This window comes from Bombina bombina, chromosome 7, assembly GCF_027579735.1.
Source record: "Bombina bombina isolate aBomBom1 chromosome 7, aBomBom1.pri, whole genome shotgun sequence".
Classification (NCBI taxonomy): domain Eukaryota; kingdom Metazoa; phylum Chordata; class Amphibia; order Anura; family Bombinatoridae; genus Bombina; species Bombina bombina.
Window position 1 is genome coordinate 579,504,836 of NC_069505.1, and position 72,089 is coordinate 579,576,924.

At 37.5% G+C, this 72,089-nt stretch overlaps 1 protein-coding gene across 1 annotated transcript; it reads right to left on the minus strand.

Annotated features, from left to right (window-relative positions):
- Positions 1-1,640: 1,640 nt before the first annotated feature.
- On the minus strand, positions 1,641-48,941 carry LOC128636593 (olfactory receptor 8D1-like). The gene is made up of 3 exons (XM_053689586.1): positions 48,910-48,941; positions 16,183-16,441; positions 1,641-2,330 (listed from the first exon to the last, which is right to left on the minus strand). The coding sequence occupies exons 1-3, from the start codon at positions 48,939-48,941 to the stop codon at positions 1,641-1,643; spliced, it is 981 nt and encodes a 326-aa protein (XP_053545561.1).
- Between the last annotated feature and the right edge of the window lie 23,148 nt (positions 48,942-72,089).

The window sequence follows — 72,089 nt, forward strand, 5'->3', positions numbered from 1 at the left end:
AACATCACAGCTTGATGCACATTTATGGAGTAGTGTGTGTGGTTACAGGGCAGAGTACAAGAGTTTAGTGGTTTGGAAAATGGAGGGAATATGGGCTGCAACAGCTTGAAACCCCCCCGGTATGGAGTTGGCTGAGATGTGCATTTTGTGCCAAAATTTATAGCACCCTCTTCAAAATCAGAATAACAGCCAAGTCTGACAGCAACCACAATTTAAAAAAAGCATTAATTAGGTTCTGAAACCTTATTATATAGGTTTTAAGTGCTATCCCTATATTGGGTAGACTTGTGAGCGATGGAAAAATATGTTTTGGATCGATTCGATTTTTTCTAATTTCGTTTCAGAATACATTCGGATGTATTCGGTTCAGATTGGATTCGTAAATTCGGAAGTTCGGTATGTGTTAGGTGGGATGTGCTGTGTATTAGACCAGTATTATGTACTGTAATATTAGGTGTAACCCGTAGCAGAGTGATATAACCTAATATACTGTACAATACTAGTGTAATTGTGATTAGTCCATGGCCATCCGAATGTAACAAATAAATCCAAACTAATTCAGATTTATTCGTTAGTTTCGGTGCTATGGTAATTCGTAAATTCAAATCGATCCGAAGCTCCGAATTTGACAAATTCATCCGAATTTCAATTCGGAAGGAACCGAAACTCACATGTCTAATATTGGGACAATCTTCTGATACTCCAGACCACCACCAACCACATTAACCTTAACAGTATTTGCTACTACCCAAAAAAATAATCACATATTTTTGCTATAAACAAATCTAGATATATGCACTTATTGCAAAAAAAAAAAAAAAGGGAATAAGTAGTTGAAAACTATAGGTGTCTGGAGCACTTAACTGGCAGGAAATAGTGCTGCAATATAGTGCTCTAGACTTGTGCAAGCTCCTGAGTTTACGTCCCTGGTGTTTAACAAAAGAAACCAAAAGTATGAAGACTATTTGATAATAGAAGTAAATTATAAAGTTGTTTAAAATTGCTGCTCTATCTGCACCATGCAAGGGGTTTCGTGTCCCTTTAATTTCTTGAGACTTGGCTTATAATTGTGAGGTGTTAACTGTCTCTTTAAGAAGGCTTTCTGTTATGTTATATAATTTCCATGAAACAAATCACTCCACAATCACAGGCACTAATCCTTATGTTTATTGGCTAGTGCTCAGTATGCTACAAAATGTAGTTAATACTTAAAGGGATACTGTAGACTAGATTTTTCTTTGCATAAATGTTTTGTAGGTGATACATGTATATAGCCCATCTGGGAGTGTTTTCGTAAAAATATATAGTTTTCTTATTTTTTTAATAACATTGTGCTGATTTTCAGACTCCTAACCAAGCCCCAAAGCATCAGATGTGACCCAAGTCTACAAATTCCTGCTTGCTCCTGTTTGTGTAAAGGGTCTTTTCATATGCAGGGGAAGAGGTCTACTCTTCCTGTTTTTTCAGCCCCTTTCAATCGGTGTTCCAACCTAACCTCATCAATAGAGCTACATTTGGAGCTTCTAAGTAAGTTTTTAAAAGGTGTTATACTGGATGTTTAGATCAGTATCTGTGCTTATTCTTCTTTACATTAGTGTCTATTACATACAGTTATATGAAAATTGGTGTATACTGTCCCTTTAAATAGACCTCAGTCTCCGTTTTAGAGCAGACTTCACATCTTTATTTTTCAAGCTATAAATCAGTGGATTTAATAGAGGAAGAGCAATAGCGTTAAATAGAGAGAAAAGTTTATTGGAGTCCAAACTATTAGTAGTAGCTGGTCTCATATATTGGCAAATGAGAGTCGCGTACAGAAGAACGACAACGGTGAGGTGTGACGCGCAGGTGTAAAAAGCCTTACGTCTTCCAGTGTTGGAACGGATCTTTAGGATGGTAACCATGATGAATGCATAAGAAATACATGTTAGAATAAAAGGAGTGAGGAGGGTAAGAAACATTCCTTCTGTGAAAACCAAAGTCTCCAAAAGAGAAGTATCGGTGCAGGAGATTTGTAGAAGTGGAACCAAGTCACAGAAGAAGTGGTTGATTATATGAGATGTATAACACGAAATTCCTGCCAATAAAATGACAAAGGGCATTGGTTCTAAAAATCCAAGACACCAGCAGACAGATGTCAGAAGAACACATGCTCTACGGTTCATGATTGTGTGATAATGCAATGGCTTACATATGGCCACATACCGATCATAACCCATTGCTGTGAGTAACAACAACTCATAAGAGGTAGATGATGAAAATACATAGAACTGAGTAAAGCAGACAAAGAATGAAATTGTGTTGTCTCCTGATATGAACATGAAAAGAACCTGTAATGGAAAAGGAAGGGTTAAATGAGCAGTAACTACAGTAGATTTGCACAATAAACAATAAAAAGGTGATGCAATAGCACTTAGTCTGAACTTCCAATGACAAATGTCAAAGTTATGTCTATTGCCACTCCTCCTGTATCATGTGACAGCCATCAGCCAATCACAAATGCATGTAGGTATATTCTGTGAATTCTTGCACATGCTCAGTAGGAGCTGGGGACTCAAAAAGTGTAAATATAAAAAGACTGAGCACATTTTGTTAATTGAAGTAAATTGGAAAGTTGTTTAAAATTACTGCTCTATCTGAATCATAAAAGTTAAATTTTGACTTGAGTGTCCCTTTTTTGATCACTTATTTGGTTTCTTCATTCACTTATTTTACGCCCCATAACTATAACCTGAGATGCAGCTGGACTTTGGCATGAAGAGATCATTGTTAAAAAGTGAAAATTGTACTGAGCCGATGTGTCTCTATACACCCACAGTTATACTATTGTATCTCTATGTTCATTAAACTGCTAATGTTAGTAGGGCTTAAAAAAAGTGATGCAACATAGGCATTGGTTGAACCTTGAGATAACTAAACAGACTGCCCCCTTATCTCAGTTCTTTTGACAGACTTGCATTTTAGCCAATCGGTGATGACCCATAAGTAACTACACAGGCATGAGCACAATGTTATGTATTTGGCACACATGAAATTGGAAATTTGTTTAAAATGACATGCCCTATCTTAATCACGAAAGTTTGATTTTGATTAGACTGTCCCTTTAAAGGACCAGTAAACACAATAGATTTGCATAATCAACAAATGCAAGATAACAAGACAATACAATAGCATTTACTCTGAATTTCAAATGAGCAGTAGAATATTTTCTAACAGATTTCAAAGTTATGTATATTTCCACTCCCCCTGTACCATGTGATAGCAATCAGCCAATCACAAATGCATATACGTATAGTCTATAGTTCTTGCACATGCTCAGTAGGAGCTGGTGACTCAAAAAAGTGTAAATATAATAGACTGTGCACATTTTTTTTAATGGAAGTAAATTGGAAAGTTGTTTTAAATTACATGCTCTATCTGAATCATGAAAATGTAATAAAACCTGAGTGTCCCTTTAAGGCTGCAACTGATGCAGCTGTGTTTTGACACTGTGAAAACCTTCATTATAGTTTGCAAGAGGCTACGTGGTCTACAACTGAGGCAGTGAGCTAATTACCTGTAGCTAAAATAAAACTAAAAGCAGTTCATAATCAAATGGTAAAATAAAATAATTGTATTAATTTTTAATAAGAAATTAAATTCACATAAATTAAAAATCTAAAGAGCATTTACAGTGCCCACCACTAATATTGGCACCCTTGGTAAATTGTGAAAAATTGTCTTTATTGTTTAACCTATAGATCTTTTGGTTAAAAATATACACAAATATAATCTGCTCTCATGGATATCAAACAATTGCAAACACAACACAGGTTTATACAAAGAAAGCAATTTTTTTCAGCGCAGACTGCCCTGATTAAACCTTGCCCTTTACAGCTGTGGTGTGGGCAATGGCATTGAAACTCTAAATGAAAGTGACACCTAGACAAGCTTTTATACCAGGGGTGGCAAACCCATGGCAAAAGTACTTATGTTGGCAAGGTACAAAAAAGAGAGAGAAGTTTGACAGTACCCAGCACTCACAAAACACTATATAGTAACAGTATGCATTGAAAACCGGATTGTGTCAAGAACTGGTTATTAAAACGTAACTTTTACTAATGATAGAATAAAAAGGGTGGTAAATAGTACCAAATGTATAACATAAATATGTGAGACATACATTTAAAACTTAGATTAAGAAACAGATCAGGACTGTGTGTGTGAGACTTCAAAAACAGAATTACTTCCCTGGGTAATAGTTCAAATACACGGTAACCATCAGGGCTCAGAGAATACACGGATTGCTCTAAAGCTAATCTAAAAAGGGGATTGACCCCAACAACATTACCTAATCTTAGCAATACTGGTATCTAGAGCAGGAGAGGAAACGGTTTATAAATGACTGATTAAGGAAGGCAATTGCCACATCAATATGAGCTTATTTTCACCATATGTTGAAATAAAAGTCTTATAAGAGACAGAGCATTAAATCATTGCAGTAGATTTATTCGAATGAACAAACAGGTGAACACCACTCCACACACACCTCACAGCCACATCCGATGCGTTTCCTGCCGCTAAACGGCACTTCGTCAGGGATATTGACAGCTGCTGTGAACCTCCCTTAAAAAGGCTAAGCCCTCATATTCAGATTTAAAGGTATAGTACTTTTTCTATAGCCATTCATACAAGGGAGTTAAACAAAAACATTGTTACAAAATAAAACTATATAAAATATTCAATACAATGTTGCAACTTGAGCACACTAAAGTTTAACATAGTTTCACATAAATAGGAACATTTAGTCTCATGCACTATAAATGTATGACTCTCTATATATATATACCGTTATATTTTTACAATTCATGGCTAATCTATGATTAAATTTATAGGTATGAAGATTAATTACAATTAATACACTCGGCTTTGTCTTGATTCATAATGATGTCAATATAATGAATATTCGAATAATATAGTACAGAAAAGTTAGAAATTAAAAATTGATCCGTTCTAATCTTCAAATATAACATCATTTTATGACTGAACCCACAATGTTATGATACTATCAATTATTTTAGGCATTACTTAGAATTTCATGTTAGTTGCCTATATATAATTTTACATCTGAAATCATATTTATACCAAAAGGACTTCCGGTTTTCAATGTATATATCCAATAGACTTCACTCCTATTCAGGGCTTGAGTTCTATTTCCCCCAACATTATATTTTGGTATTAAATCAATACCCTGAACGGAGAAAAGTGTATTGATATATTCTAATTCTTGTTTATCAAAATTGTCATTTCTTCTGTGTAGTGCAAAGTGCTTTGATACAGGTGTTTTTGGAATATCATTTTCTAAGGAAAGTAAGTGCTCCCTCACTCTATCCTTGAGCATTCTTGTAGTTCTTCCTGTATATTGACTATTACACAGTTTGCATGTGATCAAATATATAACAAATCTTGAGTTACAATCTATATGGTGGTTTATCTTATATGTGTTGCCAGTGACAGTTGAGATAAAAGTATCACTTTTCTTCATGTAGCTGCAAGATTTACAAGGTATTCCTCCACACTTAAAGCTACAATTACATTTTCCTAGCCACATTTTATTTACTGTTTTGGCTTTATCAGCAAAATTCCGTTTTAGAATATTCTCTATAGTTTCTGATCTTCTAGAAACACATCTAACACCTTTTTCTATGGTTGTTCTTAATTTAGGATCATTTTTTAGCAGTGGAATAAATCTTTGTACAATTCTGCATATATCCTGATACTGTCTGCTATATTTTGTTGAAAACGTTAGCCTATCTAAGTCTCCATTTGCTCTCTTCAGCTTATCCTTTAGCAAAACCTGTCTATCCATCTCATTGACTGCCTTCATAGTTTTAAATAAATCCTTCTTGTTATACCCTCTGTCACTCAGTCATTCTACTAAATTATTAGCTTGATCCAAATACGTCTCATTATCACTACAATTACGCCTAAGGCGCATAAATTGCCCCTTTGGAATCCCTTTCTTTACACAATAGGGATGGCCTGAGTCAGCCCTCAAAATCGTATTACCAGAAGTTTTTTTCCTAAAGGTCCTAGTATTTATGCAGCCTTTCTTACTATCTCCTACTAATGTTAGATCTAAATAGTCTACACTTTCATCAGAGTTATAATGTGTAAATTGTAAATTATTTTTATTGTCATTCAGGTATTTTATAAATTCTTCTATGCTAGTTGTGTCTTTTTTCCAGACGATCAAAAGATCGTCTATAAATCTGGTATAGAAACAAATCTTAGATAGAAAGGGATTATTGCTAGTAAACACTTTATTAAGTTCAAAATATCCCAAATATAAGTTAGCATACGAGGGGGCGAATTTCGCCCCCATCGCAGTGCCCTGATTTTGGACATAATAAGTCCCTTCAAAAAGAAAGTAATTATGGCTCAGAAGGAACCTCACAATATCAACAATATAATCTATAAAGCCTGATTCAAAATTAGTATGAATATGTAACATTTCCCTGAGGGCCACAAGACCCTCTCTGTGAGGTATACAGGAGTATAGAGATACCACATCTACAGTTAAAAAAGTAAGGTTATCTGACCAATCTAGATGTTCCAGTTTTCTAAGTAAATGTTTGGTATCTCTCAGATATCCTGGCAAATTTTTAACAATTGGCTGTAAAAAATCATCAACCCATTTGCCTAAATTTTCCCCTATAGTACCTATAGTGGAAATAATGGGCCTTCCTGGCGGATTAAGCCTAGACTTATGGATTTTCGGAAGATGTTTAAAAACTGATATTGTTGGACTTTCATTAATAAAACATTCTGCCTGTGTACGTGTAAGATAATTTAGGTGGATACCTTCATCTAAGAGCATTTTAAGTTCCCTATTAAACTTCTCAGTGGGGTTAAATGTAAGCTTACGATATGTTTCCCTGTCAGACAACTGTCTTTCAGCTTCTTGAACATAAGCTGCTCTATCTTGCACAACAATAGTGCCCCCTTTGTCAGATTTTGATATCACCACATTTTTATTATCTTTAATTTGCTTAAGTGCAGCTCTTTCTCTGTATGACAAGTTATCCCAACTTTTTTTCTTTTTGTTTTCACAATTTACTTTAATATTATAAAGTTGTGTTAATTCATCTTCTACTACTGTGTGGAATACTTCTATAAGGTCCCCTCTTGCATGAACCGGGTAGAAGTGACTAGTGTGGCCTATCTTGCATTGAGAGCTAGGTATACTTAAGTTGCTCTGATTGTATCTTAAACTTTCGCTGTTTAGCAATCTCAAGCTATTGGTATCACATAATTCTTCAAATGACAAACTTTCAAGATTTTTAGTAATGACTTCGCTATTGGACATATCATTAGAGCTAGTGTTAGTAGGATTTTCTTCAATAGATTGTGGATCCTCATTAAAGAAATGTCTCCTCAGGGTTATCTTCCTTACAAATTTATTAAGATCTATTATAGTGTCAAATAAGTTCATATTTCTATCCGGGGAGAAACCCATCCCTTTTGAAAGGGCAGTCTCTTGTATTTTAGTTAGCGGGTATGATGATAAATTGACAACATTTAATTGCTCTTCTCTTTTGTAGCCCTGGTCAGCCTGCTCGGATATTTTGCCTTTGGCTCCTCCTCTTTTTTCTTTTTTATTCTCTTTGGATCTCCATCTTTTACTTTATCTTCAGTGCCTGGTGTTTTCGGGGTAATCCCCAGATCAACCAAAGATCTATGACTTGCATTATCTTTAGATCTTGCTCCCATTTTATCGCTCTCAAAGCTGCTGCAAATCGGAGTGGAGGATTTTGGACTATAGGCATATGTGCTCCCCTCAGCATCCGAGAACGTCACTTTTCTCTGATCTTCCTTGTTTGTTGCTTCCCCTTGTGAGTCCATTCTTTTTCCTTTTTGTTTACTGTGATGGTTCTTTCTTTTGTTTTTATTTTTATGTTTAATCGTGGTGTTTGGTTGCAATCCAGTACTCCAACTATAAACGACATCCAAATCGTAATCTTTACAGTCTCTTTGGTATTTTCCTAATTTCTTATTCACTATTTCATTATCAATCCTTTCTGTAGTATCTTTCAGTTGTTTTGTATAATCCTCAAATCTTTCATCATCCTTGAGGTCATCTATCTGTATTTGGAGTTCAGCTAGCTCACACAGAATTTGTTCTCTTTCTTTTGTTCTCCTTTTTAGCAGTTGTTTCATGAGGACCACAGAACAATCTGTTAAATTTTGATTCCACTCTTTCATGAAATCAGTATCCAATTTTTCCGCTGCAGGATACTTTTTCATTCTGAGTCCCCTTGGTATTTTATTTTCTGTGATATATAATTGTAAAAATTCCATTTCCCACCATGTTTTTAGTTCCTTAATGGTTAACTTTTCTTTTTGTGAAAATAGTGTGCTCAAATCGACAGGTGTGTGTATAGGAGCGGTGTCCCCTTTAATAAGTGAATAAAGTTTTGCTCGTCTATTTGTGATTTCTTCCTGATCCATGGTTAGGATACACCAATATTCAAGTATCCACACTAAATGCTAACACAGTCTTGTGCAAAAAGGAGAATTTTTTTCATGCATAGACATACAAACTCATGCACCCTGTGTTGCAAACCACGGAAAAATATAATACAATGCCTTCAGCTATTATGTGATCTGTAATAAAATATAACACTGTCACTCTCTAACAGTGTAAATATAGCCGGTATATTGTCAGGACTAGAAACCACTGCACAGGGTACTCCACTTCGGTTATTTTCAGGTGTTTAAGCAAATGCATTAGGTAAAAGCAAAACACAAGGTTTGTCACATTTCTCGTTATAGGTGTATATTCATACTTCTTATTACAGGTATAGGATCTTGTATCACTCTTGATATACAGAAGTAATGATAATATTTGGAATCAACTTTCTCAAAAAGTAAACACTGGACAAGCTTGGTTACTCACTGTTATCCGGCCTCACTCATGCAAGATGGCGGAGTTACTGTAGTAAACCGTTTCACCGGACAGCATTACCTGTGGAAAGCCTGTGACTTGTATTTCCTTTGGCAGCAACCTCCAAATGCTGCAATTTTTAACCAATTTTCACCATATGTTGAAATAAAAGTCTTATAAGAGACAGAGCATTAAATCATTGCAGTAGATTTATTCGAATGAACAAACAGGTGAACACCACTCCACACACACCTCACAGCCACATCCGACGCGTTTCCTGCCGCTAAACGGCACTTCATCAGGGATATTGACAGCTGCTGTGAACCTCCCTTAAAAAGGCTAAGCCCTCATATTCAGATTTAAAGGTATAGTACTTTTTCTATAGCCATTCATACAAGGGAGTTAAACAAAAACATTGTTACAAAATAAAACTATATAAAATATTCAATACAATGTTGCAACTGAAGATGAATTAACACAACTTTATAATATTAAAGTAAATTGTGAAAACAAAAAGAAAAAAAGTTGGGATAACTTGTCATACAGAGAAAGAGCTGCACTTAAGCAAATTAAAGATAATAAAAATGTGGTGATATCAAAATCTGACAAAGGGGGCACTATTGTTGTGCAAGATAGAGCAGCTTATGTTCAAGAAGCTGAAAGACAGTTGTCTGACAGGGAAACATATCGTAAGCTTACATTTAACCCCACTGAGAAGTTTAATAGGGAACTTAAAATGCTCTTAGATGAAGGTATCCACCTAAATTATCTTACACGTACACAGGCAGAATGTTTTATTAATGAAAGTCCAACAATATCAGTTTTTAAACATCTTCCGAAAATCCATAAGTCTAGGCTTAATCCGCCAGGAAGGCCCATTATTTCCACTATAGGTACTATAGGGGAAAATTTAGGCAAATGGGTTGATGATTTTTTACAGCCAATTGTTAAAAATTTGCCAGGATATCTGAGAGATACCAAACATTTACTTAGAAAACTGGAACATCTAGATTGGTCAGATAACCTTACTTTTTTAACTGTAGATGTGGTATCTCTATACTCCTGTATACCTCACAGAGAGGGTCTTGTGGCCCTCAGGGAAATGTTACATATTCATACTAATTTTGAATCAGGCTTTATAGATTATATTGTTGATATTGTGAGGTTCCTTCTGAGCCATAATTACTTTCTTTTTGAAGGGACTTATTATGTCCAAAATCAGGGCACTGCGATGGGGGCGAAATTCGCCCCCTCGTATGCTAACTTATATTTGGGATATTTTGAACTTAATAAAGTGTTTACTAGCAATAATCCCTTTCTATCTAAGATTTGTTTCTATACCAGATTTATAGACGATCTTTTGATCGTCTGGAAAAAAGACACAACTAGCATAGAAGAATTTATAAAATACCTGAATGACAATAAAAATAATTTACAATTTACACATTATAACTCTGATGAAAGTGTAGACTATTTAGATCTAACATTAGTAGGAGATAGTAAGAAAGGCTGCATAAATACTAGGACCTTTAGGAAAAAAACTTCTGGTAATACGATTTTGAGGGCTGACTCAGGCCATCCCTATTGTGTAAAGAAAGGGATTCCAAAGGGGCAATTTATGCGCCTTAGGCGTAATTGTAGTGATAATGAGACGTATTTGGATCAAGCTAATAATTTAGTAGAAAGACTGAGTGACAGAGGGTATAACAAGAAGGATTTATTTAAAACTATGAAGGCAGTCAATGAGATGGATAGACAGGTTTTGCTAAAGGATAAGCCGAAGAGAGCAAATGGAGACTTAGATAGGCTGACGTTTTCAACAAAATATAGCAGACAGTATCAGGATATATGCAGAATTGTACAAAGATTTATTCCACTGTTAAAAAATGATCCTAAATTAAGAACAACCATAGAAAAAGGTGTTAGATGTGTTTCTAGAAGATCAGAAACTATAGAGAATAGTCTAAAACGGAATTTTGCTGATAAAGCCAAAACAGTAAATAAAATGTGGCTAGGAAAATGTAATGGTAGCTTTAAGTGTGGAGGAATACCTTGTAAATCTTGCAGCTACATGAAGAAAAGTGATACTTTTACCTCAACTGTCACTGGCAACACATATAAGATAAACCACCATATAGATTGTAACTCAAGATTTGTTATATATTTGATCACATGCAAACTGTGTAATAGTCAATATACAGGAAGAACTACAAGAATGCTCAAGGATAGAGTGAGGGAGCACTTACTTTCCTTAGAAAATGATATTCCAAAAACACCTGTATCAAAGCACTTTGCACTACACAGAAGAAATGACAATTTTGATAAACAAGAATTAGAATATATCAATACACTTTTCTCCGTTCAGGGTATTGATTTAATACCAAAATATAATGTTGGGGGAAATAGAACTCAAGCCCTGAATAGGAGTGAAGTCTATTGGATATATACATTGAAAACCGGAAGTCCTTTTGGTATAAATATGATTTCAGATGTAAAATTATATATAGGCAACTAACATGAAATTCTAAGTAATGCCTAAAATAATTGATAGTATCATAACATTGTGGGTTCAGTCATAAAATGATGTTATATTTGAAGATTAGAACGGATCAATTTTTAATTTCTAACTTTTCTGTACTATATTATTCGAATATTCATTATATTGACATCATTATGAATCAAGACAAAGCCGAGTGTATTAATTGTAATTAATCTTCATACCTATAAATTTAATCATAGATTAGCCATGAATTGTAAAAATATAACGGTATATATATAGAGAGAGTCATACATTTATAGTGCATGAGACTAAATGTTCCTATTTATGTGAAACTATGTTAAACTTTAGTGTGCTCAAGTTGCAACATTGTATTGAATATTTTATATAGTTTTATTTTGTAACAATGTTTTTGTTTAACTCCCTTGTATGAATGGCTATAGAAAAAGTACTATACCTTTAAATCTGAATATGAGGGCTTAGCCTTTTTAAGGGAGGTTCACAGCAGCTGTCAATATCCCTGACGAAGTGCCGTTTAGCGGCAGGAAACGCGTCGGATGTGGCTGTGAGGTGTGTGTGGAGTGGTGTTCACCTGTTTGTTCATTCGAATAAATCTACTGCAATGATTTAATGCTCTGTCTCTTATAAGACTTTTATTTCAACATATGGTGAAAATTGGTTAAAAATTGCAGCATTTGGAGGTTGCTGCCAAAGGAAATACAAGTCACAGGCTTTCCACAGGTAATGCTGTCCGGTGAAACGGTTTACTACAGTAACTCCGTCATCTTGCATGAGTGAGGCCGGATAACAGTGAGTAACCAAGCTTGTCCAGTGTTTACTTTTTGAGAAAGTTGATTCCAAATATTATCATTACTTCTGTATATCAAGAGTGATACAAGATCCTATACCTGTAATAAGAAGTATGAATATACACCTATAACGAGAAATGTGACAAACCTTGTGTTTTGCTTTTACCTAATGCATTTGCTTAAACACCTGAAAATAACCGAAGTGGAGTACCCTGTGCAGTGGTTTCTAGTCCTGACAATATACCGGCTATATTTACACTGTTAGAGAGTGACAGTGTTATATTTTATTACAGATCACATAATAGCTGAAGGCATTGTATTATATTTTTCCGTGGTTTGCAACACAGGGTGCATGAGTTTGTATGTCAATATGAGCTTAGAAAGGTCCCAGGTAAACACAAATTAGCAAGTCTCATGCACACAGACAATGCCTGAGGTACATTTCGCCGCTAGCACGGCTTTCTCAGAGGCTAACCAGAGTCAGGGCCCCAACCCGGTATTTGTATCGTCATTGACCAATAGAAATTGGTTCTAAGCACACACCTCTAGATGCAGCCTATCACAAGAGGCTTAACATAATTGGTTAAAGATTCATCACATGATCGTATCAAGCAGATGTCAGGCTAGTAACATGTTGAAACAATTTTGTAATATAAGATATTAGATATTCGCTACATTGTTTCAAAATCAAGTAATAGGTGTCAGGAGCATTGAAAGATGTCAGCCTAGCTTACTCAAAATTGTCACTCCCACCTGGTCAAAGATTAATTCTATCCACCAATTGGATTCGAAAGTGTCTTACAATACAAAAATCTGCGTTCATTACCAATGACAGATTTTCATTCACACATTTCAACACACATATAAGGAGATTCATCCTTCCTATGTCACACGTCGGAAAATCCTCAATTGATGCATAAATCCTCTCCATGTATGTTGATAGAAAATTTGATTGCACAAATGTAAATACTCTATTGATGTAGAAAAATAAATAAATAAAGCCTCTCCATATATATTGATAGAAAATTTAAATTTTTAATTGCGTTTTTCAAAAAACGATCATGAGAGAATGATGTCAAAACTCATTCACAAATTGACTTAAATAAAACACACTCTTCTTATCTGTCAGTGCAAAGAGTATTGAAACGGAATCTTCTTGTGTGTCCCTAGTAGATTAAGTGCATAAAATAGCTTGATATCAAAAATCTATATGTAAGATTTATGAATAATATCACGTAATGCGTATCACATTTCAAATAGCAAACCAAAAAAGGGGGGACATTGTTTGCAATATTTCAGCCAATATTATCACTATAGTGCAGATCCTGCCCATTAGTGGATTAACCAAATTTAATTGTGTTTTTCAACAAACAATAATAAAAGAATAATGTCAACACTTATGTTGGCAATCATAAAAACTTTGCTGCCACTCCATCTGTGGGCCACTATACCCCTTGTTGTTTGGCTTCAATTGCAGTGCATCATTATTTTTATTATTATTATATGCTAATTGTTAGAAATAAAGCATTAGCCAATTATGATATCCTACACTACTTTAATAAGGGTGGGGAAGGGATTAGGCAAAAAGCTTATACGATGCTGAACTGTCTCCGTGTTCATTTAAACGTATAACTGTAATGTTGCTACAGTAGATAGATAGCCAGGAATGTTTGGTTCAGTTAGTTTCTCACTTATGCTATACCTGGGCTGCAAATTGAGAGGACTGAATCCGAGAGAACTTGAGAACAATGCAAGGATAAATGACTGCAGAATTAATCCAGGTGACTACATGTAGCCCTCAGTTTACGCCGGGGTTAGGTTCCAGAAGGAATGGTTGTAAATCGAAACCGTTGTAAATTGAAAGTGAACCCAGTTGATAATGTAAGTCAATGGGAAGTGAGGGAGATAGGTTCCAGGCCCCTCTCAAAATTGGCTTAAGTAACACCTAATGCATTATTTTTAAAGCTTTGATATGAAGACTTTAAATGCTAAACAGCATTATAAACCTAATAAAATAATCACACAACACAGAATATATAATTAAACTAAGTTAAATGAACAAAAACATTTGCTAAACAGCATTATAAACCTAATAAAATAATCACACAACACAGACTTTACTTGCATGCATTCCAATCTGGACTGATTTATAGACAGGAAGATCTTGTTCCTATGAAAGCTGCTCGATAGCTCAGGTCAAGTTATACTGATTAATTTTAGCTTGCTTGACTTGCATATCTTTGCTGCAACATAAGCGGACAGCTCCACCTACTGGCTATTTTAATCAATGCACTGCTTCTCAATGCTTTTCAATAGCAGTCACATGACTGAAAAAAAGGTTGTTATTTTGAAACGGTGCAAATTGAACCGTTGTAAACCGAGGGCCACCTGTATATACAAGCTTCCACGTCAGAACAATCTGAGTGGCAAGTTTCATCTACTCACCTTGCTGTCTAAACTATATGTAATGTTATAATGCTAAAATAGTGTATTTTTCTTACATTTGTTACATATGAAATTGAAATAAAAATTTAAAATGAAAAAATAAAATAAAAAAGTAAAGCATTAGTCAATATACATTATGGATTTCAACACTGGTGATTTTTTATATAATATTATTGCTGATTTGGGTACACAATTTAAAACAAAAACAACAAAAAAAATTTACCACTCCTGTTTTAAACTGTGACTGAGATGTAGGTTTGCTGAGATCTTCTAGATCTAGAAGACAAATAAAAGGTAGCATACAATCTACAAATATTAATACAAACAAAAAAACTCCCCAAATAAAATTGTTAAATTCAATAAATAAATAAAATAGACCTTGGATAAAGATATAGGAAGTTCATCTGGTTAAGCTAGACTCACATTCAAACAGTCAACCGTATCCTCTAGAAACCACAAATAGGAATACACAGACTAAAATTGTAAATGGCCTCCAAATTCTATAACTAGGTTCTCTAAGTTCCCAGATAAACCGTCACACTGCAAACGGTCACAGCTTTACAATCTTCAGCGAGCGCTCTGTGTCAAATCACAATAGGGATCGGTAACACAAGCTATTTCCAGTTAAAATATAGTTTACTAAAACAAAAAAGTAAATATGTTTAATTGCTTAGGAAATAAAATTATAAAAATAAAATGTATATGTTCATGCAATAAAAAATAATAATGACAAAAGTGATATTTTCAAGAAGATTGTTGCTTTATTTAAAAAAATTTTTTTTAACAAACTATATTTAAATGGATAAAGCTAGATATGTGTACAGCGGAAAAATTTGTTTTAGACCATTTCGGATTTTTTTTCGTATCGATTCGAATTCGGATACATTCAAATGTATTCATTTCGGATTCGAATAAATTCAGATGTATTAGTTTCGGATTCAATTCATAAATTCAGAAGTTTGGTATATGTTATGTTGATTCCAAGTTACACAAACGTTATTATTTCACTGTTCTATCTCACTAAATCTCACTAAATTTAATTTTTATACTGAATTGTGATTAGTCCATGGCCATTCAAATGTAACGAATAAATTCGAACTAATTTGGATTTATTCGTTACAAATGCATTTGGATTAGTTTAGTTTCGTTGCTAGGGTAATGTGGAGATTCGAATCCCTGAATTTGGCAAATTCGTATGAATTTCGATTTGAAACGAAACGCACATGTCTAGATAAAGCCTATTTTTACCAATCCCTATTGTGGTGTGATACAGAGCACCGAAGACTGTTTGGCTGTGACCTGTTTGCCATTTGTCAGTTTAGCTGGGGAACTGAGAGGATCGAGCATCCAAGTTCTAGTGCTTGAAGGGGGGAGTCTGTTTATTTATATTTTACATGTTGTGGTTACTAGAGAAGAATACACTATGTGGCGCCATCTTTTTTTCAATCACTTTGCTAGAATCTTGACTAACGAGAATAATCTCACACTTCACTCTGATACAGAACCTTAGGTAGAGTGATGCTGGTGTAAGATATATCAATAAGAGACAAGTTTCCCAGAAAGAAATACATAGGTGTGTGCAGCTGATTATCTTGGCACACCAGATGAAGAATAGCCATGTTACCACCAAGGACTGTGAGATAGATCAGAAGAACCAAAAGGAAAACTGGCACTTGGAACTCAGGAACATCCGAAATCCCCTTAATAATGAAATATGACACCAGGGTCTGATTTATTGTCTCCATGTAAATATATTTTTTAGCCCTAGAAAAGAAAAATTCACATCTTTATACGTATAACACAATTATGCTCATAAGTAATAATCAACCAGCAGTTTCTTCTCCAAGTGCTCATTCAGACTTTTTATTGGCCAACATGATTATTTGTATCTTCAGTAGCTACTGGAACTTTGTTTTATTTATAGATTTGAATTAAATTAAGGACTCTCAATTGTTATCCTACATGCACAGCATATATCAGTAAATAAACACTATTGACTAGATTACAAATGGAGGGCAAAAATATTAGCGTTATTGAGTGCGAGCTCTGCTCAAGTTAGATCAATAGCACTCTTGTTTTTGCTCTCATTTTACAAGTTCACAGTAAAATGTTAGCTCTCGATCAAAATGCCTAGGGTGCGCTAGCATCTGGATGTCAGATAGAGCAGATGTGCTGAATTCTTTACATAGTAGACTGCTATTGGGGCTCACTGAAAAACTCATGTCAGCTATCACTCGAGCCCGGAGCCTAAGGTGCGCTAAGCCTAAAGAGTGCTAAACCAAATGTGCATTAAATTTAAGATGAGCTAAACAGAAGATGGGCTAAGCCTAAAGTGAGCTAAACGGAAGTTGTGTTAAGCCTAGGGTGCTCTAAGCCTAAAATGCGCTAACGGAAGGCGCACTAAGCTTAAGGTGCGCTAAACTGAAGTTGAGCTAAGCCGAAAGTCAAATTGTGCCGTTCTTCACTAAACATTTACACTATCTCGATCTCTAGAAAATAACACGACAAAGCAAAATAAATCTGTTGATTGATTGCACTCTAGTGATATTAATGCATAAAATTGTTAATGATTTTGTGTGCCACTTGTCATCTACAGAAGGGTTCTTCACCCATTGGTCGGGGGCCCATTACTGGGTCACAACACCATGTTTACTGGGTTTGTAACTTGTGTGTGTGTTGTAGGAGAGTGTGTGTGCGCATGTGTGATGTAGGAGAGTGTGTGCAGTGTGTGTGTTATATGAGAATGTGTCTGGTGTATGAGAGTGTGCAGTGTGTGTGTTATATGAGAATGTGTGTGGTGTATGTGTGTTATATGAGATTGTGGTGTGTGTTATATGAGAATGTGTGTGGTGTATGTGTGTTATATGAGATTGTGGTGTGTGTTATATGAGAATGTGTGTGGTGTATGTGTGTTATATGAGATTGTGGTGTGTGTTATATGAGAGTGTGTGTGATGGGTGTGTTGTATGATAGTGTGTGTGGTGGGTGTGTTGTTGAGGGTGTGTTGCATGATAGTGTGTGTGTGGTGTGTATTGTATGAGAGAGTGTGTGTGTTATTACCTTTTACAACACTTGCAAGCTTGACTACAATCAGGTATATAAAGTACATACACATTTTAGTCACTTTGCCAAAAATTGCAGCTATATTGTATATTACTTCAGACATTTTAAGACCAAGCATAAAAATAGGGTTGCAAAGGTATGTGGTATATGGCACTGGGTCTTGGGGAAAACGTTTAATGAACCCTGATCTATACCTTTATGTTTCTAAAATTGTCAATTTTAGAGCTTTTGCCAGCATTGATCTAAATGGTATTCTCATGCCACCTAATGGACAAAATAGGGTGCTGATACTTGACAAAAGAGAACTTTTGGATTTTATTACTGGATAGCCTTCACTTTTAATGAAAATTCTCAAAGTTATAAATACTGCTTGTGGTTCATCAGTATGGTGCCTCAGGCAACTGACTAAAACTTATTTTTTTTAATTTAAAGTTGGACATGATGCTGAGAGAATGTACTGGTTTGTTGTAATGCTATATTAGTGTGTAGTCAATGCTGTGTTGAAGAACTGTGTAAAGTACTGTGTTATACAAATATATAGGAAGTCTCTATCAGCCATACAGCAATGGTATACTATTATATATGTCCCTTCAATGCTTAATGCACCTAACTATGTCTATTGTTTTCTTTTAGTCTATTTAGTATGTGTTCTAGAGCTTTCATTGGGGCATAAAAGTACAAAATGTTAAAGTATTTTATTATTGCACTTGCTGTCTAATTATTTACAAAAAGCTCCCTTACTTTTCACTGTTTATTTAAGGCCAATACGTAGAGGGAACCATGGAAAAATTGACATTTTAGTACCTCTCTGTCACAGCCCCCATTAGGACCATTCTAAACCTTCTTGTTTACATAGTTTTTCTATAACCATTATTTTTAAGTACTGACATTTACAGTATAGGTTGCGATACAACAGTCAAAATCAGTTATTGCAAATGACAAAATAAACGTAAAGGAGCAATTTGTAAACAATGTAATACACTCCAGGAGGTAAGATAGACCACTGGGAACACACTAAAGGGAAGAAAAAGAGTTCACTGTATAGAATGTTACAGGGGTTAAACATCTGATTTCTGCAATATTCACTCCGGCCTCTGTAGGGGCCATGGAAAAGTTAGTTCTCAGCATTCAATTACAGGAAAGCAGGCGACATAAATAATAAAACTGCATTACAAGCAAATGGCTGCATTTTTTTGTTAAAAAAATATTACAGTGGAGCCAACTCTTAAAGAGACAGTAAAAATTAACTTTCATTAATCAGATAAAGCATGAAATTTGATACAACTTTTCCAATTTACTGCTGTCAAATCGCTAAAGACTCGTGCACGCTCCTGAGCTCACCTATGATTACTCTATTACAAAGGATATGAAGAGAACTAAGCAACATTGATAATAAAATTAAAATGGAAAGTTGTTAAAAATGTCATGCTCCATCCAATCCATTTAAAGGGACATTGAACCCCAAAATTTTCATGATTCAGATAGAGCAGCAATTTTAAGCAACTTTCTAATTTACTCCTATTATCAATTTGTCTTCATTCTCTTGCTATCTTTATTTGAAAAGCAAGAATGTAAGTTTAGATGCCGGCCCATTTTTGGTGAACAACCTGGGTCGTTCTTGCTGATTGGTGGATAAATTCACCCACCAATAAACAAGTGCTGTCCAGGTTACTGAACCAAAAATGGACTGACTCCTTAGCTTAGATGCCTTCTTTTTCAAATAAAGATAGCAAGAGAACGAAGAAAATTTGATAATAGGAGTAAAATAGAAAGTTGCTTAAAATTGTTGCTCTATCTGAACCACGAAAAAAAAAAATGGGTTCAGTGTCCCTTTAAGTTTAATGTTAACTTTACTGTCTCTTTAAAAGGTAAAAAGGTGTTTTTCTCAGATATATTCTAAAAAAAATGTCAATCATTGTTACCTGTCAGTATCATGTATTTAATCTAAACCATTGAAGCGTTTATTACTTTGGTTGCTGATGCTACAAAGAGTGATTGATTTTACTGAGAGCTGACATAGCTGATATATACAGTATATTCTCAATCATTTGTTATCGTAATACTTTGTTACATATACTTAGGGTTGCCACCTCAGCCATGTTTTCCTGGGCCCTTATGAGTTACACATTCTGCAGGGTGTGCAGGGAGGAACATGTATTGTGTTTTTGGACAGCGCTATTCATATTCCTCCCTGCACACCCTGCAGCATGTGTAACTTATAAGTGTTCTGTATTTTAAGGGACAGGTGGCAACCCTACGATATACTGCAATTGATACTTGACTTTGTTTTGCTCAATCCCATAAAATTGGACATTAAAGGGACACTCAAGTCAAAATTAAACATTCTCAATTCAGTAAGAGCAGCAATTTTAAACAACTTTCCAATTTACTTCCGTTAACAAAATGTGCTCTTTTTATATTTAAACTTTTAGAGTCCCCAGCTCCTACTGAGCATGTGCAAGAATTCACAGCATAAGGGTATATGCATTTGTGATTGGCTGATGGCTGTCACATGATACAGGGAGAGTGGAAATATACATAACTTTTAAAATTGTCAGAAAAAAATCTACTACTCATTTGAAGTTTAGACTAAGTGCTATTGTATTGTCTTTTTATCATGCCTTTGTTAGTTATGCAAATCTGCTGTGTTTACTGGTGCTTTAAAGTTCAATATTTACATTATCTAATTATTTATTGGAGTACATAATTATAGCACTAATGCCCTCGCAAGTCAACATCTGAGTCGTGTGATTAGCGCCCGGGGCCAACAGTGCTCCGCAGATCCCAAGCTGCACTTCTACTGTGTACTTTTTTCCTTTGCAGGTGTTAAACACACAGTAGTGTAGGGTCAACATGCTCTAACGAAATAGAGCTTGTAATTTTTCGGCTATTATGGCCCTTTAATGGGAGCCACAGAGAACTGCTGGTTCAGAGCAGACACAGCCAGTGAACCAATTAACAACAGTCACAAAACCCCACCAGTAACCGTCTGTACCTGCTAGTGACCAGCAGCTGTCTATAGCTCCCAAGCAAGACTTTAACTATGGCTGAATGAAATGGAAACTCACATCACAGTCTTGTGATCTACTGGTCAGCCCTTAGGGGTCAATTTATCAAAGGCTTTGCAAGCTTTTCGACCCACTACGGCTGCAGGTTCTCTATTTAGCAAGCAGCGGTCACCAGACAGCTGCTTCCCTAGTCTTTCGCCACCTCTAAAGTGGCGAAATTCAATCTCCGCGGTCTAGTCTGACTGGGGAGATTAACAGCTCCTGCCCGCGCCTGATTGGTTGTGCGCGGATTGCACGCAAACACAAAAAAAACGCTCGTGTGCAATGCTGAATTCCGCCAAAGGCGAGCTGCGGCGGGCAGGGGCGCGTATGTGCGCCCCTGTCCACCTCAGCTTGATAAATCGCCCCTTAGATATCTACTATTAGATCCTGGTCTACCTTTTATCAACAGCTGTAATATTTTATTAAATAAATATTTGCTGCAATAGTAAGAACTAAATTTGAGGAGTAATCATAAAATACAAATGTGATTTATTGTATTTATAAAGTGGAATGAAAGCTTTTGTAATCTATAGTAAAAAACTTCTGCATATTAAAAAAAAATGTTTCGTTACTCACCTGCTGCATGCTGCACTCATCATATTCTTTGTCCGATGTTCAAAGCAAATGTTTTAAATCATTTTGTAGCTAGACTGAGATCTGTTTGTTATAGAGACTGCTGTGGTCCCAGAAGATTTAGGATACAAATACTGAGAGCGTATAAAACTAAACTTTAGCTATTGTAAAATTAACTCTGTTGTTTCTGAAAGTCCCATCAACAGGAAATGACATTGGACATTTCAGGTTCTGAATAGTCTGAGCTTCATTATCTAAAAATACATTTATTTTAAAAGATAATAATAATAATAATACAGATTCCCATTTTAAATACCAAGTCCCTATTGTTAGATAATTAGCCAAGCTGTTAAATTATAACCACATTTTGGTAATTGAGGAGTATTAGAATTTTCAACCTCCTCTATATGATCATCCTTCTGACCAGAGCCCACATAGGTACCTGGGTTTTACCCATTTATTAGGAGATTGCCTGAACCCCAGGCCACGTCCACAACAAAGGGACAGAGTACTGTAAAATTTTATACCCTTTCATTTTTTTTCCAATTATCTATTTTACCAGCTAGAGTGTATTAAATTGTGTTCAAATAGCTCCTTTACTTGTATTTTGGTATTTGAAATAGCTAATGTTGCTGTGTTATACCCACCTATATTGACAATTTCAATACTTAAAGGGCCATGATACCCAAATGTTGAAACACTTGAAAGTGATGCAGCATAGCTGTAAAAAGCTGACTAGAAAATATCACCTGAACATCTCTATGTAAAAAAGAAAGATATTTTGCCTCAAAAGTTCCTCAGTAGCCACATCCCATTGTAAAGGACTTCTAAGCAGCAAATCAGTATGTCTGTCCCGGGACAGCTAAGGGATTGAGACTCGTGCAGTCTCATGTTATTTCCCTATTCAGTTTAAGGAAGTTTACTATGAAATTTTTGAAATCTCATGAGATCACAGTAAAAGAGTTCATGACCTCAGCACTGTTGATGCTGATTGACTGTTGTTTATTTCTTCGTATTTTTTTTATTACCTGCTGCTAAGCAACAGCTGAAGTATAACTTTTTACACAGCACTTACTCTGCTGAGCTGAGGCAGTTGTGAGGTAAAATATCTTCCTTTTTTACATAGAGATGCTCAGGTGATATTTTCCTGTCAGCTTCTTACAGTTATACTGCATCAGTTTCAAGTGATTTAGCATATGAGTATTATGTCCCTTTAAGTAATAACGATAAAAAGTTATATAAAATTTCAGCAGAGATTACATTCCCAGTGGGAGGTAGGAGAGATAAGTAATAAAATGTTAATTTTTAATTGTTCTAAGTATTGGGCTTTGGTATAGAGACAGAGATAAGGAAGCATGTGTGTATAGAAAATGATAATGTCATTTTCTATACACACATGCTTCCTTATCTCTGTCTCTATACCAAAGCCCAATACTTAGAACAATTAAAAATTAACATTTGATGAGATTTCCCTATAAGCTCTACCCATTTTAATGGGTTGTGTTGTCAAAAAACAAAACCATCTATTTTTAATACAAGAATAAACCTTAAGGAGCAATTCATCATTCATTTTATACTCTGCTGCTAGTATAACAAGTCATTTGAAATACATTAAGGGGAAACAAATTTTACAGGACACTGTCTCTTTAACGCTAAACAAAACCCTTCCGGTGAGGGTGCGTGTATTTATTAAATGTGGAATCATCCTAAATTAGGTAGTTTTGCCCCAATGCCATATTGAATTTATTTATCAAGTATTCTTCCCACGTGACTTTTATTTGACTATCCAAGCCGGGCAGAAGTGGTCCTCCAGACGGGCAGAAGTCTTCATCCAGACGGCATTTTCTATCTTCATCCATCCGGCGCGGAGCGGGTACATCTTCAAGCCATCCGACGTGGAGGATTTTCTTCTGCCGACGACTACCCAATGAATGAAGGTACCTTTAAGTGATGTCATCCAAGATGCAATCAACCAATAGGATTGAGCTTGCATTCTATTGGCTGTTCCATCAGCAAATAGAATGCAAGCTCAATCCTATTGGCTGATTGGATCAGCCAATAGGATTGAACTTCAATCCTATTTACTGAATGCATCAGCCAATAGGATTTTTCCTACCTTAATTCCAATTGGCTGATAGAATTCTATCAGCCAATCGGAATCTAAGGGACGCCATCTTGAATGACGTCACTTAAAGATACCTTCATTCGTCGGGTAGCCATTGGCAGAAGAGGATGCTCCGCGCTTGATGGCTTGAAGATGTACCCGCTCAGTGCCGGATGGATGAAGATAGAAGATGCCGTCTGGATGAAGACTTCTGCCCGTCTGGAGGACCACTTCTGCCCGGCTTGGATGAAGACTTCTGCCTGTCTGGAGGACCACTTCACCCGGCTTGGATGAAGACGTCTCCCAGTAAGTCGATCTTCAGGGGTTAGTGTTAGGTTTTTTTAAGGGTGTATTGGGTGGGTTTTATTTTTTAGATTAGGGTTTGGGCTTGCAAAAGAGCTAACTGCCCTTTTAAGGGCAATGCCCATCCAAATGCCCTTTTCAGGGCAATGGGGAGCTTAGTTTTTTTAGATAGTATTTTATTTGGGGTGTTGGCTGTGTGGGTGGTGGGTTTTACTGTTGGGGCGGGTTCTTTGTATTTTTTTTTTCAGGTAAAAGAGCTGATTACTTTGGGGCAATGCCCCGCAAAAGGCCCTTTTAAGGGCTATTGGTAGTTTAGTTTAGGCTAGGGTTTATTTTTATTTTGGGGGGGCTTTTTTATTTTAATAGGGCTATTAGATTAGGTGTAATTAATTTAAATTTCTGTAATTTGTTTATTATTTTCTGTTTAGTGTTTGTTTGTTTTTTGTACTTTAGCTAATTTAATTTAATTTAGGTAATTGTATTTAATTTTTTTTTTTTTCTTTTACTGTAATTTAAATGTCTTTTTTTTTAACATTTTAAATTTTTATTGAAAGTCGAAAAGAGAAATGTACAGAAATCGTGGAGACGCAGCTCCGAACCAGTAGTACAAAGTCTGCAATAGAATAACAGAAAAGTACATGCATCCAGCATATACCAGAACTTTTTCAGCAATTACATAATGATGCGTACACATCTAACTTGTCAAGCCTTGATTCATGGCTGACAAGTCTAAAAGTATAGGGGGGGGGGGGTTAGAATGGCTGAGTGTAGAGAGCCTCTCAGAGAGAGAGGAAGGAGGGAGGGGAAGGGGTGGGTAGGTGAGAGGGGAGGAAGGTGGTAGGGGAGAAGGCAAAATTGGGGATTGGGGGCCAACCACATGAGGTCGCAAGTAAGCTGAAAAGGTGACCATCATAGGGGGAAGCAGTCAGGGGAATTGTATTTAATTTAGTTGATTTATTTAATTGTAGTGTAGTGTTAGGTGTAATTGTAACTTAGGTTAGGTTTTATTTTACAGGTAAATTTGTATTTATTTTAGTTAGGTAGTTATTAAATAGTTAATAACTATTTAATAACTATTCTACCTAGTTAAAATAAATACAAACTTGCCTGTAAAATAAAAATAAACCCTAAGCTAGCTACAATGTAACTATTAGTTATATTGTAGCTAGCTTAAGGTTTATTTTACAGGTAAGTATTTAGTTTTAAATAGGAATTATTTAGTTAATGATAGGAATATTTATTTAGATTTATTTAAATTATATTTAAGTTAGTGGGTGTTAGATTTAGGGTTAGACTTAGGTTTAGGGGTTAATAATTTTAATATAGTGGCAGCGACATTGGGGGCGGCAGATTAGGGGTTAATAAATGTAGGTAGGTGGCGGCGATGCTAGGGCCGGCAGATTAGGGGTTAATAATATTTAACTAATGTTTGCGAGGCGGGAGTGCGGCGGTTTAGAGGTTATGTTTATTATAGTGGCGCTGACGTTATTTAATTTAGTTGATTTATTTAATTGTAGTGTAGTGTTAGGTGTAATTGTAACTTAGGTTAGGTTTTATTTTACAGGTAAATTTGTATTTATTTTAGCTAGGCAGTTATTAAATAGTTAATAACTATTTAATAACTATTCTACCTAGTTAAAATAAATACAAACTTGCCTGTAAAATAAAAATAAACCCTAAGCTAGCTACAATGTAACTATTAGTTATATTGTAGCTAGCTTAAGGTTTATTTTACAGGTAAGTATTTAGTTTTAAATAGGAATTATTTAGTTAATGATAGGAATATTTATTTAGATTTATTTAAATTATATTTAAGTTAGCGGGTGTTAGATTTAGGGTTAGACTTAGGTTTAGGAGTTAATAATTTTAATATAGTGGCGGCGACGTTGGGGGCGGCAGATTAGGGGTTAATAAGTGTAGGTAGGTTGTGGAGACATTGGGGAAGGCAGATTAGGGGTTCATAAATATAATGTAGGTGGCGGCGGTGTCCGGAGCGGCAGATTAGGGGTTAAAATTTTTATTTTAGTATTTGCGATGCGGGAGGGCCTTGGTTTAGGGGTTAATAGGTAGTTTATGGGTGTTTAGTGTACTTTTTAGAACTTTAGTTATGAGTTTTATGCTACGGCGTTGTAGTGTAAAACTCATAACTACTGACTTTTAAATGCGTTAGGACTCTTGACAGGGTAGGGTGTACTGCTCACTTTTTGGCCTCCCAGGACAGACTCGTAATACCGGCGCTATGGAAGTTCCGTAGAAAAAAGACTTTACAAAGTTTACGTAAGTCATTTTGCAGTAAGGCCAAACAAGTGTGCGGTGACCCTAAACCTGCAAGACTCATAATACCAGCGGGCGTAAAAAATCAGCGTTAGGACCTCTTAACGCTGCTTTTTCAGCCTAACGCACAACTCATAATCTAGCCGTATATGTGAAAAGGGTTAAATTATGCCTATAGTAATACTTCTATTACAGTGTTATGCCGGCCCACTGGGACAAACTCTTTTTTTATGACAATACCAATGAATGTCCAATCAGTGTGTGTGTCATATGACACTCTTGAAGTCCAGCCCTTTGAAAGCCCTTAGGGAACCTATGTAGAGCGTGGGTGGGACTGTTCTCTATGTCACAGCCCAGCCAAAAGAGGAAATGAAGGGGGGCGGAGAAACAGAAGATACTAAGTAGGATTATAAATTGTTTATTTATAAAATATATATATACAATTTAAAAAAATAATTATGCAGGGTTTTCTTGTACACTAAAATATTTTTTATTGCAACATTCTTAAAGTATGAAATTTACTACCACTTTAGACTCCTCCACTTGATCTCCCTAATTTTGCCCTCAGCTTTCTGGTCCCTGATAGTCTTTGGGAAATGATAGGGTTATGACCCTTATATTGTTGTTTGAAACCCATTGTGTTATTCAATTGGCATAAACAAAGAAGTTTGAAGGATTTGGGCTGGAGTTTTATGGTATTGAGTTGTAGTCAGTTATAGTTAAAGTCATGCTTTAAAATAAAAATAAACATCTTTAAAGTGAAGGTCAAGTCTGGCATAGTCGCTCACGCAGTTCTGCAGTACATTATAAATAAGCTTGATGTTCATTCATGATTTATCCTAAATGTTAACAAAATCCTTTATATTTTACCTTTGAATTCTCCCCGTACTTTTTTTTGTTGCCTGCTATCCTGCCAATATTGATTGACAGTTTTTGAAGCTCAAATCTCCAATCTCCGTTTCCCCCCGGGGCGTTCAGCCCCTTTTTCGAAACATCATTAGTCACTTATGCGCATGCGTTAAACACTAAATAGTGTCATATACCTCTCCTGCTCGTGCATGAGACGCGCATGCATATTCCGCTTCATTATTTTTCCTCCCCAGCACACTCATTCTGCTCACTTGCTTTCTGGCATTCTGCTCCTATCCCTAGTGCTTGTCACCCTGCACCATTTTATCCTTTATCCTAATCTTTCTTATTCTGTCCCCAAGCTATGAAAGTTTTAATTCTGCATCATAACGATATAAAAATGTTCTATATTTTATTATATTATAGTACTATATGATCGATAAAGGGTAGTCTGTTTATATATATATATATATATATATACGCTCGTTTACTTACCGTAAAATTAGGTTTGCAGCAGGGAATATAGAGTGCTTTGTCAGAGTATATGAATATTATGATGAATATTACATATGTATACATATATATATATATATGTATATTTTATACACTGTATATGTTAGATGAGACCTCAGGATTAATTGAACCTGAGTTTGTTGAACACAGCTTCTAATCCACTGTAGGTCCCCACCCCCTACCAAATGGGTTAGCTGAGTGAATACACGTTTATCAGGATTGAAAATCAGCATAGCTTTTGAAGTACGACCTCCTGCTGTGTAAAATACACAGACATTTTCCAAGAGGAACTAACTCAGTGACCATGCTCATTTGACTATATGCAGAGTTTTATGACTCTAAGACATTTGGTCTACCCAATTTAAAACAATCACTTAAAAGGATAAAATCTAAAATAGTTGGATAAGCATAGTACTTACAGGAAGCCCCTTTGATTATTTAGAATAAATAAACTGTGTTTTGGGTGGAGAATATGCTTGGGAGCCCTCTGGAATTTGTCACCTAACTTTTGTAGATTCAAAGTAAGACATATGTTGCAGATATACGGCTGGGGAGAAGGTGACACAAATAGAATTAAATACATTTTGCAAAGGGAACAATGCATAATCTGCTGGATTTTATATCATTTCAGATCTACATAGAAATGAATGTGCATATATATATATATGTTATATATATATGTTTTGAAAACATAAAAGGTCTTACTTATCCTCTGTGTTTTTAAGAATATTTGTGAACCTGGAAAGAAATAATTAATGGCACTTATTTTTATTTCAGATCTATTCAGACAAGATTCAGATATCCAGGAAGAAATGCACAGAAATATGAAACATGCTGTATATGCATGAATACCATATTAGATGTACAAATGCTACTAATCTGTAACTGTAAATGATCAGAAAATTCATAAAACCCCCACCCTATCTAAAACAAATATGAATAATTGCTATAAAAAGTTATGGTCTGATTAAATAATCATTTTATAAAAGTAATTAAGCTGTTTAAAAATGTTTAGAAATTTTAAAGGTGAATTTGTTTTGTTTGTATGTCTGCTGCCACCTAGTGTTATGATGCGAAATTGCAGCCATGAGATGATTGGTTGTTGCAAAGAATGCATTTCCTTGACAACACATTTACCAAATAAACCAATCCATGTTCAGTTGCAAAGAACCAATCCAAGACAAGGCCGTGGGCGTTTCCAATATTCACCAATGACTGATAATAATCAAAAACGGGGAGGGATGAAATCAGATTATTTAAACCCCAGCATAGAGACTGAAAAGGGGTTGTTGGCTGACTCCTGAAGGAAATAACTACTGTGGTTATTATTAAAGCACACACCTACTATTGGACTTCATATGCATTATCCCCAAATTTTGAATTTCTGAGGTGAAATTGGATCTGTTAAGAAACATTGGAAACTGGATTGCTGTTTATTTTGTGATGTATACAAAGTTTTATTGTAAGATAAGTTATATGCATAGCCATTACAGTTAATAGATTTAAAGAGCAGATTGTACTTTTAAACTGTGTGTCATTGTTTTAGGTCTTAGCCTGCCTATTTGTATGCAAGCATTTAAAGTAAGCATTTACTATTACTGTATGTAGCAGAGTTAAAGAAATAGTTTGGATTTTAAGTTAGCATTTCACAGCCTATATATTGTTTAAATCTGTATCTGATTTGTTAAGTAACTCATCTGTGCAAGTTCTGATATTGTAAGTTAATTTTGTATTAGGATAAATTGCAGTTAAATAGCAGAATATATATATTACCCTATTGATTATAAGCACTGTTGCTTGGATGTTAAAGGCTATTTATAAATAAAGTTGGTTTTAAAGGTAAGCGTGTATGAACTTTGCATAGCATATTTAAATAGTTTTCAAGCGCATATAATATTATTTCATATTCCTTTTATTGCAAATATATTTCAAAAATGTTCATGGATATTAACTAAATAAAAGAGTTCAGGTATTTATATTAATTTTATTTGTTGTCTTAGTAGAAGTATATTGATTGTGGGTTCAGTCTAAAGGAAGATTGTTAAATATATTCCCTGCCATATACTCACACATTGTTTGGAGATACTGCTAAGATTTTCATAAATATACTGACATAATAATTGGAGGCACTGTTTGAGATTTATTAATATTCATCATATTTGATATAATATATTTGTAGTAAACAGAAATTATTATAAAAGAGAATTTTTTTTTTTTTTTAATATTTCAATATTAATATTTTGAAGATATAATTTTTGAAAGGTTGAAATATTGATTTTCATATTTCGAGATTGATATTAATATATTGAAATATTATTAAAGATTGATTTTTGAAAAATTAATAAAAATATTAATTTTTCATATTTAAAAATTAATACTAATTTTTTTTAATATAATTTTTTTTCTCTCTTTTTATTGGCAAAAATTGTATTAGCGTTTTAATTTAACTGAATACTAAACCAATATAATAATGTCTGTAGCCAGAAGTGACTCATTTAATTCTATACATAGCGATGAAATAGGTCCCATTACAATACCCATTACTAAAGGTCAGGTCCTTAAGAAAGATATCTTAAGTTACATTAAAGGGAAGTTAAATATTGCTGGTAAATTAAATGATTTTGTGGATATGCTTGAAACTAGAGCTAAAAATATTACCGTTAATAATAATATGTGGAATGAAGACAATGAATTCTTCCAGGAATTATTAATGATTAATCAATGCAAAACTCCCAAAAAGCGAGAGGAACTAATACTAAAATCTTGGCCCCTTTTAATATGCATTATTGACAAAATGTTGTTTTGTGTCACAGACAAACGATTGCAAATACAGGAGCTAGAAAATAGTATTCGTTCCTCACGCAGACGCGAAGAGGATTTAAAAATAGCCAAAAATAAAATGGATGAATTTGCCCAAAACCTAACCGCCTTAGATAAGCATAACATCGACTTACTCGCACAGATACAAGATTTAAATAAACAGCTTGCGCAAAGCCAGAAGGAATTAAGCGATTTAAAAAGTCATATCGCCATAATGAAAACCCTTATATTAACATTGAGAATAATGCGGATAATGCTAACTCCTTTAGTGAACGCGTCAAGGACAAGGTACAAAAATATATGGAACAGTATAGACAAATGACCCCTAACGGGTCAGAAATAGATTTCCCAAATAGACAATCCCCTCATGATGTACATCCAGAGGACTGCTGTAGCGCAGCTGGTGCGGGGGAGGGAAACTCTAACAGAGACTCCCAAAGTAAGTCTGATAAAGTTTATGATTCCCATAAAATAATCACCTTCGTACAACATGCAGTGCCTATATTCTCCAATAAGGGAACAACATCTGTAATTGATCATTTAGAGGCTTTTGAAAATGCGTTAGCTATAATGAATGTTACAAGTAAGAAATTGAAAATTGAATTTCTGCCCTGGGTATTTGACAGTAAGCATCACAAATTCTTTGCTTCACTAAAGGATATGAATATTCATTCCTGGAATGGGATAAAACGACAATGCAGAAAAGAATTCGGGCAATATCGCACTAAAACTGCCGCAAAAATAGCGGTATATGGTTTAAAATGTCGTGCGAATCAGAGTCCAATTGAATTCCTTTCTGTATTGAAAAATGCGTACAGTATGGCTGAAGATAATCCTAGATTTGATGGCTCAGAATTTGTAAATTTATTTTTTGAAGCACTGCCTACACCCATCAAAATTAACTTAGCTAGAGATTTTGATGAGGACTGCTCATTGGAATGGCTGATCAAAGAGAGTACAAAATTATACTCTATTCAGCAATCCAGTGAACAGGGGGTGAAAAAGGAGTCAAAACCCAAAATTGTAGCAGAAACTAGGGTGTCACCCAACCCCCTCAATTTGGAGTCTAAAAAGAGGACCTATGCGGAGGTGGCCAGTCAAAACAGGCCATCTCCACAGAGGTTTAACTCTGCCCCCTCCCCTACACAGGTTGAGGTGCAGGGAGACTATAACCAAAGTTGGGGACATAATCAGGTGAATAATTACTCACAAAGAGAATACTCACCAAATAATTGGTATCCGCGCAAGGGTAGATACAATAGACGGCGAAGATATTCTCAGGGTAACCAGACACCCCAGGTATATAATGCTCCCCAAAGTACTAATACTGAGCAAGCTGAACCCCAGGGGCAACCACACCAGAATAGAAATAGCGGCCCTGATTCTGAGGTAACCCAATGGTCCAGGAATCATTATAATGGGGCACCAAGAGATAGGCCCAGGGGTAGAGGTATAACTTGAACAATCAGGTAGATATGCTGTTTACCCAGTTAAATCGGTTGAGCGAACAATTCGCTAATATGAGTCAACATTCTACGGCTCAGCAACCGAACAATACTTTTTTAGGGGTACAGCCAGTGGTCAGCAGTGGACCACAGGCACAGTCATAAATACTGCAGTATCACCTGAAGGGGAGGGGAGAGATATGCAAAATGTAATGATAAATATCAATGGTACTAATCATGTTCTCTCCCCACAGACCGAAAACGGACAATTTAGCTGTGATGACAGGCAGCCTTATCCGGGAAAAATTAACAAATCTCTTCCTTTGCAGCACTCTCTTAACATTGTTTCCACAGATGCAGTACACAAGAATCCAACCGACCCTATCATAGAGGAGACCGGTAGGTATGAAGCTTCTTCTGCATCGGAAAACACGGCGAATTCAGGTAACACGTGGCGAAGCCCACAAATGTATGATAACGCCAACTTTATGTGTGAAATGGTAGAAACTGCAGGAAGATATTATGTATTAGTTGAGCTGCAAGATTCAGTCTCCAACCCTATCAGGGGATTAATTGACACTGGGTCACAGGCAACTATCTTATCCCACCAGTACTACACACAGCTAAATGAGCTAACACCCCACAAACCTAAAATAAGAGAATTTGACAGTTCTCTAATATGTGTTGGGGGTGACTCCCTAAAAGTTTACGGTACTGCCTGGTTAAAATTTAAATTGGGGAACAGGGTCATAAAACACCCTGTCATTATAGTGGATCTGCCAACTGATCTCCTGAAGCGATTAAGCACCATAATTGATTGCATAAATAATGTAATTTGGTCACAAGTTAAACGGCCTATCAATTATGAAAAATCTGGTATATCTCGCGCCCGACATAGCTGTCACATGGTGGAAGAGAACCAGATGCTGTGGAGATTCATTTCAGGAATAACTCTGTACCTGAAATCACTATTCTACAAATAGATGATCAGACTCCTTTTAGTGGCTCTGATGGTAATACTTTTAAAATATCGCCGGGAAAGATAGCGAATATTTCCCTAGATGGCGATGTATTAACCATATCACTCCACAAGGGGGATCATAAAATCCCTAAAGGGGGAGGCCACACTCAATACCTCACAGGGATTGAGAGAGTTAAAGAGGATCTATTTATCCCTATACAAGTACATGACCTTGGTAAAACCAAGTATGCTAAAATAAACTTAAAACAGGAAGCTACCTATATAAGCGAAGGTTTATTAGCGCAAATAGCTGAACCTAAAGTGATTAAATATCTTTCTCCCCAAGACCACTGTGTCAACGGCCTGGATGACAGGTCTGAAAGCTATAACATCACAGCTAAGTGCTTATTATCTATCTCTATTGGTAATAAGTCAGTGAAGCACCTGTTTTTAGTTTTAAATACTCCCCATAATCAAATATACATTGGCAATGATATCTTACATAGATATGCCATACAAATAGATTTGATTAACTCTTGCCTCTGGAGCAGGTTAAAGGGGGACCCTGAAGTATTTCAGGATGAAAATGCAGCCCTGAAGTCAAACCAGCAATTACCATATGCTGTGAATATGCAGGTATCTAGCGATGTTATAATTCCTGCTGGGGCTGATAAATTTCTTTTACCCTTACAGGTAAAGAGAGGTCAGAAATTAAAAACTTCTGAAACACTGATTTGCCTCTCCCATAGAATACAAAATCTGGGTGTCACAGTAACCTACACCCCTATGGTGAATATTAACAACATGACCCCACAGGATATAACATTATCCAAGGGAACTACCATAGGATATGCACTGGAATCAAGTTATTACACTTTTGGATTCCAGATTAATGTAATTGGGCTAATACCTGAAGGATACTTAACTGAAGAACAATTAATAGAACAATCCTTTGCATCTATGCCAGAGGGTCTATTTAATATTCAGTCTATTTATCCCTTCAGCTCAGAGGAAGGCATCTGTAAAATTGAAGAAGCCTCTCTAGTGTTTGATCAGCCAATCAAACAACAAGATTACCCCAATTCCCAGAGTCATGGGGGCAATATAAACTATAATCAAGGGGATCTCACCTCTAGGTTGGAGGAAGCCTATGAAATAGGACAGCCTGAAATCTTTCCAGGATTTCAGCAAATAGTCGAAGAGCAAATATCCTTAGCTAATGGCTGTTCCAGCGATGATGAACGCCAATAGCTGCAAGAACTCCTGATGGAGACAATTATATTTTTGCTAAGGATTCTTATGACTGTGGTACTACAGACTTGCACATTGCAAGAATTCAAACAGATCCCGATGCACCACCTGTATTTGTCAAACAATACAGACTTCCCCTAGCCTCATATGATTCTCTTGCAGAGATCATAAGGAATTTGGAAGAAAGAGGTATTATCAGACAGGTGCACAGCTCTTATAATAATCCTATTCTAGGTGTCCTTAAGCCCAATGGACAATGGCGTTTATGTGCTGACTTAAGACAGCTAAACAAACGAGTATACATGTCTGGCTGGCCTGTACCATACATTGATCAGTGCCTAGCACAAATGCAGGGATCCAAAATATTCACTGCCATTGATTGTGCACAGGGATACTGGACCATAAAGGTACATGAAGAGGACCAATATAAGCTGGCGTTCTCTTTCCAAAAGGTCCAATATGCATTCCAGAGACTTCCATTTGGATACATAAATTCTGGACATGAATTTGCTGTATTTATGCATAAGGCTATGCCTGATGCACTGGAAAGGGGGACCTTATCTTATGTTGATGATGTTTTAATCAAAAGCACAGACTTTAAAAAACACATCACAGAGCTTAAACACGTCGTCAGCCAACTTAAAAGGGCAGGTGTCAAATTATCCCTACAAAAAGCTCAATGGTGCCGCACTCGTGTAAACTTCTTGGGACATGAAGTTACCTCTGAAGGATTAAATCCCCAGAAGAAAAAGGTGGAAGCTATAGTGAATTCTAAAAACCCAACTAACTTAAAGGAATTGAGATCATTCCTGGGTATGACAAATTATTCTCGCAAATTCATTGATAATTATGCGGAAATAGCTAAACCACTACTACTTCTTCTAAAGAAAGATGTGAAATGGCACTGGAGTGAGTCTCAAGAGACAGCCATCAGAGAGCTGAAGAGAAAACTCACTCAAGCACCTTGCTTAGCATACCCTGAAGGTGGTAAACCTTTCTTCTTAGAAACAGGTTACACAGATATAAGCATGAGTGCTGTTTTATACCAAAAGCATGATAATTTGAACAAAGCCATTGCTTATGCGAGCAAAAATCTATCCCCAGTAGAAATAAAATTTAACGATTGCGAAAAAGCCCTCTTATCTACTGTATGGGCTCTACAAAATTTCCGCAGCTATATACAGGGCGAGAAAATTATTGTAGAAACGGCCCACCAGCCTTTGCTATATTTGCAAAGTGAGAAAATAAGAGATGGGAATTTGTCAAATAGCCGCATAACAGCATGGACTCTTTCCTTACTAAGCTGGCCACTAGAAATTCGCTACAAGCAGAATAAAAAGAACCCAGTCGCACAAGGGCTTGCTGAGCTCCACGACTGTACTACTAGAGATCCTGGGGAAGAATTATCAGAAGATGATTTTCTGGAGGAACAATTGCTTTCCCCATATAAAATATACAATGAGGACCATTGTCAAACATTACCTTGGGTGTATGTTGATGGTTGTTCTTACCGTGCCACTATTGATAATGAGCGCAGATTAGTCGCTGGCATTGGTATAACTGGGGCAAATGGATTCCCAAATATATCTATAGGTTTCAACATTGGACCAAGATCCAGTCAAGTTGCAGAACTAACTGCTGTTTTCAAAACCATTGAAATGGCTATTGAACATGGTATTCATGAATTTGTGATCATAACTGACTCAAGTTATGTGCGTGACAGTTTTGTTGAATACCTGCCAACTTGGAAAAGAAATGGCATGCAGAAAAGCAATAACAAACCAGTCAAGCATGGCAAGTTGTTCTGCGAGATTGATAATCTGGTGGTATCCAATGATTTAACCGTACACTGGAAAAAGACCAAGGGTCATTCCAGAGTTCTAGGTCCGGATAAGGAAGGCAATGACCTTGCGGATTCATTAGCCAAACAAGGAGCCATAACTGGAGAACTCCTTAATATTGACCACTTAATGGGTGCAATTCAGGTAGAAGCCATTACCAGAAACCAGGCAAAACAACAGAGTGAGCCTAACTTGGTACAATAGAGTCAGGATTCTCCCAGTGAGGACCTGATCACTAGTCAAAAAGAAGACCCCATTGTAGGCATCTTCTATAAACACATAAAAGATCCTGAAGGCAACCCCATCTCAAAAGAGTATTGGCAAAGAAGATCTTAGAATCTTAATAAAATCTAGATCATAATTCAAGTTACAGGACGGTTTATTAATTAGAACCTCCAAAACTGGCATCCAGCAGTGGGTAGTACCCACCAAGTTCAGAGGTCTAATGCTTCAACATGCCCATGATGCTCCCACATCTGGTCATCGTGGTGCCAAACTCACGTATGAAATATTACGTGATTACGCTTTTTGGCCACACATGTTGAAAGATGTTCAAACCTACTGTCAAGGGTGTTTAATCTGCCCACAGTTTCAACCCACTGCACCAACGCATAGAGCGCCATTGCAGAAAAGGGGGATGGTAATGCCATGGTCAGATATACAAATTGATTTTATTGGTCCGGTAACAAGGTCATCAAGAGGTAACAAGTACATGTTAACAGTGACATGCCTGTTCACTAAATGGGTAGAGTGCATTAGTGCACCTAACAATAGTGCGGAAACATGTGCAGCGTTGCTAAACAACCACGTATTTTCCCGATTTGGTTTACCCCGAAGAATCGAGTCAGATCAGGGGACCCACTTCACTAGCGAAGTGATGACCAAAATGTGGAAAATACTAGGGGTAAAAAGAAAGCTCCATATTGCTTATAGAGCTGCCTCAAGTGGTGGTGTAGAGTGTTACAACCAGTCCATTGTTAAAATCCTCAAAAAGTTTGTGAGGGAAACAGGTAAAGACTGGGATGTAAAACTACCTCTAGTCTTAATGGAATTAAGAGCAACTCCAAGTAGTGCTACCAAAATGTCACCTTTTGAACTGATGACTGGTAGAAGAATGGGTCTACCTCAGCATCTACTGTACCGTACATCAGACCAAAACTTGATAAACGCTGCCAATACACATCAATATGTGGAAAACCTAAGAAAGCACCTGCAATATGCCTTTGCATTTGCTGAAAGGAATTTAGAAAGAGCCGCAACTGCCACCAAAACCTATTATGATCTCAAAACGTCCAAAAAGGAATATGAAATAAATGATAAAGTTTATCTTTATAACTTTGGAAGAGATCAGGTTAGGGAGAAGAAATTTCTTCCCTCATGGAAAGGTCCTTTTGTCATTACTGACAAAATATCTCCAGTGGCCTATAAAATAAGGATCCCCAAAAATGAAAGTTTCATAGATAAATGGGTCCATATCAATCAATTGCGGGCATGTCATCCCAGATCCCAACTACAAGTCATAGAGGGAGAATGAAGTGTCATATCCCCAAATGAACTAAAGACATACTGTAGTTTAAAGATGCCTAACTGATAAACATGAAGGCTCAAAATAACAAACTTCCTACATAAGAGACTGTCTATGAGGTATACGGTTGATCCTCATCAAATACCACTGACTTTAAGCCAATTCAAATACATGTGCCCTACATCTATTTGAAGTTGGAAGGGGGATTTATGTCAGAGTATATGAATATTATGATGAATATTACATATGTATACATATATATATATATATATATATATGTATATTTTATACACTGTATATGTTAGATGAGACCTCAGGATTAATTGAACCTGAGTTTGTTGAACACAGCTTCTAATCCACTGTAGGTCCCCACCCCCTACCAAATGGGTTAGCTGAGTGAATACACGTTTATCAGGATTAAAAATCAGCATAGCTTTTGAAGTATGACCTCCTGCTGTGTAAAATACACAGACATTTTCCAAGAGGAACTAACTCAGTGACCATGCTCATTTGACTATATGCAGAGTTTTATGACTCTAAGACATTTGGTCTACCCAATTTAAAACAATCACTTAAAAGGATAAAATCTAAAATAGTTGGATAAGCATAGTACTTACAGGAAACCCCTTTGATTATTTAGAATAAATGATCTGTGTTTTGGGTGGAGAATATGCTTGGGAGCCCTCTGGAATTTGTCACCTAACTTTTGTAGATTCAAAGTAAGACATATGTTGCAGATATACGGCTGGGGAGAAGGTGACACAAATAGAATTAAATACATTTTGCAAAGGGAACAATGCATAATCTGCTGGATTTTATATAATTTCAGATCTACATAGAAATTAATGTGCATATATATATATATATATATGTTATATATATATATATATATATATATATATATATATATATATATATATGTTTTGAAAACATAAAATGTCTTACTTAGCCTCTGCGTTTTTAAGAATATTTGTGAACCTGGAAAGAAATAATTAATGACACTTATTTTTATTTCAGATCTATTCAGACAAGATTCAGATATCCAGGAAGAAATGTACAGAAATATGAAACATGCTGTATATGCATGAATACCATATTAGATGTACAAATGCTGCTAATCTGTAACTGTCAGCATTATAAATTGGTAATATAATATAATGGAGTTTGATCTAGAAATTATCAGAAAATTCATAAAACCCCACCCTATCTAAAACAAATATGAATAATTGCTATAAAAAGTTATGGTCTGATTAAATAATCATTTTATAAAAGTAATTAAACTGTTTAAAAATGTTTAGAAATTTTAAAGGTGAATTTGTTTTGTTTGTATGTCTGCTGCCACCTAGTGTTATGATGCGAAATTGCAGCCATGAGATGATTGGTTGTTGCAAAGAATACATTTCCTTGACAACACATTTACCAAATAAACCAATCCATGTTCAGTTGCAAAGAACCAATCCAAGACAAGGCCGTGGGCGTTTCCAATATTCACCAATGACTGATAATAATCAAAAACGGGGAGGGGTGAAATCAGATGATTTAAACCCCAGCATAGAGACTGAAAAGGGGTTGTTGGCTGACTCCTGAAGGAAATAACTACTGTGGTTATTATTAAAGCACACACCTACTATTGGACTCCATATGCATTATCCCCAAATTTTGAATTCCTGAGGTGAAATTGGATCTGTTAAGAAACATTGGAAACTGGATTGCTGTTTATTTGGTGATGTATACAAAGTTTTATTGTAAGATAAGTTATATGCATAGCCATTACAGTTAATAGATTTAAAGAGCAGATTGTACTTTTAAACTGTGTGTCATTGTTTTAGGTAGCTCTTAGCCTGCCTATTTGTATGCAAGCATTTAAAGTAAGCATTTACTATTACTGTATGTAGCAGAGTTAAAGAAATAGTTTGGATTTTAAGTTAGCATTTCACAGCCTATATATTGTTTAAATCTGTATCTGATTTGTTAAGTAACTCATCTGTGCAAGTTCTGATATTGTAAGTTAATTTTGTATTAGGATAAATTGCAGTTAAATAGCAGAATATATATATTACCCTATTGATTATAAGCACTGTTGCTTGGATGTTAAAGGCTATTTATAAATAAGGTTGGTTTTAAAGGTAAGCGTGTATGAACTTTGCATAGCATATTTAAATAGTTTTCAAGCGCATATAATATTATTTCATATTCCTTTTATTGCAAATATATTTCAAAAATGTTCATGGATATTAACTAAATAAAAGAGTTCAGGTATTTATATTAATTTTATTTGTTGTCTTAGTAGAAGTATATTGATTGTGGGTTCAGTCTAAAGGAAGATTGTTAAATATATTCCCTGCCATATACTCACACATTGTTTGGAGAATACCGCTAAGATTTTCATAAATATACTGACATAATAGAGTCTTGACAAAAGTAGGAACACGATCACATAGTACTCAATGGCTCCTATTTATCAAAGGTCTTGCGGACCTGATCCGACAGAGCGGATCAGGTCCGCAAGACCTCGCTAAATGCAGAGAGCAATACGCTCTCTGCGTTTAACATTGCACCAGCAGCTGACTCGCGGCCGCCAGGAGGGAGCTGTCAATTTACCCGATCGTACTCGATCGGGTTGATTTCCGGCGATTCCTGTCCGCCTGCTCAAAGCACCGCTGCTTCATAACTTGTGTTTTTGGCGAGTCAGAAACACTGCCCTTCAAGCTTGATAAATATGGGCCAATGAATTAATGTATTCATTCATTGAATACTATGTTTCACTGGTATGGACCGTACATTTTTTACGCATGCAAGATTGCGGTGACCCTACGCATGCACAGTTTGTTTCAAATATTGCGCACAAGCTTTTGAGTAACGTAGTGAGCGTGTGGGACCGCTCCGAATAAGGAAGTGGTGGAAGAGAGAAGTAACAATGTAAACGGGAGGTATAATATATTATCATCTTATATAAAAAGTAAAAATGATAGTGAAAAATAAAGTTAGCGACTTTAATGCAAATAAATTAATGTGAAAATAGTCCATTAGCATAAAATTGACCTTCACTTTAAATATGTTTAACATAGTGCTCTTTCATATCCATGGTAGAAATTGTTAGAGTTTACGGTCTATTTAATTTCCTTTCATGGATCTGTATAGTAACCACAAGATTTTCTACAATCAAATATAGCATCCATATGTTTTAACATTTTTTTATTGAGCAGTGTTAATATTATTTGTACACTGTTTGTAAATACAAAGGCTTTTTATATCTCCCTTGTGATATTATGAAGCGAAGACACAATTTTGCATGTTAGTCCTAATGGACTTGGTAATTGGCATGCAATTATTGCAATACATCTGTAACACTCCTAATTACGTTTATGTACAGAACTTTGATTGCCTTGAGACCTGTAGACGCCAACATTCAATTAAGAACGTCTGTAATGTCAAGAGATTTTACTGGTTCACAAAGGAATCATAGGAAAAAAATATCTTCCTGGAAAAGTAATACAATTATTGCTTATGATTGAGAATCATTGTATATTTAGATATTTACAGTGTATATATCAATAATATTTAATATGTATACAAAATATTAAATGTAATGTATATAATAAAGTGATTTGCGTTAATGATAAAAATGTAGTACGTCTTCTAGTTTATGTTTATTGTTTTTACTTAATTTATTCTATAGACAAAAAAATGAAATGTTGATTGTATAATATGCATGCAATAAACACATTTCCGAAGACTATCCAGTATGGGGATGCTGTTGACTTAGGGCTCGTTTCTATTGAGCCGCAATTGGGTTTTCACGAGGTCGCAAAATGAAAAAACTGCTGTCGAAAGCTATTACGCTTGCTACCAGTTTCTGATGAAAATAATAGATGGGTGAAAATTATACATTTACAGCCGGTTTCCATTGAACGCACAGAGAGGTAAAATACTGTCGGAAGCTGTCTCAAACATTATGACAGGCTCAACTAGGTGTAAAAGAGGAAAAATACGCTTTTTTAGGCCTCTTTTCCATTGAGATATTAGAGTTTCAAATATGTATCAATATGTATTTAAAATAATATAGTCAAGCACATATCTCCAAAATTCCAACTAGGTGAATGCCTAGGGCAGCACTAAATATTACATATTTCAATCAATTTTAAAATGTAATAAACCACCCAAAAAATTCATGAAATAAAAAATATTTTTATTTTATATTTTCATTAATTCATTGTTTCTTTATTTTTGTTTTTTCTCTAGAGGCAATCACAGGTAAGGAGGGCAGAAGTTAAGCTTGAATATTATAGTGTATGGTTCGATTACCATTGAAACAAACTTGTTATGGCTCAATTTTCGAGAAATCTGACGTCAGATGGAAGCGTTAACACAATGTTAACATACACCTACACGAAGAGAGCGACTGCACGCAATGTGCAAAATATTTAAATAAAAATGTTGTGCTAAAACGGAGCTGTAAACTACTTTTAGCTGTCAACAACTTTGCTAGCTGTAACGATACTTCAGCAATCTTTGCATTTCCTACTTTTTGCTTTTAGTCTGATTTGCTTGTAGGTTAGAGGGGTTTTAGGGCAAGTCTGTACCATTTTGTAGGTGTGCTGAAGGACTACTTGGTTTGTCCTAAACTGATACTCGCTTAGGACTGGCCCTCATTATCCTCTTGTCCAGAACATACTTGTTTATATGCTCACTAAGATCACACAATACGGTGCTTAAAGGGACACTGAACCCAATTTTTTTCTTTCATGATTCAGATAGAGCAGCAATTTTAAGCAACTTTCTAATTTACTCCTATTATCAAATTCTTTTCAATCTCTTGGTATCTTTATTTGCAATGCAAGAATGTAAGTTTAGATGCCGGCCCATTTTTGGTGAACACACTGTGTTGTTCTTGCTGATTGGTGGGTAAATTCCCCTACCAATAAACGAGTTGGTTCTGAACCAAAAAAATAGTTTAGATGTCTTCTTTTTTTAATTAAAGAAAGCAAGAGAACGAAGAAAAATTGATAATAGGAGTAAATTAGAAAGTTGTTTAAAATTGCATGCTCTATCTGAATCACGAAAGAAAAAAATTGGGTTGAGTGTCCCTTTAACTTTTACACCTAGATTAAAGATGAGCATGAGGTTGGTGAGGGGGCCACACAGTAAAGGCAAGATCATAAAATTCTTTTAGCTCCGCATCACCTATCTTTTCCAGTGTAAGTTGTTAACTGAGGTTCCTGATGTTTACATCTATAGTTAAGTAAAGTGCCCATTACACGATATTTCACATTAGATAAAGCAGTCTCCAGGGGCTGCACTGGTATCTGAAGAAACAATATGCAAGGGGATACTTCTTGGAAGCCCACAATCATTTATAAGCGGGAATGCAAAGAGAGAGACAGGGCAAGGCATGTTACGGGTGGAGTCAGTCATTTTGTGGGTGGAGTCATACATGTTGTGGGTGGGACCAGGTAGAGCTAGAGTGGGTTGGGCAGAGTGGTGGTGGGAAAACAGTTGGGGCAATCATAATGCTGGGGGGGGGGGGTGCTGGTGATGTCACATAAGAGGTTAAAGTGAGGGGATGAGGGGTGTTAGAAAAATGAGGGGTTAAAGTGAGGGAATGTGGGGTGTTAGAAAAAAACCTTTACATAGAGGTGCATGGGGGACTGTGTTTTTACTCTAAATATATATGTATGTATTGATATGTGTATATTCACATATAAACACATAAACATTTATATAAGCATATACATATAAATGTATTTATTGCTGCCCAACGCTGTGTGATTTGCCCCCTGCGCTGCACTAGGTGGTTTGTTGTGGCTGACGGCATGAAAACAAGGCTCCCATTAGAGCCTATGGAACACTTACTTGTGAGCGCAAGGCTTCTGGGCAATACAAACGCGAGGTCACGTTCGCTTTGCGACTCACTTGTAATACCAGTGCCACATTTACGTGCGCTGGTATTACTGAGTGGAGCCCAAATATCGCACTCGCGTTACCATAATGTTGCATTCCACTCACAATCTAGCCCTTAATAAGTTATTGCGGGTGTTTGCATGCGTCGGGTTTATCACTCGTATTACAAGTTGAAAGTAAACACGATTGCCTGAGCCCAATTAGTTAAAAAAAAAATATTGCACAAAAACGTTATATGTGCTCAAAGATATGAGGTCTCAGGTGTTAGAAAAAAAAGGCAGATAAAGGGCTTTAACATAGACATACATGTCTAAAGATGTATATGTATGTGTATATTTATGTCTATATATGTGCGCAAATGTATTTATATGTGTATATGTATTTACAGACATATATACACATATTAACACATAAATACAGGTGTATTCAAATATAGACATATATATATATATATATATATATATATATATATAGAGAGAGAGAGAGAGTAAATATATATATATATATATATATATATATATATATATATATATATATATATATATATATATATATGTGTGTGTGTGTACCAGAGACCTTTGCAGTTAAAGTGCCATTAAAATATGTTGAGATATGTACATATCTTAAAAGGGCTAATTAAGTAAAAAATAGTTTGCATAAAAAAAAAAAGTTTAAAAATTGCTGGCAAGTATTTTAAAATAATTTTCAAAAATAAGCAAAATTAGTTACATAGCCATGCTGTCTAGATTAGTCTGATCCACCCCCCTTATCAGTATTTAGCATCAGAAACACAAGCATTGTATTTCACAGCAGCTTATTTGCTTCTAGTCATGCTCCAGCAGATAATGAATGTTAAATTCTTGTATTCTACCAAAAGCAAAGGTAGATATAGATAATGTAACGCTCCTGGGATACTTCTCTATCAGACCAAACTCGGCCAGTAGTCTTGTTATCCCAGCGTTGAGTCGGAATGATAGGGAATATCCCAGAGCAGAGAAAGTTAGTAAGATGAGGAAGGCGGAACTCACCACAGGCAGGACAGTCCCCAGCGGTAATTGCACAGCAGTCCAAGGATGAACCACTAGAATGGTCAGGCAGGCAGGGTTTGGCAACAGTAAAGCAGTCCAAGGGCATACCACTAGAATGGTCAGGCAGGCAGGGTTTGGCAACAGTAAATCAGTCCAAGGGCACACTACTAGAATGGTCAGGCAGGGTTCGGCAACAGTAATACAATCCAGCAGTTAAGGGGTAAAACAGGTAGAGTAGTCAGACAGGCAGGTTCACCAACAGTAATTAGGCACATAGATACAATGATCTGTCACACCCAGGAGCACACAAAGTAACACCTATACTTGGGCAGTGACAGATTGTTTGTACAAACTTTAAATAGGCGCAGGATTCGCGCCACAGAGGTCTGACCGGCATTAGGAGCATGCGGCATTGGGGCTTATTTATGATGGTGCGAGCGGACATGATCCGATATATCGGATCTTGTCCGCTGCACATCGATAAATGCCGGCAGCATACGCTCTCGGCATTTATCATTGGCCGCTAGCAGGAGGTATCAATCAACCCGATCGTTTTCGATCGGGTTGATTTTTGTCGATTTCTGTCTGCTGCCTCAGAGCGGGTGGACAGGTTATTGAGCAGCAGTCTTTAGACCATACGGAGCTTGATAAATATGCCCCATTATCTTTACACAGTACAACTAACGCTGAAATATCTCACATTGGTCATTAATGGTGGCTTAATTTTCGCCGAACTTAATAAACATGGCTAATCCCTCGAATATACTGATTTGGAATGTGGGGGGATCACCTCGCCAATAAAGTGGAAAAGTATTCTTAAAAATCTCAGGGCCCAAATTGCTCAAATAGCAATATTAGTAGAAACTCACTTAAGTGAGGAAGAGCACCAAAAGCTTAAACAAGGCTGGGTCCAAGAAGTAATAGCAGCATCATATGGTAAAAAGAGGGTTAGGGGAGTAGTAATGCTCTTTAGAAAAGGTTTGAACTATAAAATACACCATGTAGAATTAGATGGCAAGGGTAGATTAGTCATTTTGGAAATAGAGGTAGAAGGTTTTCGTTTTAGGTTGGTGGGAGTATTTGGTCCACTACAACATAAAGCTCAATTCTGGCCTTAAACATGCTACTTTACCATATGTGATCGAAGGAGATTATAACATAGGCCCACAGGTACCGTTAGATAGATACAGTAATCCCATGAGATCACCCACATGATCACATCCCCTTCCATACACACAGAGAGCTACGATAACTCAAAATAAATTCAAGCGTGCACTATCCCTGATTGATGTTTGGAGGGAAAAGAATCAAGAAACCAAAGATTATACATGTATTGCCCTGTTCAAGTGCTCACTATCCTGTATATCTTGTTTCCTGGTGTCAGCTAATTACAAACCCAGAGTCAAAGAGATCACTGTAGACCCGGTCACAATCTCAGATCATGCTTATGTTAAACTTTCCCTGGAAATCCACAGTAAACAACGCAAACAAAACAGAGGGGTATTTCCTTATAACTTATACAAAGACGCTAACTTCCTTAGGTACTTAATTGGAGAGTGGAATGCATATAAAACCCTAAATATTCAACATCTAGCAAATCCCCTACTGTTCTGAGAAGCAACCAAGGCATTTCTTAGGGGTGTGATTACGAACTATGCAGGCGGCGTACATAAAAATTGCAAGGCCCCGGAATCCTTACTTCTAGGACAGCTCCTGAATGCACAAAATAGATATTTAAAAACCCCTAATAAAAATAATAGAATGGTGTTCAAGCAGATCAAAGAACAGAGGGATAATTTTTTGCTACATCAGACACAAAGGTCCACAGATAGAGTACAGGCTAAGTTCTACAGGTTCGGGAATAAGTAGAGTAAACTTTTAGCATCAATTAGAATCATCGTGTTTGACTAGGCCCCCTAACACAGTAATGGCTATTCAGGATGGTCACACAATTCAATCAGTCCAACATAGAATCCAACAAACATTTTGCAGATTTCCGTAATGCCCCTATAACATTGGAAGAGATCTCAACAGTTATAAAAAAACTACCTCTAAACAATTTTACAAACTCTTAAAAACAGAGATCTCGGAATCATTAGCAACACTTTTCAATACTATTTTGGAGGGAGGAATTCCGCCCTCAGGAACTTTTACGGAGGCACATATAACCATCATACCTAAACCTGACAGAAATCCCTTGCTCCCTGAATCATATCGTCCAATCTCCCTTCTCAACAATTATTACAAGCTATTTACTAAGATTCTGGCGATTAGGTTGGGGAAAGTGATGCCTAGTATAATTAATATAGATCAGACAGGGTTTGTCACAGGGAAATCTTCAGTACTTAATATCAGGAAGGTCCAATTGGTCATTTCACATTTCTGGAGAGAGGGAGTGGTACGTCAGCAACCGCATTGATCACCGGCATGTTTGCTGGCGGTCAACGCGGAAAAAGCATTTGACAAAATTCTCTGGGACCACCTTTACTTCACCTTGGCCAGGTTCAGGGTAGGAGGGAACTTCCTGGACACCATAAAATGTATCTATGCACAACCCCGAGCGGCTGTAATTGTAAATGGAAGTTTGTCTCCAATTTTCCCATTGAATAGAGGTACAAGACAGGGGTGCCCGCTTTTACCCCTGCTATTTGATCTAGCTTTAGCGCCTCTGGCATATTTAATTCATAAGGAAACGGAGGGTTTGGTAATTGGTAGGGAAAAATTGTGCACCTCTTGCTCTACGTGGATTATATGATCCTTTTTGTGTCAAATCCAGATACCAACTTGCCGATACAGATGTCCATCATAACTGAATTCGGTAAGATCTTTGGCTACACCATAAATAAAGATAAGTCAGAGTTCATGTGGTTGACACCAGAGAATAAGACGCCCCTGTCAGGGCACCAATTTAAAATAATTAAAGATCCCTTTAAATACTTAGGAATAAAACTCACCGTAAATCCCAATCTTTAATAGCAGCATCCCTTGCTCCCTGAATCATATCATCCAATCTCCCTTCTCAACAATGATTACAAGCTATTTACTAACGACCAGATTACGAGGTTTGCGTTATGAGCGGTGCGGTAATAACTTGCACATTATTGTCACCGCTCACTTACCTACAGAGGTGGTATTACAGGTTTTCATAAACCCGGCGTTAGCAGGCGATAAGTGAGCGTAGAACAAAATTGTGCTCCATACCGCACTCCAATACCAGCGCTGTTTAAGTCAGCGGTGAGCTGGTTGTCTTGGTGATAATTTGCTGAATAGCGGTATAAAGAGGAGCAACGTATATAGACCACTGGCCTAACTCTTTGGAACACTTACTATCGTCTCTACCTATTAAGACTGAGAGATCTGTTTTGGACTACTGGTGCCACCTTTTACTGGACTTCATTTTGTGTTTTCCTAGTCTAGTGTCGCACTTTAGACTCTCCATCTCAGGCACATACAGGACCCCTGTGACTGTGCTATCTACATACGTGGGGTCCATAGTGAAGAGATAGCTCCTCTAACCTTCCTTACATGGGCCCAGTTATTACCATCCCCACACAAGCTACCTACATTCCTTATTAATTGGAACAACAGAGGACTCCTGATAAGGCCTTCATATACACACTTGCTGCTGCACCAGCTTATATGTCTCTGGATACCGACCCCAGAGTGTAGTATTGTGCACCTAACATAATCTACATATTGTTCAGCCTCCTTGCATTGTTTTTGTCACAATTGTTCTCTTCTTGAATTATATCCTGACTGTCAATTGCTGGGTTTTTCTCAAGTAACCAGGTTTTGTGAGTCTCTGAGACCGCATCCCCGCTCACCCCTTCCTGGCTTGGTTTTCCAGGCTGGTCGCTACCTCATTCCTTTCCCCTTCCTTTGGTCGTACCCCTTTTACCCTGAGGAGGGGGTGTTGATTCCTTGGGCACTTGCACGGTCCTCCAGTGAACTAACCTGAGGGACATATTGTTCTATATACCTAACTTGTGTAAATTTCATTGTATTTTGTACAAGGGGGGGAAGAAAGAAAAAGAAAGGAAGGGAAAAAAAATATATAAACCTTATAAACCTGTACTAACATAAGCAAGCTTGCAGGTCTTAGGCCTCTCTTAGACCTCAGTTGGCCTACCCTTAACCATTGGCCTCAGATTTACTGCCCTACCACGTAAATAGGGTGGGGAACTTGACTGCCAATAAAGCCTTCTCCCCAGCTTCGGCTAAGAGGACATTTATTGCCACTATTTCTTGGAGGGTCTGTGTACTGGACGCCCGCCTTATCATTTATTTACCTTACAGCTACTGGGCCTACCCCACATATCCTCACTGTGCCACTCAGTGCAGTAGGACCTATATTACCCTACCATACTCCCTTTCTATTCTTAGTCACCGGCCAATCACCCCTAGAGGGTACTTAAATTCTTATTATAATGACCCTGCATAGTGCACAGCGTTAACACTTAACCCGGCACTCACTAGAACCTATAAGCCCATAACTTGGGGTTTGCCCCATCTTTACCTCTTATTCAAATCAAGGTCAGGAGCATATCTACATAGGCCCAGTGTGTACAACCTCCACCTCATAGCTGCTGCGTCAGCTTTTACTGTCTTTGGGACCCCACCCGAAGTGTAGTGTTACATAACTGTATTATCTTCTTGGTTTATTGTGAATTGTATTGCTCCGTTGTATATATCGCTCGCACTAGGATATTAAGGGCAAACTGTGAGTCTCACCTGTGGAGATTGGTTGCTGCTGGCCCCCTCATGCCTCCTCCTTTCCGGCCCAGCTTGTCTAGGCTGGTCACTTCCCTTTCCCCTTCCTCATGGTCGTATCCCCTTTTCCCTGAGGTGCGTGGGGGTCCGTAGGGACCGCCGTATATACGGCAATTAGTAAGCTTATATACACTTGGTGATATCATACAAAAGATGATTTAATTCAAATGTATAGGGGGTCCTCAGCCTCACTCTTATGTTGAATATCCGTGTTTCATATATGCTCTAGATAGACAGGTTTAGTCCTCTATAACTCCTACCTCTTGCAGGCTGTGAAAAAGTATTTGTGTTGCTGCAGTGTGCTGCAAAAAAAAAAAAACATGCCCCGGCCTAAAATGCTGCACACCTTGAGGAGACATCCTAAACCCCTTTAGTGGTTAAGAAAACAGTCCTAGACCACTTTTCCCAGCGTTCCACAGACCCTGCCCAGGGCGAGAGAGTGGGTAGTGACCAGGACTCTCAGGACGAAGGCTCTCAGTCGAGCACACACTCCACGGCCCATCTGCAACATTACATCACTTGAAAAAAATGCTTGCAGCTCAAAACAAATCTATTACATCTGAAATTCCACGCAGCTCAGCAGAACTGCGGAAGGACATAGCTGAGATAGGAGATAGGGTGGATACCCTGGAATTGCAGCACGATGATCTGGCTACTGACCACTCCAACTTACTCTCTTATACCGAGAATCTAGCCGATCAAATAACTCAATTGGAACTGAAGCTTGCGGACGTGGAAGATAGAGCCAGAAGGAACAATGTTCGCTTTAGAGGTATTCCAGAAAGTGTTCCCACAGGCGAGTTACAAGAATTCCTTAAATCCCTTTTTTTCAGAATTGTTAGGTCCTCTCGAGGGCAACTTGCACACCATGGAGTGGGCACATAGAGCCCTTAGACCAAGATCGATGGCTTCAGACAAACCAAGGAATGTGGTGGTGTGTTTCCATAACTTTACATTTAAGGACCAACTGATGCAGGCTGCATTCAGCAAACCTACACTATCGGATACTTTCAAGGGCATCCAATTGCTGCCGGACCTGTCAGCTTATCCTCTGCAACAAAGGAAACTTTACGCGCCCTTGACTTTGCAGCTAAGGAAGGCCAACATTAAATACAGATGGGGCTTCCCTACTAAGCTCATTATCACAAAGGATAACAAAACGCATGTTGTCTCCTCTCCTTAACTGGGCAGTACCCTCTTGGCAAATTGGGGTATCCTGATTGAACCGGATCAGCAAGGGTAAGTACCCCCCTCTAAGCTACAGGCATCAGCCCCTGAGTGGTCTTTTAGAGATCGTGGAGCTAAGCAACAAGACCCCAATATGTCAGATCAATCATCAAGACCTCAGGCCCTGCCGACCACACATTTCAAAAGGGACATTATTGAGTCTGAGTTATGTTTATATCATGTTGTGTTTTATGCCTGTCTCAGTTAGATAGGCTTGTTTATAGTATTTATACTGTTGTAATTTTTGTATGAGAGCAGGGCTGATCTTATCAGCCCTCATCACTAAGTTCTCGTTAGCTCCACCCTGTTTAGGGGCCCATACTAGGGTCCTACTCAGGTGGACTACTTCCACCAATCAAACACCCCCCACTCATACACCCCCCTCCCTTGCCCTACCCTATTCCTAACCCCAACTAAGTACTTAACCCCTCCAACTCCATTTTGGTTCACGCTCCCCATCCCAAAGCACTACGACCTACTGGTAAGGCCATGGTTCACCTCATATTTCTCACACACAATGTTAGGGGTTTAAACACTATAGGTAAGAGGAGCCTTCTTGCCAAATCATTATGACACCACAGGGCATATGTTGTGCTCCTACAGGAAACACACCTCCTAGCGCATGCCCAACCCACAGTCATCTCTAGGGATTACCCCATTTTTGAGGAAGCCTCATACACTTAGGCCTAGATTTAGAGTTCGGCGGTAAAAGGGCTGTTAACGCTCCGCGGGTTTTTTTCTGGCCGCACCATAAATTTAACTCTGGTATCGAGAGTTCAAACAAATGCTGCGTTAGGCTCCAAAAAAGGAGCGTAGAGCATTTTTACCGCAAATGCAACTCTCGATACCAGAGTTGCTTACGGACGCGGCCGGCATCAAAAACGTGCTCGTGCACGATTCTCCCATAGGAAACAATGGGGCTGTTTGAGCTGAAAAAAAACCTAACACCTGCAAAAAAGCAGCGTTCAGCTCCTAACGCAGCCCCATTGTTTCCTATGGGGAAACACCTCCTAAGTCTGCACCTAACACCCTAACATGTACCCCGAGTCTAAACACCCCTAACCTTACACTTATTAACCCCTAATCTGCCGCCCCCGCTATCGCTGTCCCCTGCATTACACTTTTAACCCCTAATCTGCCGCTCCGTAAACCGCCGCCACCTACGTTATCCCTATGTACCCCTAATCTGCTACCCCTAACATCGCCGACCCCTATGTTATATTTATTAACCCCTAATCTGCCCCCCACAACGTCGCCGACACCTGCCTACACTTATTAACCCCTAATCTGCCGCCCCCGCTATCGCTGTCCCCTGCATTACACTTTTAACCCCTAATCTGCCGCTCCGTAAACCGCCGCCACCTACGTTATCCCTATGTACCCCTAATCTGCTACCCCTAACATCGCCGACCCCTATGTTATATTTATTAACCCCTAATCTGCCCCCCACAACGTCGCCGACACCTGCCTACACTTATTAACCCCTAATCTGCCGAGCGGACCTGAGCGCTACTATAATAAAGTTATTAAGCCCTAATCCGCCTCACTAACCCTATCATAAATAGTATTAACCCCTAATCTGCCCTCCCTAACATCGCCGACACCTACCTTCAATTATTAACCCCTAATCTGCCGACCGGAGCTCACCGCTATTCTAATAAATGTATTAACCCCTAAAGCTAAGTCTAACCCTAACACTAACACCCCCCTAAGTTAAATATAATTTTTATCTAACGAAATAAATTAACTCTTATTAAATAAATAATTCCTATTTAAAGCTAAATACTTACCTGTAAAATAAATCCTAATATAGCTACAATATAAATTATAATTATATCATACCTATTTTAGGATTAATATTTATTTTACAGGCAACTTTGTAATTATTTTAACCAGGTACAATAGCTATTAAATAGTTAAGAACTATTTAATAGTTACCTAGTTAAAATAATTACAAATTTACCTGTAAAATAAATCCTAACCTAAGATATAATTAAACCTAACACTACCCTATCAATAAAATAATTAAATAAACTACCTACAATTACCTACAATTAACCTAACACTACACTATCAATAAATTAATTAAACACAATTGCTACAAATAAATAACATTAAATAAACTATCTAAAGTACAAAAAATAAAAAAGAACTAAGTTACAGAAAATAATAAAATATTTACAAACATAAGAAAAATATTACAACAATTTTAAACTAATTACACCTACTCTAAGCCCCCTAATAAAATAACAAAGCCCCCCAAAATAAAAAATTCCCTACCCTATTCTAAAATACAAATATTACAAGCTCTTTTACCTTACCAGCCCTGAACAGGGCCCTTTGCGGGGCATGCCCCAAGAATTTCAGCTCTTTTGCCTGTAAAAAAAAACATACAATACCCCCCCCCCCAACATTACAACCCACCACCCACATACCCCTAATCTAACCCAAACCCCCCTTAAATTAACCTAACACTACCCCCCTGATGATCTTCCTACCTTGTCTTCACCATGCCAGGTTCACCGATCCGTCCTGGCTCCAAGATCTTCATCCAACCCAAGTGGGGGCTAGACATCCACTGAAGAAGTCCAGAAGAGGGTCCAAAGTCTTCCTCCTATCCGGCAAGAAGAGGACATCCGGACCGGCAAACATCTTCTCCAAGCGGCATCTTCTATCTTCTTCCATCCGATGACGACCGGCTCCATCTTGAAGACCTCCAGCGCGGATCCATCCTCTTCTTCCGACGACTAGACGACGAATGACGGTTCCTTTAAGGGACGTCATCCAAGATGGCGTCCCTCGAATTCCGATTGGCTGATAGGATTCTATCAGCCAATCGGAATTAAGGTAGGAATTTTCTGATTGGCTGATGGAATCAGCCAATCAGAATATAGTTCAATCCGATTGGCTGATCCAATCAGCCAATCAGATTGAGCTCGCATTCTATTGGCTGTTCCGATCAGCCAATAGAATGCGAGCTCAATCTGATTGGCTGATTGGATCAGCCAATCGGATTGAACTATATTCTGATTGGCTGATTCCATCAGCCAATCAGAAAATTCCTACCTTAATTCCGATTGGCTGATAGAATCCTATCAGCCAATCGGAATTCGAGGGACGCCATCTTGGATGACGTCCCTTAAAGGAACCGTCATTCGTCGTCTAGTCGTCGGAAGAAGAGGATGGATCCGCGCTGGAGGTCTTCAAGATGGAGCCGGTCGTCATCGGATGGAAGAAGATAGAAGATGCCGCTTGGAGAAGATGTTTGCCGGTCCGGATGTCCTCTTCTTGCCGGATAGGAGGAAGACTTTGGACCCTCTTCTGGACTTCTTCAGTGGATGTCTAGCCCCCACTTGGGTTGGATGAAGATCTTGGAGCCAGGACGGATCGGTGAACCTGGCATGGTGAAGACAAGGTAGGAAGATCATCAGGGGGGTAGTGTTAGGTTAATTTAAGGGGGGTTTGGGTTAGATTAGGGGTATGTGGGTGGTGGGTTGTAATGTTGGGGGGGGGTATTGTATGTTTTTTTTTACAGGCAAAAGAGCTGAAATTCTTGGGGCATGCCCCGCAAAGGGCCCTGTTCAGGGCTGGTAAGGTAAAAGAGCTTGTAATATTTGTATTTTAGAATAGGGTAGGGCATTTTTTATTTTGGGGGGCTTTGTTATTTTATTAGGGGGCTTAGAGTAGGTGTAATTAGTTTAAAATTGTTGTAATATTTTTCTTATGTTTGTAAATATTTTATTATTTTCTGTAACTTAGTTCTTTTTTATTTTTTGTACTTTAGATAGTTTATTTAATGTTATTTATTTGTAGCAATTGTGTTTAATTAATTTATTGATAGTGTAGTGTTAGGTTAATTGTAGGTAATTGTAGGTAGTTTATTTAATTATTTTATTGATAGGGTAGTGTTAGGTTTAATTATATCTTAGGTTAGGATTTATTTTACAGGTAAATTTGTAATTATTTTAACTAGGTAACTATTAAATAGTTCTTAACTATTTAATAGCTATTGTACCTGGTTAAAATAATTACAAAGTTGCCTGTAAAATAAATATTAATCCTAAAATAGGTATAATATAATTATAATTTATATTGTAGCTATATTAGGATTTATTTTACAGGTAAGTATTTAGCTTTAAATAGGAATTATTTATTTAATAAGAGTTAATTTATTTCGTTAGATAAAAATTATATTTAACTTAGGGGGGTGTTAGTGTTAGGGTTAGACTTAGCTTTAGGGGTTAATACATTTATTAGAATAGCGGTGAGCTCCGGTCGGCAGATTAGGGGTTAATAATTGAAGGTAGGTGTCGGCGATGTTAGGGAGGGCAGATTAGGGGTTAATACTATTTATGATAGGGTTAGTGAGGCGGATTAGGGCTTAATAACTTTATTATAGTAGCGCTCAGGTCCGCTCGGCAGATTAGGGGTTAATAAGTGTAGGTAGGTGTCGGCGACGTTGTGGGGGGCAGATTAGGGGTTAATAAATATAACATAGGGGTCGGCGATGTTAGGGGTAGCAGATTAGGGGTACATAGGGATAACGTAGGTGGCGGCGATTTGCGGTCGGAAGATTAGGGGTTAATTATTTTAAGTAGCTTGCGGCGACGTTGTGGGGGGCAAGTTAGGGGTTAATAGATATAATACAGGGGTCGGCGGTGTTAGGGGCAGCAGATTAGGGGTACATAAGTATAACGTAGGTGGCGGTCGGCAGATTAGGGGTTAAAAATTTTAATCGAGTGGCGGCGGTGTGGGGGGACCTCGGTTTAGGGGTACATAGGTAGTTTATGGGTGTTAGTGTACTTTAGGGTACAGTAGTTAAGAGCTTTATAAACCGGCGTTAGCCAGAAAGCTCTTAACTCCTGCTATTTTCAGGCGGCTGGAATCTTGTCGTTAGAGCTCTAACGCTCACTGCAGAAACGACTCTAAATACCAGCGTTAGAAAGATCCCATTGAAAAGATAGGCTACGCAAATGGCGTAGGGGGATCTGCGGTATGGAAAAGTCGCGGCTGAAAAGTGAGCGTTAGACCCTTTAATCACTGACTCCAAATACCAGCGGGCGCCCAAAACCAGCGTTAGGAGCCTCTAACGCTGGTTTTGACGGCTACCGCCGAACTCTAAATCTAGGCCTAAGAAAGCCAGAGGAGTTGCCATTTTGGTACACAAGAGAGTAGCCTTTGAACTCATACATTCATTTAGGGACTCCCAGGCCAGATTTCTCATTTTGATTTGCACCCTTGACCATGTACCATATACATTGATCGCCACATACCTGCTGAATACACTTCAGCCTAGGTACTTGAAGAAAATTCTAGGGAAAATTGAGCAACTCAAACAGGGTAGAGTGATCCTGGCAGGAGACTTTAATATGGTATGGGACGACAAGCTAGACAGGAAAGATAAGCCAGCCAATTCAAAACACCTTAAGGCAAACCCTGTAAGTGATAGATTTAGAACCTTAATGACACAGTTTGGGTATTTTGACATTTGGCGATTGCTACACCTAGCGGAGAGAGATTACACCCACTTCTCTCACCCGCATGCCACCTATTCGAAACTGGACTACATTTTCTCCCATGCCGATACCCTTGACACAGTAAAACTAGCCTCCATCTCTATCTGCCCCTGGTCATATCATGACCAACTATTAACTGACATACGCTCCGGGGACGTAGCCATGACCAGACCCGCCTGGAGACTCCCCCATCACATCCTCTTAGACGTCCCTTTTAGGGAAGAATTGAGAAGGTAAATTAAGTTTACTATTAATACAAACAAGAATCCGCAACTTAGGGATGACATAATTTGGGGGGCATTTAAGGCCACCATAAGAGGCCTCATTATTAAAAAACAAGCGTCCTTGCGTAAACAGGCAGGGTTATCGCTATCACAGGCATACTGTAAATTAAGGGAACTAGAACAGCATCAGCATACATCTGGCACACCAGGACTGAGAGATAAAATTAAAGACGTTAGACTCCACATCAGACAGATTGAGTTTAAAAAGACCCAAGCCAATCTCCTGAAACTAAAACAAACCATGTATGTCAAGGGTAATAAAGCCGATTCTGTCCTAGCCAATAGACTTAGGCAGCGGGTAGGCGCCTCTCGAATTCATACTATTAAAAAAAGAGGTCAGAGCTTTAAACTACCAACTCAAATAGGTCAGCAATTTAGAGACTACTATTCGTCGCTATATAATATACGAGATAATGAATCCACTACTCCAGCCCCTTCTGAGGCTATTAGCTATTTTCTAACCTCTCTAAGACTTCCCCCCTTAACACAGATCAAAAAGAGTCCCTTAATAACCCCTTCTCGTTCCAAGAAATAAAACGTGTCATCAGAAATTTAAAACCTCTTAAAGCTCCCGGCCTGACAGGTATACGGCAATCTTTTATAAAACTTACATTCAGGAATTTTTACCGCTACTGCTCAGTTTCTTTAACCTAGCAAACTCTGAAGGTGCTTTTAGCAAGGAGTTCCTCAAGGCGACTATAAATACCATCCCCAAACCAGATAAAGACCCCACGCTTTGCACAAATTACAGACCGATCTCTCTGATCCACTCGAACATTAAGATTTACTCCAAAATGCTTGCAAACAGAATTTCTAATCTATTGCCAGGCCTCATAGATCCCGATCAGGTGGGTTTCATCCCGGGTAGGGAGGGCCCGGATAATACAAGGAGATTGTTAAATATCCTCACTGAATCTAACAGATTAAATAGGCCTATAGCAGTAATTTCCCTTGATGCTGAGAAGGCATTCGACCGGGTCCTGTGGAAGGTCTTGGGTACCTTTCAATTCCCAGAGAGAATGATCCTGGCCATTAAAGCACTTTACTCTTACCCCGCAGCCTTGGTTAGAGGACTGGAATTTAACTCTACCCCCTTTCCCATCACCAACCGGACACGGCAGGGGTGCCCCCTCTCTCTGCTGTTATTTGTGTTGGCACTAGACCCTCTAGCACCCCAAATCAGAAAAGCTAATACACTTGAGGGAGTAACTATTCATGGTACAACCCATAAGGTGGCACTCTTTGCTGATGACACCACAGTCTTCTACTCTAAACCCCTACAAACCATACCCAGACTTTTAGAGACCCAAGAGAGGTTCCGTAGTGTGTCCTACTTTAAGCTCAACCAACATAAAACAGAGGTCTTCATGAGGGGTTTCCCAGATGAAGTGGCCAAGTATATCCAAGATAAATATAAGTTTGTCATTAAGTCCTCCCATTTTACACACTTAGGTGTTAAGCTATCACATGATATTCCAACAGTGGTTAAAGTTAATTATCAACCTCTTCTGTCAGAACTTAGATCCCTAAAACATAATTGGAACTACAAATCGATATCATGGCTAGGGAGAGTAGCAGCCATCAAGATGAGCTTTTTCCCCAAGTTAACTTACTTATTTAGGTGCCTCCCGATTTGGGTACCCAAACACACCATACTTCTGTTCCAAAGCAAAATTACTAGATATATATGGCAGGGCAATCCCCCTAGGATAGCGCACAAGACCCTTCAATACCCAAGAGAACATGGGGGGGAGGCCTCCTCATCCATAACCAGATATTTTGAGGCGGCGATGCTTATGCATATTTCACAATGGGGTGTCAAGGACTCCAACAGTAAGTGGAGATCTCTGGAACAAGCCTCGCTTCCCCATCAAATCTTTTTGGAAGATCTTATTTGGACTCCACCACACTGCAGACGGACCCTAGCAATAGATAACATTATCATAAAAGAATGCCTGGCCACATGGGAACACCTTAGGCACTATAAACACATAGCACCCAACCCGTCCCCTATCACCTATATCTCTGGACTTCTGACGGGACTCGCACACAATCACATGGACAAGACTGGGTATAGTGAGGGTTGCAGATATGTGGTCACCTACTCAGGCAGACTCATTTGTTTCTCTAGATCAGCTCAGAGCCATGGCCCAAACCCCACCCTACCTAACCTTCGAACACACCAGAGTAACAAGCTTACTTTCTAGCTGGGGTTTATGTCCCTCTTCAAACCGGCAACTTACACTGTGGGAAACTCGGTGGAAGCAGGGAAAGAGACTGGGGAAACCCATGTCCGTCCATTATAACTTAATGGACGGCGTTGCACCAGAAGATAAAGCCTCTCATATTCTAAAATGGGAACAAAAACTCAATGTATCCATATCTAGTGAGGAATAGCAGCGTACGTTCACACTCACAAAACAAGCCTTACATTGTATCACCATTTTCGAGATGTATTTCAAAATCCTCACTCACTGGTATTATGTCCAAACTAGACTAGCCAAAATATTCCCCTCATCCACACCCCTATGCTGGAGCAAATGTGGCCAGACAGGCAACATGACCCACATATGGTGGAGTTGCCCCAAGATCAAACCACTCTGGAGTGCTTGTTTCTCCCTTCTAGCCGGTTTAGGGATAGCATTACCTAGAACTCAGGAAATAGCCTTACTCCACATAGGTACTTGTAGGCTACCTAAGTATCAAGGATATTTAAGTATATATCTGTTCTCCGCAGTTAAGCTCTCAATAGCTAGATCCTGGAAAGCGTCAAATCCCCTGCCATGGTCTGACATAGTCAGGCTTATGGCTTATACAGTATGTACTCAATAGAGAAGAATATTTTCTTTTCTGTTGGAAAAATAGACCTTTTTGAACTAATATGGGCTGAGTGGAAATCCATATACGACACCCAATGGTTCCCGAACATTGATGTATAGAGATTTCCACGATTTGATTTGAAGGTTATCCTCAGCCCCCACCCCTCTGTTCCCCTCCCGACAAGAGTATTAAAACAACCACCCCTTCCACCCAGTGAATATCCTATCCAGATCGCTAGATGCCTTCTATTGGTTTTCCCCAATCTCCCCCACTACCCTTATCCTGACCCCCCCTCCTTCTACCCACCCCCTTATGCAACATTTATATGTGTTTTCTCATAGTTGGATAATTTTATTTTTCTGTCTATGTTTCTGAATATAACTTTGAAATATTGTGATAAAGGCAATGATTTAGCCCAGATGTGGGTTCCATTGCCAATGTCTCTGTTATTTTTTTATTATCCTGTTATTAAGTCTATGTAATGTGTGGAGCACCGTTGGATGCAATGTTACTTATTTATTATGAAAATCAAATAAAATATATTTAAAAAAAAAAAAGAAAAGTAATTTAGTTGTTTTTCTTGATACACCAAAAGAGACAAGACAGTATGGAAGATTTTTGGGTGTTGCCTTGCTAGTTGCAAGAAGGCTGTTTTTTAAACAATGGATCATGGCCACCCCCCCCATTACAAATGTTCAAAACCACACTCATTAATCAACTCACGATAGAATTATATGACACCACAGCAGACAAAGACCATAGGACTGATACCTTAATGAAGAAGTGGAAAAGTCTGCTCCACACCTTACCACTAGACCAAGTGACTGGCCTCCTGGCTCCATTACAACATACAGATTTCTTTCTAGAAGCACAGATCAGGGGCGAATAATCCTTAGACTTTGGACAGTGAACAAAAGATTAGGGAATCCATGACAGGTGTGGAGACAGTCTCGAAATCTAAAAAAGCTACAGAGGTGGATGTTGTTGCTCTCCGAGGTTTGATTCAATTTAATTTAATGAATTTTTCTTTTATTTAATTTAGCTTCATTTAATTTAATTTATTTTATTTTCTAAATTCCGTATATATAGCCGGTTTTATTTTGAATATAGTTAAGGTATAAAATGTATACTGACAACTGTTTGGGATGATTTCGGTACACCAAATCAATGACTTTTCCAATTGATTGGATTACTATGCAATGTGAAAATGTACAAATATATTTAAGCTTTATTTTTGTCAGTATTAATAAATAAAGATTTGAACAAAAAAAAAGTTAAACTTTACCACCGCCCTCTACACGCGGGTATTAATAAGTCTTAAAGGGACATCAAACACTAAATAAATGCTAGATAGAATGATGCATTCAAATAAAAGATTAGTTTGAGAATAACATGTAGATGTATTTTTTAGAGTTTCATTAGCTGTTTAAATGTTGACAAAATAAGTGTAAAGTTTTAGTGTCTATAAAACAATGGGAGCTGCCATGTTGTAACTTAGGTTACCTTCTCTGCTGTGGCCAATTAGATACAGTTATAAATAGGTCACTAGAGTGTGTAGCCAATGGCTGTGTGGAATATAACAGTGTTCTGCACTTCCATTTCTAACAGGAACTGAAAAGCTCACAATTTCAGAATGGAATTACAGTAAAAGGGGGCAAAATCAATAATGAAAGTATACTGAAGAGTTTTATATATATATATCTATATATCTATATATATATATATACTATTTATAAATTTATATTACTATCTCAAAGTGTTGTCCCTTTAAGTGAGTGCCATATAATGTTCTCTATTACTTTGTCTATATTTCAGCACATTTATATATACTAATGATCCATACAACATCAGCCTAGCTTTCACTGCCTGTACTTCCCTAAAAATAAATTAATAAGTCAATCAGAATTTTTTATTGACCCTTTAATGTCTTAAGTGGGGATGATGACCATTCCAGGGGAGGGGGTGTTTTTTGAGAGCTAATCGCACGCAAATCTAGGATGGTGGTGACATGGACGGTGACATCGCCAATACCTGAAGGTGCCGGGCTGCTGCTGGGAGCTGAAAGGGACATGAAACCCAAACATTTTCTTTCATGATTTAGGTAGAACTTACCAGTTTACTTTTATTATCAAATGTGTTTAATTCTCTTGGTATCATTTATTGAAGGAGCAGCAATGCACTAATGGTTTATAACTGAACACATGGGCGAGACAATGACAATCGGTTTATATATGTAGCTACCAATCAGCAGCTAGAACCTAGGTTCTTTGCTTCTCCTGAGCTTAAATAGATAAACCTTTCAGCAAAGGATAACAAGAGAAGGAAGCAAATTAAATAATAGAAGTAAATTGGAAAGTTGTTTAAAATGTTATGCTCTGTCTAAATTATGAAATTCTAATTATGACTTTACTGATCCTTTAAGGGAGTTTTATGTAGGGGTTAAGTATTCAACCACCTAAATCTCAACTCCCATAAAGCCCAAGACACCCCCAAGAGCCATCATTTGAAAGACAATAGCTTGTTCACTTTATGTGTCTTGGGGGTTTAAAGTATAAGCACAATTTAAAAAAAATAATAAAAATACACTTTATAACAGGCCATTAAAAAGGCCTAGAGACCCCCATCTCTTGTGTTAAAGCCCAGAAACCCCTCTTTCAAACAACAAGTCTTGGGGCTATAAAGTGAAAACAATAAAGTGAAAACAAAATAAAAAAAACACGTGTTAAAACCATATACACTTATAATAGGCCATAAAAAAGGTATAGAGACCCCTTTCCCCTTGTTATACAGCCCAGAAGCCCCTCTTTAAAATAAAGCCCCTATATAGTTTTAAAAGCCATGTGATCACTGTGGTAAATAGCGATCACCTGACGTGAATAAATGTGCATTTATATGAGCAGAGGCTTATGGGAGCCACTATGTGCACATCAAAGTTATATAACTATACCCAAAGACCCTAATTTATATGAGGATAACCCCTTTTTCTTTTGACTAAAGAGCTAAGAAAAAAACAATACAGAACCTTGTTTATTAAAATATTTAATAAAAATATACACTTTTTTTGTAGAGCTCTCATGTGTCATAATATATACATAAAATAATCTGAATCTGCTGAAAACCCCGCAACATATAATGACAGTAGGGCTTAAATCTCCAAAATACATCAGCACAGGGGTGGACATTACATTATTAAATGTTCATGTCTTGATGATTTATGTGTCATTTGAATAGCTTTCAGATGATCAGAGAATGCACCATTTTGAGACAATATTTTAAAACGTCCTAAATCTCAATTGTCGTCTTACTGCCAACATTACATCTTTATTTTTCAAGCTATAAATGAATGGATTTAGTAAAGGGACGATAGCTGTATTAAGGAGAGAGAACATTTTCATCAAATCCAACCTGTTCCTTGAGTTTGGTATGTGGTATTGATAAGTAATAGTCGCATACAGAAGTATGACAACCGAAAGGTGTGAGGAACATGTGTAGAACGCTTTTTCCCTCCCACTTCTAGACTGTATCTTCAGTATTGCATTAATAATAAATACGTAGGAGCTCAAGATTAGAAATAACTGTGTGAGACCAAAAATAATTGCATCAATAAGGATCATCTTTTCCAAAATTGAAGTATCACTGCAAGTAAGTTTCATAAGTGGTACAATATCACAGAAGAAGTGGTTCATCTTATTGGATGTATAACATGTTAATCCTGCTGTAGTAAAAATTATAGGTACAATTAGTAGAAAGCTGTTGAACCAACATCCAGTGATCAACATAACAGTGACCTTATTACTCATAACAGTAGAGTAATGTAAAGGGTTACAAATGGCAACATATCGATCATAGCTCATGACTGTCAATATTGACAACTCACTGCAAGCCAAGGAACAAAATAAATATATTTCAATCATACAGTTATTAAAGGAAACATTGTTATCATTAAAAATATAACTTGTGAAAACGTGGTTGAGTGTTACAGTGGGGGAGAGAATGTCTATAAGTGACAAGTTCCAGAGGAAAAAGTACATAGGGGTGTGTAGCTGAGGATCCAGACAGACAAGAAGAAGGATGATTGTGTTGCCACTAATATTTAAAAGATAAATAAATAGAACCAGGAAGAAAATAGACTCCTGAAGCTCAAGATTGTCTGAAAACCCAATTATAATAAAATAAGTCACTATAGTCCGGTTTTCATTCTCCATGGCTTTATATGTAACTAAATGCTAAAAAAAAAAAAAAAAATCAATCAATTAAACCATTTTCAAAATCTTAATTTATGTGTTTTTCCCCCAATATTTTCTAGTCCGCAGGGTCATCAGACTACTTTTTTTTTTAGCTATACCTTACACACACACACACACACACACACACACACACACACACACACACAACATACAAGTATAACACCAACAATGAATAAATTTTCAAGTACTTAAACATATTTGAACATTTCTACTAGGCCTGCACAATGGGCAGGGAGAGAGGGGCATCTGCCCTAGGCCCCATGCTTTGGAGTGCACCACTCTCTCATCAGTGGTGAGGGTATGAGAAAGTGCAATATATATATTGTACTTAGTTTATGAAGATTTTTTTATGGTATCAAGAACTGTAATATATAGTGTTAAAATGTATATAGGACACACTGAATGTTGTGACAAGATCCGGCTATGCAGGGTGCAGGGCATACAGGGAGAGGGGAATAATGGGGCTGGGCTAAGGGACCCCACAAATTTGTCTTGCCCAGGGCTCCACAAATGCTAAGGGTGGCCCTGATTTCTACATTAATAATTATTTTAGAAGAATGAGATATACTTTGTATTCGGCATAATAACTGGATCTAAAGTTGTTTTAATTTATCTTATTTTCCTTGTGCATCAGCTTATTTACCATGTATCTCAGGCTTTTTAAAGGATGCAATAGAACTGCAAACCAAGAATAGCAAATGAAAGACAAATTATGATCAAGTAACTGATAAATGTTTTTTTTTTAAGGTAACATTGAGAGATAAATGAAAATGATGGAACTCACCGGGTACAGAAGATGGGTTATATGAGGTGCAAAGAGTACAAAAATGAGTAAAGCAAACTGATATGTTGGATTCTAAAAGTACTTTAGCATTCTGACCCAAACAGAGGCCAGATAGGTTCAGACCAAATGAAAGAAATCTAAAGGAACCAAATATAAGTTGTGCATAGATTTCTCATTCCTCACACTGCCTAGCAAGGCTCACTCTGACGAGATGATCCACCTGAAAAGAACAAAGGAAAATATGTTTAATCTCATCATTTCAGTCATTAAAGGGACCTTAAATACTTAACTTTATTCAAAAAAGTTTTAATGCTTATATTGTAGACAATAATGTTTTATTTCAAACCATATTGTTTTATTTCAAACTACATGCCGGACAGATAGCGCAGCATGCTAAGGCACTGTGGTTGAGCTCTGTAGCAACCCAAGGGTTGAAGGTTCAATCCCCAGTGAGGTCCACTCATCCTTTCATCCTTCCGAGGACGATAAAATGAGCAGCGCCTTAAGACCCTTACGGGTGATTAGCCACGCTTTACAAGTACCCAATACATACATACATACATACAGGTCCGTCCGTCCCCATATATAAGCTTCCCTTCTAATAATTAATTTGACACTCCTGTTTTCCCATGCCTTTGATCATCCGTCCCGACGCTGCTAATGTGCTGTGGACTATTCCGGATGTGGCTAAGCTTATGCCAGTGAGAGCGCTCGCATTAAACCATTGCAATGTCCAGCAATACCAGAGGCACACTTTGCTGTTAATAACCACAGTGGCAGCAGCGATCGTAAGTGTACCTCTGGCTCGGAAGAACTGAAAACGGCAGCTATCTTCATAAAATACTATAGATGACAAGCCACTCCACTAACATATCTGTCATACAAATCTCTATGAAGATCGCTCTCTGCAACAGAGTGAGCAAGCTTCATAGATGCGGCAAAGACGTTTCTTAGTATGCGCATGCATGGTAGTGAATAAGGGAGCGCACATCACGCGAATAGGCTATCGGATGCAACGTACGTTACAAAATGGCGCTACCACAGCATTCAGTAGGCAGTGATTTAGGTGTAAAATTGAAAAAGAAAAATATTTGCACAGAGCTTAGATAACAAAGTAAAACAAAAAACAAATAACATTCAAATCTATAAACAGTTTGTAAAAAAATAAATCATAAAAACATAGAAACAGAAGGTGTTTAGGGTCCCTTTAAAGAGACACCCACATCAAAATTAAACTTTCATGATTCAGATACAGCAAGTAATTTTAAACAACTTTCCAATTTACTTTCATTAACAAAATGTTCACAGTCTTTTTATATTTACACTTTTTGAGGCACCAGATCCCACTGAGCATGTGCAAGAATTTACAGACTATACGTATATGCATTTGTGATTGGCTGATGGCTGTCACATGATACAGTGGGAGTGAAAATAGCCATAACTGAAATTTGTCAGAAAAAAATCTACTCATTAGAAGTTCAGAATAAGTGCTATTGCATTGTCTTTTTATAATGCATTTAACCCCCACATATGGGTTAAACACATAGTTAAAGAGCAACTCGAGAGCTGCAGAACTATGTTGGTCTCAAGAAAAAACTGACTGTCACCAAATAAGCAGCAGTAGTCACACAGCGGGTCATGTGGCTACTTTTGCTAATTGGGTCAGCAGCCATGTCTACTCTGGACAGCAGAATGCAGTGGCTCCCAAGCAGTGCTTAATTATGTGTTTAACCCATTTGCAGGGGATAAACACAAAGCATTGCAGGGTCACCAGTGTTAAAATAAAATTACATGCTCTAATTAATTTTTTTGTCCAGAAAGGGTAACCATTTTCATATACATTATGGGTTAGATTACAAGTGGCGCGCTATTTTATTGCTCCCGCTCAAGTGTAAACTTTGTTAGAAGTTTTTTGCGCACCCATCGAATAGTGCGCGTATTGGAAGCTGAATATAAAAAGTTTGTGCCCGAACAAAAGTGGACTCGCGCTAACCAAAGGATATCCTGACCGTGCTAATTTATTCTCCCATAGACTTTAATGGAGAGCACAGAAGAAAAAAAACTAACATCGCTTGCGCACTAACCCGACAGGAGTTATTAATATTTCACATTCCAAATATTTCTATGTATATCTGTATATACCTAGTGTATATCTATTCCTATAGATATATAGGTATAGATATATATTTTACATTAATATTATCACATATATATATAAAAATATATATTTAATAATAAAAATACAAAAAAATTATGTGAAGAGGAATGAAAAATATGCGTAGTGTGCTTTGGATTTCTTGTGTGCCAGTAAACGTTAGAAATCAAATTGCATATCTGAATGTTACTATGTTTGCACATGATGTTTCAGGATTCATTTATTTCCTGAACACTATTAAATGATTAACAGTTTAGAATATCTTCTCTATTGGCCTCTTGCAATCTATGTGAGGCCGCCTCTCACAGCTTTACAGCTCCTGACTTCTAATTCCCAGCCTACCAGAAAGCTGTACCGCCCCTTTCCCCTTCCTATTGAATGCCCTCCAGTACATTGCTGTACCATCTATTTTTTTAAATAGATTCTTATTTTGTATTAGGGGCTTGTTCTTCCTTTGCTCGGCACACAGCTACAGAAGTAAAAAGTGAATCACAATGGCATGCACAGCATGTGTGTGTGTGTGCTGATGAAGGAGTAATGTGCGCATGCGCAAGAAATCTGACAAGCAGGCACCTGTATAGAGATACAGCAGCGCGCCTTTATAAAGTAGAATAGCGCGATTTGTATCCTTGTGTTTGGCTTAATCATCCCATGAAGAGAAGAAGAAAAAAAAGATAGTTAACCTAGGGGCAGCCAGGGGAGGCAAGAGCCGTGTTTTAGAGGTAAATTTGAGAGTCGTAGTTTGAAGACACAGAAGTCATGTTTTAGACTGCTGTGATTAATATTGAAAACTATTTAATAATTTATAAAAAAAAAATCCAAGTTTACTGTCCCTTTAAGTCTAACACGGTGTCAGGTTAGCACAAATAAAGAATTAGTTATCTTAATTAGTTAAATGTAAACATTAAATATAGAATATTAAAAAATATTAATAATTATTAAAAATGATTATAGATACTGTAAAAAGAAATAAATGTATATGTATTCCATGGAACGTAAAATGGAGTTGGGTTTACTTTCATAGGAGCAGTCTTTCACTTGCGTGTAAAAACCAGATATTGCTCGCACGCTCACACGCACGCACCACTATATTTACTGCAGGATGCTAAAACTAAAGGTTTGTTGGTTGAGCTGATTAAAGGGATATGAAACCCAAATTTTTTCTTTCATAATTCCGATAGAGCATTCAATTTTAAACAACTTTCTATTTTTTCCTATTATCAATTAAAGCAAGCATCTAAGCTTAGAAGCACACTGGGTAGCTCTTGCTGATTGGTGGCTACAATTAGCGCTACCCAGGTGCTGGACCAAAAATAGGCAGGCTCCTAAGCTTACATTCCTGCTGTTCAAATAAAGATACCAAAAGTACGAAGAAAATTTTATACTAGGAAATTAGAAAGTTGCTTAAAATTGCATGCTCTATCTGAATCATAAAAGAAAAAAAATTTGGGTTTCATATCCCATCCCTTTAAATATTAGGTAAGAGCCGAGTACATACAGTTATCTATTAAGGAATACAAAATAGAATCTAATATAAAGGTAATATATTCACAGAAGACAAAAGAAGCTGCACAAACCTGTTACCATCTAATCTTGTGCTTCCCTGTTCTCTGTTCAGCGGAGGTTTAATAACCTAACAGCATTATTCTATAGGGAATAAAAAACCCAGATGAAAATGTGCCTAGTTCATTTCATATTAATTATAGTCATTAAGATGCAAGCCATGTGTAATTGTTTAAATGTAATACAACGATGCTTAAAGGGACAGTAAATGTAAAAAAATATTCTACATACAGTACTCATTGAGTTTAAGGTAGGGTGACCAGTGGTCCTGTTTTTAACGGGATAGTCTCATTTTTTTTAAAACATTGTTCCTTTGTCCTTAGGACTTTTTGAAGGGTCGCCAAAATGTCCCTTTTTCCTATGACTGTTTACCTATTTCATTTATTTATTATTTATGCAAAACGCTCACGCTGGTATTATTTTATATCCATTGCAGTGCTATGACATGCAATATCTGCAGCTGTTAGCAGCTCTACAGCTAGGGGAACCACAGTTCCCAGCATGCTGCAGAAGTGGACATGTGTAAAATGAGGCGGGAGAAGTCTGAACACCTTTTTGGTGTTGTCTGATTGGGAGTGGTGGGCAGCTTGTGAGCAAAGAGAGAGTTGAGCAGCAGAGAGAGAGCTAATCTGCAGAGAGAGAGCAACTGAACATCAGAGAGCAGTACAAGAACAGAGAGAGAGAGAGTTCAATAGCAGAGAAAGGGCTAAACAGCAGAGAGAGAGAGTTGAACAGCAAAGAGTTTATAGTAAATAACTACTAATGCACTTTATTGTAAATTGATATCTGTTGTGAATATTATATTTAAATTACCAAATGTGTAAGGGTGTGTGAGAGGTAGTAATAACACCTTTTAACATATAAAATACAAAATCCATACATAGATGGAGTCTTCTGCCTAACCAACTTAAAAAATCACCAGTTACGATTGGTAAGAATCACAGTTGATTATGCTGGTATATATTGTTATCTATATGTTTTCAGCAATATTGCATGTAAAGTTGTTAATTCACTAGTAATTAGAATGGATTTGTGGACTCTCCATGTAATTGGAAAGAAAACAAAATGTATGCTTACCTGATAAATTATTTTCTTTCCTGGCACGGAGAGTCCACAAATCCATTCTAATTACTAGTGGGAATTCAACTCCTGGCCACCAGGAGGAGGCAAAGAACACCCCAACAAAGCTTTAAGTATCCTCCCACTTCCCATAATCCCCAGTCATTCAGCCAAGGTAATACAGAAAGAGCAGAGGACACCAAGGTGTAGAGGTGCCTGAAGTTTCGAAAAACAAAATAAGCCATCTTAAAAGTAAACCAGGGCGGGTCGTGGACTCTCCATGCAAGGAAAGAAAAGAATTTATCAGGTAAGCATACATTTTGTTTTCTTTCCAATGGCATGGAGAGTCCATAAATCCATTCTAATTACTAGTGGGAACCAATACCCAAGCTAGAGGACACAGAATGAAAGGGAGGAAGAAAGAAAAAAGGCGGACCTAAAATGAGGGCACTACCACAACAAACTCTATCTCCCAAGGAAACCTCAGCTCAGGCAAAAAAAATATTGAATTAGAAAAAAAATCAGAGAATGTATGGACAAGGACCAAGTGGTCACCACAGAAGTCTTATCCTTAAAGGCCCTGAAAAATAACCAGACCTATTTAAATGAGCCAAAATCCTTTTAGGAGGCCGAAGTCCAGCAGCCTCCTAAGCCTTATATCACACACCCCTTAGGGTGAGTCACAAACGTTCTTTCTGAGAAGGATCAGGAAAGAACGGATAACGACAATATCCTGATTGACATCGCGGTCTACAAAAAAACATCCCAATATGGCATGAAGGACCGCCTTATAAGCATGGAAAAAAAAAAATAACAAACAGAAGGCATAGGCTCAAAACGGAGCCCGCTGCAGAACCTAAAGAACAAAAAAGCCACAGGAATAAACACAGGTCTGATCCTGACCCAGACCTGATTTAAAGAACAAAAATCCAGAAGCCGGCCAGACACTAATGAAAGAGAACAGAAAAGGCAGAAAAAAATGACTCTTCATGAACTGACTGATCAACCCTCCTCCAGACCCTCCTGAAGAAAGGACAGATAGTCGAAAACTGCTCTATTCAACAAGAAAAAACTTTGTCTTATTAAGACGAAGCAATCCCCTCTGAAAGACTTCTAATATTTTCTATTCCAAAAGAAAACTCAGTCCTCAACCTAATGTGGCCTATAAGTATACATTATATATACACAAACACTGATACAAATAACTTAGGGGTCAAAATTAACATCCTGCAAATTGTGTATGAAGGACTAGAGTTGGATTAAAAAAGGCACAAATATGATTGCACTGAATACGCCATTAGGAGATAACCTACAATGCACGCCAATCAGAGACAGATCCTTGGCTCTCACCTGCAGAGGGAGACTCCTGGGTGTCTGGTCTGCTGTGGACCTAGGAACCCAAGATCAATGTCTGCTGTAGTGGTGCGCTTCCCAGCACTCGTATGGTACCAGACTGTGAATCACTAGCAGCAGATCTGTACGCCACCAGCAGCAGATCTGTACTCGTCTCTCCTCAAAGTTCATGGAGGGAAATTGAACCGCTATTTACAAAATGGCATCAACATCTATACAAAACATATACGCTTCTCTAGTCCACAGAGCTAGGTGTCAGCTGGTTAACCCGCTATGCAAGGGGAGAAGCCGCATTAAAACTGAAAGGAAACTTTAGGCTGAGTAGAGCACAATAGTAACAGCTCTGAACATAAAAAGCCCATACATCACTAATAAAAAAGATCCAAATACAGAAATGGATCATAGAAACTCAGCACACTGCCGCATAGTAAACATAGCTGCGCCTACTGCATCTGCCAACAATTGCGGGTCTCATTAGGTTAAAGATATGTGTATACTGTAGATATGAAGATAGCAATCTACCCCAAACACTTGTCTTATGCAATGTATACTGTGTGCGATGCGAAAGAGTCTTACTGCTGTGAGTGCATTAGTAGAGAAAGGAAAACCTGACAGGCATAATGACCTTAGCCCATAACTTGCGAAACAACTATCAGTCGCATAAATAGTAATTAAACACACACAATAAATACTGTGCCCCTTAAAATCCATAAAAACGGATCATGCAGGGATAGAAGGAGGAAATTATAATGTCGCCATGACATTCAGTCCCCATACACCATAAAGCCTGGGCTTTTCTGTTAAATTGCCCAGCAATGGAAGCGGCAAAATCCATGTCCCTGGCAGAAGGCCAGATCTCTGCTTAGTCACAAGATATCCCAAGCTAAAGGATATATGTGTGAAATAAAAACCCTTCCTGATGGTAGCAGGTCTCAGAAGGTCCCTGATATCCCAGTCCTTTCTCTGATACTTTTTATCCCTTGGAAAATATAAGAAAGGACTTAACCTTCAGGGTCTTCTGCTGTGGAGTAGTCACAGCAGCTCCAGGTCTGTTAGCCTCAACCGACCTCTGAGAGGGACCTGAAGATACAAGAAAAGCAGAGTAACCAACCCTGGCTTTCTATACAGAGGTTAGCATAATTTTTGGAGTTAAAGTAAGGACTACCTCACTAACCTCCAACAGCTAATAGCCACCATTACTCTTACTAAAGAGGATTACATGGACACAGAATTGCCCCAATCCTTGCTTGCAGGGAAAAGTACCAATTAAAGGATTAAAAACTTTATTTTCTTCAGACACCATCTTCGCACACCTCCTTCAATGTACACAGACAAAGAATGACTGGGGATTATGGGAAATGGGAGGATACTTAAAGCTTTGCTGGGGTGTTCTTTGCCTCCTCCTGGTGGCCAGGAGTTCAATTCACACTAGTAATTAGAATGGATTTGTGGACTCTCCATTCCATTGGAAAGAAATGGTGATATTAGTGCCAATTATTCATTCATTATTTTATTTAAAATAAATGGTTTGGAATGCTATAACCAAAACCTAGTCCAATAATTCTTCCTTTTCATTTTGAGTATGCTGTACGTCATCAATAAAGTGTCCCTATTTTCCCATCAGATCTGGTCATTCTAGTTTAAGGAACAACCTAAGTGCTTAACTTGCAATCACAAGCACTCAACAGCATCTAAAAATTAAGTTTTATTCTGTCTCCTTGAAGGGTCCAACAATTCACAAGGTAAGACAACACCTCTCTCCATTTGTTGGGGCACGGAAAAGGGATTAGCCAGGTCCCAACATCACTGTTAATAATCAAGAAGATTTCTAGCCTCCAATAGGAAAATTACAAAAACCTTTATTCGCTTATACAGGGTCCATAATACAGCAACAACGTTTCAAACCAGCAATTGGTTATTAGTCATGTCATTTATAAGCGAATAAAGGTTTTTTAATTTACCTATTGGAGGCTGGAAATCTTCTTGATTATTATCTTTGAAGGGTCCTCCTGCCACCCTTATACCTGTTGTGTTTTTTTCTGCTAATATGCTGTGGGGCGCAGTTAACCAGAAGGAAACCTCTAGAGGCCTACTTATCAAGCCGTCAACTTTCTTGCATTCGACGGCACCAAT

Excerpts from the sequence above, each read along its gene's own strand:
- LOC128636593 (XM_053689586.1), bottom strand. The coding sequence starts at position 48,941 with ATGAGGGGGCCAGCAGCAACCAATCTCCACAG. Across the intron at positions 16,442-48,909 it reads GCAGCAACCAATCTCCACAG|GGCTAAAAAATATATTTACA; the intron begins GTGAGACTCACA and ends TTTCTTTTCTAG. Across the intron at positions 2,331-16,182 it reads CCAGCATCACTCTACCTAAG|GTTCTTTTCATGTTCATATC; the intron begins GTTCTGTATCAG and ends TTTCCATTACAG.